At 46.3% G+C, this 72,089-nt stretch overlaps 3 protein-coding genes and 1 non-coding gene across 4 annotated transcripts; 3 read left to right on the top strand and 1 right to left on the bottom strand.

The window, feature by feature from the left end:
* The first annotated feature begins 27,018 nt into the window (after positions 1-27,018).
* LOC123076006 (uncharacterized) lies at positions 27,019-33,246 on the top strand. The gene is made up of 13 exons (XM_044498478.1): positions 27,019-27,166; positions 27,241-27,360; positions 27,477-27,541; positions 27,642-27,716; positions 28,217-28,297; positions 28,386-28,541; positions 28,636-28,728; positions 28,832-30,306; positions 30,403-30,617; positions 30,699-30,823; positions 30,913-30,951; positions 31,261-31,326; positions 31,463-33,246. Exons 1-13 carry the CDS (start codon positions 27,019-27,021, stop codon positions 32,744-32,746), a joined length of 3,942 nt encoding a protein of 1,313 aa, XP_044354413.1. The 3' UTR covers positions 32,747-33,246.
* A 5,539-nt stretch (positions 33,247-38,785) lies between these two features.
* On the top strand, positions 38,786-38,859 carry TRNAI-UAU (transfer RNA isoleucine (anticodon UAU)). Its single transcript has one exon. It is a non-coding gene; the product is annotated as a tRNA-Ile (tRNA).
* Positions 38,860-40,297: 1,438 nt separating this feature from the next.
* On the bottom strand, positions 40,298-52,541 carry LOC123073630 (probable glucomannan 4-beta-mannosyltransferase 11). Its single transcript, XM_044496698.1, has 10 exons — positions 52,437-52,541; positions 43,805-43,894; positions 43,582-43,680; positions 42,353-42,605; positions 42,150-42,260; positions 41,874-42,010; positions 41,657-41,770; positions 41,373-41,572; positions 41,047-41,295; positions 40,298-40,913 (listed from the first exon to the last, which is right to left on the bottom strand). Exons 1-10 carry the CDS (start codon positions 52,539-52,541, stop codon positions 40,748-40,750), a joined length of 1,524 nt encoding a protein of 507 aa, XP_044352633.1. The 3' UTR covers positions 40,298-40,747.
* On the top strand, positions 47,619-48,330 carry LOC123073631 (uncharacterized). Its single transcript, XM_044496699.1, has 2 exons — positions 47,619-47,767; positions 47,865-48,330. Exons 1-2 carry the CDS (start codon positions 47,653-47,655, stop codon positions 48,197-48,199), a joined length of 450 nt encoding a protein of 149 aa, XP_044352634.1. The 5' UTR covers positions 47,619-47,652; the 3' UTR covers positions 48,200-48,330.
* Positions 52,542-72,089: the final 19,548 nt, after the last annotated feature.

Here is a 72,089-nt window from a genome sequence, read left to right as displayed (position 1 = left end):
TGGGAGTCCTAGTAGGACTCCCCACACTTGGCGCGCCCCCTCTAGGGCCGGCCTCTCCCTTGCTCCTTTATATACGGGGGCAGGGGGCACCCCAGAGACACAACAATTGATCTTTTGAGCTTTTAGCCGTGTGCGGTGCCCCCTCCACCATAGTCCACCTCAATAATACTGTAGCGGTGCTTAGGCGAAGCCCTGCGTCGGTAGAACATCATCATCGTCACCACGCCGTCGTGCTAACGAAACTCTCCCTCAACACTCGGCTGGATCGGAGTTCGAGGGACGTCATCGGGCTGAACGTGTGCTGAACTCGGAGGTGCCGTGCGTTTGGTACTTGATCGGTCGGATCATGAAGATGTACAACTACATCAACCGCGTTGTGCTAACGCTTCCGCTTTCGGTCTACGAGGGTACGTGGACAACACTCTCCCCTCTCGTTGCTATGCATCACCATGATCTTGCGTGTGCGTAGGAATTTTTTTAAAATTACTACGTTCCCCAACAATATTATGGTTACATAGAGGACATATGGGAACTTGACTATGGACGTGGTTTGAAGGTCCCTTTGTTTCGGTGCAAATGGGTCAATATGACACGAGGCGGGGTAACGAAAGACCGGCAGTACGGAATGACAATAGTGGATCTCAACAATCTTGCGTATGCAGACGAACCATTCATCCTAGCCAATGATGTGGCACAAGTTTTCTATGTGAAGGACATGTCTACCAAGCCTAGAAAAAGAAAAGATAAGGAAGCGAATGCATCATACGATGAGCCAAAGCGCCACATAGTTCTCTCTGGGAAAAGAAACATCGTGGGAGTGGATGACAAGACAAACATGTCAGAAGATTATGAAAAGTTTTATGAAATTGCTCCATTCACAATGAATATTGACCCGAGCATCCAGTTAAATGATGAAGATTGTCCATGGTTACGGCGCAAAGGGACACACGCGAAGAAAAAGGTTCACACCCAAAGATCTGGGATGTGATCGGCTTCACTATCATCACTTTCTTCTGTGTTTCACACCCAGGAGGGAATCTTTGTAATAGTTAGGGTACTTATGTGTTTTGGCATTTGAAACGCGAAGAAATTTTATGTGCAAACAAATTTTTCATGCATTTACTGATTTTTTCAGCTAAATGACCCTGAAATTGAAAAACACTTCAAATGAACTCCGAAAAGGTTGAAAGTTGGCATGGTATCATAATTTCACCCACATAGCATGTGCAAAAAAGTAAAGAGGGTTACGGCAAAAACTGGATGCACTTCGTGTACAAAATGGACAGTCTCTTTCGAAGTATCAGGGTTTCGGACGAAAACTCATCTGTTAGAAAGGCATTTCGTTTTTTAAATAACCTAAGCATTACCAAATTGAATATAATGATAAAACACACTAATATTAAACATAAGAAAAAAGAATCACTGAAAAATCTATTTTTAAAGTTAAGTTATTCACAAACTAGTGATTCACACAAATTTCAACTAATTCAAAATTTAAACTATTCAAATTTGAAAACTAACGGCACTAACAGAAAGTTTGTAATTTTTTGTACCCAAAGAAAAAATATTCACAAAGAAACTCTAAATACAGCAAAAAAACAACTCGGAAATAAATAAAACATAATAAATAAAGCAAAAAAGAAAGAAAAAAGCCCGCCTACTGGGCCACAGCGGCCTGCATACGACTAGAAACCCAACCTGTTGTTGGGCCAGGATGCAGGCCCGCAAGGCCCAGTAGGCCCACGGGCAGCACAACACAGGTAGGCCCAGAAGGCCTGCTTTGGAGAGGAGCTCGAAGGAGCAGCCGCGGCTGGGTTTATAAACCAGTGCGGCTGCCCTTCGCTAGGCGAGGTGGGACTAAACTTTGCGCCCCTCGCGTGGCAGCGCACCCCCTTTAGTACCGGGTCGTGGCTCCAACCAGTACTAAAGGGGGGGTCTTTAGTACCGGTTGGAGCCACCACCCGGTACTAAAGGCCTGCCCTTCCCGCCGCTTGGCCCGGCCAAAATAGGCCTTTAGTACCAGTTGGAGCCTCCAACCGGTACTAAAGGTGCCTCCTATATAAGAAACACTTCAAAAAATTCAATTTCTCATCTCCCACTTCTCTCTGCCGCCGCCCCGTCCCGCGCCGTCGCCGCCCCCGTCCCGCGCCGTCGCCGTCCCCTCGCCTCGTCGTCGCCGTCGCCTTGGATCGACCTCGCCTCGCTGTCGCCGTCGCCTGGACCTCGCCATCGCCGTCGCCTCGACCTCACCCGCGCGCGCTGTGAGCCCCTCCCCCGGCCTCTCCTCCCTCCAATCCACCGCGCCGCCGCCGCCGGCCGCGCGCGTGCACACACACTACACGCGCACACACACACTCAATCTACACGCGCACACACACACACACAATTTTTCTATTTTTAGTTTTTAGTTTTTTCTGTTTTTTCTGTTTTTCATACAAAGTTTTAGATGAATTAATTAATTAGATTAGATTAATGTTATATAGTATATATAAATGTTAGTTATACTATAATGTCAAAGGTTTTTTCTGTTTTTTTCTATTTTTTATACAAATGTTATAAACTTTAGTATATAGAAATGTTAGAAATTTTAGAAATGTTAGTTTTAGCTAGATGAATTAGACTAATTTTAAATTGTTAGACGATTATCGATGTTTTTTTAGTTTCTTATAATTTTACTTATAGAAATTTAGAATTTGTATATAAGATATCACAATCCAATAATTTAAAAAATGTTACATTTGCATATAGTATTCGTTTTCGACGATGCCCGGCCCACATCCTTGCCGTCGACCCGTTCGGGACGACGTCCTGCTTCAGAGGACCCATGTCCGGGACTGAGCTCCATCGGGCTGGCACTGGGAGGTGCTACCTTCAGGGGCGCGCCGCTTGGTGAGGAACCCGGCCCCGGGTCCCATCGTCGACCCTGATCTCCTTTGGTGGCGTTCGCGTGGGCCACATTCGGTGCGGAGGGAGTCGGCCCCGCCGGAGGTGGTGCGTCGCTATGTCAGGGAGGAGGACGAGCACGCCCGTCGCTACATGGCTGCTATGGACATCAGGTTCTCCAATACCTGGCAGGTTCTTTGGGCAGATGACCAGAGATATGATCCCGTGATGGTTCCTTCTCTTTGGGTGTCCACCGCCCGCGCCTCAGGAACCGCGAGTCACTACTGGAATCAGGCACTTTGCAGGCACGGACGGCTGATGGCAAAGGGCTTTGCCATCTGCCAGCAGATGGCAAAGGGCCGGCTGAATAAACTCTGATAAAGGCTTCTTTGTTGTCTACTGGCAGATGGCAAAGAGCCTGTAGCCTTTGCCATCAGCTGGCCGATGGCAAAGCCTGAGGAACGGGGTTAGCCACGTTAGGAGGCTAACGGCGTGCTTTGCCATCCGCCAGCAGATGGCAAAGGATGCAGGCTCTTTGCCATCTACCAGCTGATGGCAATGGGTGTAGGCTCTTTGCCATCCGCCAGCTGATGGCAAAGGCTGCAGGCTCTTTTCCATCCGCCAGCTGATGGCAAAGAATGCAGGCTCTTTGCCATCCGCTGGCGGATGGCAAAGAGAACAAATAGGCCTGACGAGCGCTTCACAGGTTGCTGCCATGTGGCCTCTTTGCCATCTGCCAGCCGATGGCAAAGCTCTTTGCCATCTGCCAGCAGATGGCAAAGTGCCTATATTGCCTCATTTAATTTTGTTTTTTCTTATATCAATTCATTTTCATAGAAAATCAAACATAGATATATATATATATATATATATATATATATATATATATATATATATATATATATATGACCAATATAGCATATTCAACACATATTACCAATAGTCATGAACGCAAAATATATCCAACACATGTTACCAATAGTAGCAAGTTTCATCCATACATATACATAGTTTCATCAATATTACACAGTTTCATCATAGGTAGCAAGTTTCACAAAGTCAAAACAAAAACTAAAGACAAGCACTCCATCAACCCAAGCTTCAGTGATCTGAAGCAAATCTACAAAATGGGAAAGAAGAAAGTTAGAAGAAGAAGACTAGAAGAAGAAGATTATTATGATGCAACTAAAATGTGAAGATTATTATGATGCAACTTATATCTGTAAAATAGGTCATTTTGGAGCTAAGTATGGTTATTATGTCATTTTTGAGCTAGCTAAGCATACTAAGTCATTTTGGTGTAAAAATGCTAAGTAAGGTCATTTTGGAACTAATAAGTTCATTATGTCATTTTGGAGCTAGCTAAGCATATGAAGTCATTTCGGAACTAAAATATGTCATTTCGTAAGCATATTATGTCATTCTAGAGCTTGTCGGGAGTTATGCTGCACCAAATGAAAGATCATTTGCAATGTCTCGTTAGCATGATGCAACTCAAATGTGAAGACTAATAAGTAATGTCCATTCAAATGAAACTCACCGTGTCCGCCGGAGCAATGACTGGCATCGGCGGAGGGGTCTGACCGTTCTTCTCGCACATGGACTGCACATTTGGTTTTGACGAGTCAGTCATATTAGTTACTAATGAAAGGAACATTGCGTGCATGATTTAGCTAATATGCAGAAGAAACTTACCGCGAAGAGCTCGTATATGGCCCGGTTAGCCAAGTCGTTCCGGTTCCTCTCCTCCTCCAAAAGCCTAGCCGTCCTCTCCTCAGTCTCCCTCTCCCTCTCCGCTACCTGCCTCCTTTCCTCCGCCAGAAGCTCCTGGGCCTTTGCTCTCTCTTCCTCAATAGCAGCCTGCAACACCACTCCTCTTTAGCATTGTAATCATCGACGGCCGCACACATAATGTAATGGAGGAAAGGTATCTGATTCTGTATAACTAACCTTGATTTCGAGATCCATTGGCCGTGGACGAGGCCTTATCTCAGGATCGGAGCTCGTCTGGCACCTCTTGATCTGCGGGAGAGTGCTAGTACAACGTATCAGTCCATCCCCAATGGCTAACAAGCCATGGTTCCTCCCGCCACCAGATATCATCACCAGCTCTGGATCAATAGGCTGGCTCGGGTTAAAGTCCGGCCCTTTCCTCGCCTTCCCCTCGTCTCTGTACCTCACGAGCTTGTTGTGGGAGGCGCGGTTGGTGAAGTTCTTTGGATCATCGAGATCAGACTCAGAGAATGCCTTGGCCTTCTTATACGGGGCACTATGGGCCATGGCATAGAGGTCGAACAGCTCTGGCACATCCGTCTTGTTGTGCCGCGCCTAAAAGGGAGGAACAAAGTATTAGTTAAGGGCTCAAGCTAGCATGAAGACTGAATTTGTATGAATCATGAAGCAAACCACATACCCAGTTATCCCCGTACTGATATAGGTTGACGCTGCCTTGATGGTGTGGCACACTGCTCATTTTTCCACGCCGATCCTTTGCATTGTTGTGGGTGGATAGCCATTGGGGAGAGCACCACTCATCCACCAACGCCTCCCAACAATCCAGCCTATCCGCACACCATCTCGGGGGCACCTAAGTTAAGTAAGAGAAATTTGAGCGCTATGCCTACGAATCAAATCAAGGAAACTAAATACAAGGCCTTAAGAATAGGTAATTACCTTCATGTACTTCTCCTTACTCAGATACTTTGTGCGGCACTTCGACTTGGACATCCTAATACCAATCGAGGCGAAGTAGTCTCGAGTAGCCTGCGTCCGAGCCCCGTTCCGCCAGTTTTGAAGTAGACGCTTGCACCCGGCTTCGATAACCCGAGCCGCGGCCTCCTCCTGTCCCTCAGCACACCTGTAAAAGGTCTGCAATCAAACAAGAAAACACGGATTAGTACAATCACAAGGGTTGCCAATCAAACAAGAAAACACAACGTAGACGAGAGAGGAAAAATTACCCAAAACGTCTGGATCACAACGTCGGCCACCGTGTGGCACTCGACACCGCCGATCCTCTCCCCCGACGGGGCCGGGGCAGCCAAGTAGTGCTCCCAGGTCATTCCTAGCTCTGGAACCTGGCCCTCACCGGGCAACGTGACCCATCCCGGGAAGCTCTGGCGACAAATCACACCAAAGACTGTGTTGGGCCTGCGGACACCACGACCGTGTTTCCAAGACCTGTAGTATGACAAGGCTAACGCATTAGATTCGAAGAAACGTGAAGGCAAAAGGTTAAAAAAGAGTAAATGCACTTACTTCTCCCCATCAGGCGTAATCAACCACCTCTGGTCAGGGGTCGCCGGGGTGGGCGGGAGCTTTGTACCACCACGCTGGTAGACATTGCCCCCCTCAACCAGCTCACTCTCACTATAGCTATCAGAACTATAGCCACCCTCGTCACCATCAGCATGGCCACTCGACTCCGGCCAGTCCCCCAATCGGTTCAGCTGCGACGTAGCCTGATCCAGAGTCTCGTGGGACGGAGCCTCTGGGACCGGAGTCTCGTGGGGCGAAGGCTCGTCGGCCCGAGGCTCGTGGACCGGGGTCCGAGACGGGTCCACCTCAGGCGGCTCCATCTCAGACGGAGCAGTCCTGTGGTCAGGTGAATCAGCTGAGGGTGGCGGCGAGGAAGGCGTAGTGGCAGGCTTCCTACCTCTCCCGCTGCCACGTCCACCTCTACTAGCCTTCTCCTTCTTCTTCCCCCGCCGACCTCTCCCGGCCAAAGAAGAAGCGACCGTCGGTGGTGTCTGCATACTGAGATCTAGCGCTCTCCGGAGGGTCTGGGGTGGAATGGAACTACCCCTCCCACCACGCGCCGAGGAAGGAGCCTCGGAGCGCTCTCGACCCGCGCCCACCATCTGTCAACACCTGCAATGACAAAGAGTAAACGAAAGTAGTACAACATAAAAAAAGAATACCTGACATGAATAATAATATGTATATAATTTAAGTGTATCATCATCATGAACATAAAAAATGGAATACCTAACATGAACTATAATATTAATCTTCATCGTCTATATATGCTTCGGGGTCAATAAATGCATCATCATCATCACTATCAGCAATGACGTGCTCATCATCATCATCAATAAATGCATCAACATGTGGAAGGCCTCCTTTACGTAATCGGTCAAGCATTGACAGGTCATCCGCAGCAGTAACCTCTTCTTGTTCCGGCTCTTCTTGTTCCGGCTCTTCTTGTTCCAGCTCTTCTTGTTCTGGCTCATGCTCGGATTCACTGTCGCTGTCTACTTCAATGTTCTGGGGTGAAGTAGAGCGGTTCTTGAAACATTTTTTGGAAAGACATGTTTCTTGGAAGAACTCTCCTTCATATGTGTCTGGGTTAATGTGAGGTTCATAATCCTCTTCATTGGGGGGAGGTGGTCTAACATGTGGCGGCACTTCATAAACGACATCCCAACCATTGAGATTTGGATCACTTTGGCAGGCCCATGGTAGATAGAAAACTTGGGTTGCCTGTTGAGCCGTAATATAGACATCGGGAACATCCAAATGGGTGCTTTGTTTGATTTCGACTAGCCCTATATGTTCATGAGTCCTTCTAGTCTCCTTTGGCTGGAACCAATAACATTCGAAGACTACGACGTTCGGTGGGTTTGCACCATAGAATAGAAGTTCATAAATTGCTACAACTCTTCCATAATACTCGGTATCTCCTTCGCCGATAGCAGAGACACAACAATTTGTAGACTTTCGGTCGGCCATAGATAGCTCTTTACCATAGGTACGAAAGCGATACCCGTTGATGTCGTATTTGTCAAATGAACGGACCTTATAGTTAAAACCATTAGCGACTTGTCTCAATTCGGCGTCCATAGACTCTGAACTAGCCTACAAGTTTAATACAAAATGATTGTTGCATTAGCCGGAAAATAGACGAAGAAATGAAATGGTCTAATGGAAATTACCGTTTGTTTGAACCAAGAGATGAAACCGGGATAGCCGCGTCCATGCATTGCCAGAAGCTCATATTCTTCGACGGAATCCTTTTGGATCACCGCTCCATACGAGAATTTGGCGACGTATCGACTGTATCAAATATCCGGGAATAAGAGCAGTTCAAAGGAATTAGAGGTTGCGAAACAATGTATCGAGAACTTACTCGATGTACGGCCGCACTTCTGTTAGATTGTTCAAGATATACAACGTAATGGTTCGCCATTCGTCGACATCCAACAATAAGGGAGTATAAGCACCGGCTGGTGCGAGCTTCCCTTTGAATAGGCAGAGGTTGGATCCACCCTTTTTAGGGTCGCCAGCATTGTACCGAGGCTTCGGATTATGCAAATGATGATTTTTGGCTTTGTAGTGTGCTTTCACGAAGTTTGCCGCCTCCTCAGTAATGAATGCTCGGCCATCGATGCTTCAATTCGACGTTTATTTTTACATTTTGCTCGAAGTGTCTTCTGCATCCTCTCAGTTGCGTAGCACCAACGATTCTGCACGGCCCCCCAATCGTGCCTCGGTCGGGAGATGCAAAATTAAATGCTGCATTGGATTAAAGAAGCCCGGTGGAAAGTGTAGGGGAACGCGACAGAAAACAAAAATTTTCCGACCTACGCACCAGCCCAGGACCACTATGGAGACTGCATACATGGTTTGATCTTTTTCGTTACCGACTCGTAGCGCAGCGGGAAGTAGAGTCGATGACGATCGGCGGTGCAGATCCCCGCAGCTAGGATTTACAACCTCCCAACCGCGAGGATGTATACCCTCATCTGCTCCTCAGACAGCCCTCCGGGAGGCGGTCGAACAGCCCCCCGGACGGTGTCGCGGACAGCCCTTCGGGAGGACCTTCGAAACTCGAACGGTCACTCGGACAGCCCTTCGGGAGGACCTTCGAAACTCGGACGGTCACACGGACAGCCCTTCGGGAGGCACTCACGAACTAAGACCGAAACTACGATCTCTCTACAGAGTTGCACACATACGGTGTCATCTATCCGGCAGGGCTTCGCCGTCCAGAACTAGTTCCTGCCGGAACCCAGACAGCCTTACGGCTCTACGAAACTCTTTTCGTGGGAGGGAGAGAAGAAGCCAGATAATGCATGGCATGTGTATGAGAGCAAGGGATGAGTGTGGAGGGCTGCCCCTCCACCTCTATTTATAGGAAATCCCAAGGGGGTAGGGTAGTTTCACAAAAAACCCAAAATGCACATGAATGAAGTCCTTCCACAAGGACCTAGGAGTGAAACCAAGGAACAAGAGGGTCCCCAAGGGGGGATACCCCATGTGGCCGGCCACACCCCCATGAGGGGCCCAAAAAATGGCTCCTATCCATCCATGTCATCCCCAAGATCTTTTGGAGCAAAGCCCCAAAAGGTGGCTTTCCATAAAGTAACCATAAAGCTGATTTTCACTATTCACGACGACATTTTTCAGCGTCTGATCGAACTGAAAATATTTATGTGGGCTAAGAACATTTCCAGTACCCACTAAAATGATTTTCAACGCGTTCCGAAACAATTCCGGTTTTAGTGATTTTCATCTGCGAAACGCATCTGAAGTGGCTCCGGCAGCTCCGGAACATTTCCGGTTTTTATCTCAGAAAATTCCAAAAAGCTTCCAGAATGATTCTGGCATCCTCCAAGAATTATCAGGCATGTGCCGAAACCAATTTGACTTAATGGTGTATCCCGAAACAACTTTTCGGTATCATCGAAACTTATCCGATGACCTCTCTCTGCGGTACGATTCCGCTGTCCGAAACTTTTCGGTGTCCGAAACTTTTTCGGTGATTTTCTCTCAGACTCCCTGTCTAGTATTCAGCAGATAGATGACCCTTAAGCGTGTGACCCTATAGGTTCGGTGAAGTATAGACATGACCCGGAACCCCTTCCGATCAATGATCAACATCGGAGCCGTGGACACCCATATTGACCCCTATACCCACACGAATAAATATTCGAGTGAACCTCCAGTTGCCGTGTGCTATTCCTGTTGCTTCGCGATATGTTACAAATACCCGAGGTGAGACATGTTGGCATTCCCGTGGATCAACAACTTGTCCACTATGCTAGTTACCTCGTTACCGGTATTGTTCTCTTTTCTCGTTATCGTATTCCGGCATCCCCGTGATCAAATCACAAAGTGTCTGGCCAGACGATGATGGATACCGTAACACCGAGAGGGCCCAGAGATATCTCTCCATCGTCGGAGGAGCAAATCCCAATCTTGAGCTATCAAGTTACTTGACACACTTTTCCATGAACCCGTAAGCCGCCGTAATAGCCACCCATTTACGGATGACGTTTAACAAACCCCAAAGTTCATGAAGCAAGCATGAAGAAACTCGATACTCTCATGGTCTAAGGAATCATGCAAACGTTAACCATCTCTGTGTTATGTACCAATAAACTTGTGACGAATGTATCTCATAGCATAACATCAATTCGGGTCGATTCAACACAAATGTCCTTCCTGACATTGTGCCCTCAAAGTTGCTTGGCATAGACATGCCCATGATTGGGAAAACATAATCATCATGCAACACTTGAGCTAGTCTTAGAGGCACGACTAGGAATACATTTTACCGTTTATTATTCCACACGTGCATATGGGTTCTCCCCAGAGCCTTTATGGATATACGGGCTCGGGAACCACAGCAGTTATAGCATGGAACATAAACATAATTATGAACAGGGAGATAATCAATAACATTTATTATTGCCTCTAGGGCATATCTCCTACAGACTCCCACTTGCACTAGAGACAATAATCTAGCTTATGCTAATGCACTTCACACCTGTGGCACACCGGTGTAAATATGCTTCGCTTGTGGTATAGCCTGATGTCCAACGGATCTGACGACTTCAGTTCCGTGTGTATCTTTGCATGTCCTCGCGTTTTCACAAAATTCATATTTTGTGTGGACTTGGCTTTGTATGTATGTGAATCACAGGTCGAACCTGGATTCCTCAGACTGAGTTATGGAGCAACTACCTGCAGTAGTGTCCCATTGTCAAAAGCCATCTTGGAACTATACTAAGTTCATGAATGAACTATATGATTCAACATCTTCTTTGTCGCTTCTAAAGCGTCAACATACTTAGCCCTTGTTATAGAATTCGCCACAGTAACTAGTTTGAACAAATTCCAACTAACTGTGCCACCACATTGTGTGTTACACAAAACCCTTAATTTAAATCGAAAATCGCATGGAGAAAAGATGAAGACTGTATCGATGTAACATTTTACAACGAACTCTTCATGATCTCTGCTTGCGAGAAAACCATGTCATCAGTACTTACTCTAGTACTCTGTGACATCTTTCACTGTTGTCCCATGATCAGTAATTTGATCACTTTGGTATCCATACTCGCAACACCTTGGGAGTATCGGACATATCTGGTTGTTTTACATACCATGGAATACATGATTAATCCAAACACAAAAGTGTGTGGAATCTGCATCATGTATTTTACTCATCAGTGTTTTGGGACACCGAGTCTTGCAAAAACTCTTTCCATGTGACTTTGGCAAGAATCACTCCTTGGCGTTTTAAATGCTAAAAGGTTTTAGCATCTTGTCAATATGTATTCATTGCTTAGCCCCATTAGGTAAATCTATCTCCATAGATCATCATGCCTAATATTGAGGCTATTTAGCCTAAGCACTTCATCGAAAAACTATTTTCAAATGAAGTCCTAATTTGTGTCAAGAAATTTATTTCCAATTACCAATGTGCCAAGCACATAAGGTTTTTAGAAATATTATTACGCTCCCACTTACTTTCTTGAATTACAAGCATCTTCGTTACCCATTGATGAAGTCAAAACCCCTTTGACCATTTCATCAAAACACGAAGATTCCAACTCCATTTTGCTCTCTTCTGTCCATTGCTGGAACTCTGAAGTTTGCATACCTACTAGCATCCTCTGGATCGACAAATTACTTTGGACTGTATCATATACAAGTCCTAGCTTTCATTTCCATCAGATGGAAATCCTTTTATCATCCATGTTTCATATCTCATGATTGAAATATGTATTAATTGCTAGTTCAACCCGAACCGACTTTAAGCATCGCTACGATGAAAACAACCTCATCGTAGTCAACTCTTGAACTTGTTATTTCAACAAGTCGAGCTTTATGGATAAAACATTTTTATCCGTATCAGTTTTAAGTTCCATAAATATTCGTTAGACTCTAAGTCTTCCGAAAGGTGTATCAAGGTTTTAATCTTGAATCACTTATATGGAAACTAACTCGGATTGTATTGGCATTTAGCCAATTCTGGAGTCAGGGCCCATCAACGCTTCCTTGTGTATCGTAGGTATAATGTTGTCTAACAACAATATCTCGTTTGCGCACCTGAGAGGTTTGCACGAGCCTTGCCTACGTGGTTCAGCTGCAAGTTCGACCGAAGTTCATACATTTTATTGTAGAGACTTCCGTATCAGTCGCAGTAGGAAACTCTGGAATTACTTCCAAGGTCTCTTTCCTTTGATCTGATGAAGATACTGTTTATCTCGTCGAGTTGCACTATTCTCCCACTCACCTTTTAGAAAGAACCATTCTCTTTAAAAGCATACCGTTCTTTGTGGCAAACCTATTTGCCTCGGTATAGTGAGGGAGGAATACCCAATGACTTGGGATAACCTACAAAGTAGCACTTGTCTGATTTGGAATAGGTTTGTAACCTTTTACACAAGCCCCATATTCCAAATGTTAAGAAAAGATACAACATGGTTGGGCGTACCATACCATGGCTTCATTTCAACAGACCCGATGTAGCTCTTTTCAGTGTAAAAGCCGCAGTCTCTAAAGCATCACTTTAAAAAGGATAATGGCAAATTTATTTATGTCATCTTTGACCTTACCATGTCATAAATGGTTAGATTACATCTCCACGGACTTTTCACTTGCAGTGGTGTTCCGGGAGGTGCAAGTTATGAAACCCCTTTCACAACTCATCAGACATTCGCTAAACATGTAACTCAAATATTCCTTTGTGCAATCAAATTGCAGAAACATAATTTTCTTGTTACAATAACTTCTACTTCATTTTTGAAAACCTTTCGAATGATTTCAAAAGATCCAGACTTACGTCTCATCAAGTAAATATCCATATATCTACTTGAGTCATTTCTGAAGATAAATAAATCCACCACTAACAACACTTATCGGACTACACACATCAAATGTATGATCACTAATAAGTTTGTTGTTCGTTCCTTATGGCCTGTGAACGGTATTTTAGTCACTTCACTTTTCGGAGGAAAGTTGCAAGTGTCAGATGATTCAAAATCAAAAAGACTTCAAAATCCATCATAATGGAATTTTCCATGCGGGTTTCTCCAATGTGACCAAATGTAGTGCCACACTTGTGTGGTATTCTTTTAGTCTTGCGACATTTAGCGTCAGTGTTATGGATGTATCATATTACCCTCAATATTCATAACATACGTCCCATCTTGGATGGAAGCATGGCCCTTCATGTTATTCATAATACTTAACAACAATTGTTGTTTTTATGAACAACTCTTTTGCAACAAACATTGTGCAATGGGCTAGAGTGTATGAAACTCTAAAATGAATTATGAAAGTAAACCCAGAGGTATTGTATTATTATCAATATTCATAACATACATCTCATTCATAATGAAAGTATGGCCCTTGTGTTATTCATAACATCGAACATAAAAGGTTCTCTTATGAACAACCTTCTTGCAAGATACCTTATGCAATGGGCTAGAGTTTGTAAAACTCTAAATGAATTATGAAAATAAATACAGACGGCAATACACCGATGGAAGGTATAGTAACATTTACTATGTTCCCTGTGTATACCTTAACCTCATTTCTGGCTAGTCTTTTTAGGCCACAGTAGCTCTTACAGTGATTCGCAATTGAATGCAATCGAGCGGGTATCTTTGTGATTAACTCACAATACCCAAGAATTAGTGATTAACATGTTTAACCATAATTCCCAAGAACTATATCTTTGAACAGCCTACTATACATCAAAAACTTGTATGACATTCATACATGAGCTGGATATTCCAGTCATCTTTCTTTCTGCCTTTATACTTCTAACAGTTTAACTTTTAGTATTTCTCCTACTCGCAAAAGAAGCACCCAACTTAAGAGTGGCGTTAGCCCCGGACTTCCTAGGCGTGTAAGTCATACTAACACCCTTTGGACACTTCCTTTCTCTTTAAGTTGTTGTTTTATTCACCTTTCATTATATGACAGGCGTTCTTCTGGATCCCTTTCCCAACAGTCAAATGCATAGTAAACACTTTTACTAATACTTGCAAACAAACATTGCTTTGTTTGTATCTGAAAATAATTTTCAGTTCCATGAATATCATATAACTATCCCAACTTTCGAAGTTTGGGTTTCATGGAAGCAAACATATTGCACTTGACTGAAACGGAATTATAGCTTTTGGATCAAAGGACAAGAGTCACATGATCCATAGCATTAGCGGGAGGATACGGAAAGCATGCGATAGGACAAAGTCCTTCTCGGCACTTTTGAGGACAATCCTCATATTACGGTACCAATCGTAAAGTTTTAACCAAATATTTAACAGCTATTCAATTTTAACAGGGAAGGTGGAAACGCGAGCCATTATTCTACAACTATTTTGCATATAACACTTAGACAATGTTCATAATTAATTGCACTAAGAATTAAACATGTTAATTCAACAGTGCGCTCCCACTCAAATCAATATCTCTCAAAATTGATTGTGAGTGATACAAGACCCACATTTCAATTGTTCGCCATTGGTGTAACACCACTGATGACGAAAAATCTCAACCGGTAGGCCAACTTGCCAATCACATCTCTATGTGACTCTTGTTCATCTTTCGATGCGTGTGTTCCGAGCTCATGACGGTCATGCCTGAACGTCAAGACAACCAAGTGATCTCGCTGCGAGGTCTCAACTCACCCGCCTCACACTTCTCTAATCGTTCGTACCCGTGTGACACGGCGCACCCCGAAAAGATAGGTGCCGTGACGGTGCTACACTTGGGAGAACACTAACTACTTGGTATTTTAAGTGAGAGATCACCCTAATAAAAGCGACTACCGCGCAATCAAGAAGGGTGCATCATAAGGGATAAACATCTCAGGCAATTCATAATAGCATGATATGGTATAGCCCTTTCTGACGGAGAAGTCTTTCATTTCTTCGTCTTCGGCATTCGCGTCGGTGTTCACCTTCGCGAAGATTGCCACCACCTTGTCGATGCACCAGATAATATTGCTATCTCTATAGCTAACAAAATAATGCATTACAACAAGGTTGACACGCAGGTCATTAAAGTGCAATCATATGGCTCCAACCATCATGCCGAATCATGACACGCAGGTCATGTTAATCAAATTACATCATATAGTCATCTCATACATAATCGAATTAGTATGAGCACTGCTATACCACATCATATGCACATCCTGCAAAACCAAGTTAGACGCCTCTAATCGGTTTATGCAAAATTTATTTTACGTGGCTTCTAAGGTTTTGACTTAAACCGCAGCGACCAACGTTTTATCATCAAGTATGATTATTCAAGTTGCTAGATTAACATCTCGGGGTGTATGAAACACGGGATAATTAAATCTCGAGCCCCATACTAAACTTCGTCATACGCATGACCCCCGTGCAGATCATATCTGCAATGCCCTTTCATCTGCGAATTTCATCTTTCTTTTGACTACGGCAGAACCCAAAGAACTGATAGCACTTCCATGATCAATCAGGATCACGGATTGCCAGAACTTTGTCAAATTCCACCATGCTGTCTCGAGATTGAGCAAACGCAAATTCTAGGGAAGCAACAAGAACCTCGGGTAACAGATTTCATCTGTCACCCGCATAAATAATTTTCAGCAATAGATCTCATCTACTACCTAATTATATTATGCAATACCCATACATCTCCATGTATTCTAGATCGAAACCTGCATCTACGCATAGCACGGCTCTTGATGCCACTGTAGGGGAACGCGACAGAAAACAAAAATTTCCGACCTACGCACCAGCCCAGGACCACTATGGAGACTGCATACATGGTTTGATCTTTTTCGTTACCGACTCGTAGCGCAGCGGGAAGTAGAGTCGATGACGATCGGCGGTGCAGATCCCCGCAGCTAGGATTTACAACCTCCCAACCGCGAGGATGTATACCCTCATCTGCTCCTCAGACAGCCCTCCGGGAGGCGGTCGAACAGCCCCCCCGGACGGTGTCGCGGACAGCCCTTCGGGAGGACCTTCGAAACTCGAACGGTCACTCGGACAGCCCTTCGGGAGGACCTTCGAAACTCGGACGGTCACACGGACAGCCCTTCGGGAGGCACTCACGAACTAAGACCGAAACTACGATCTCTCTACAGAGTTGCACACATACGGTGTCATCTATCCGGCAGGGCTTCGCCGTCCAGAACTAGTTCCTGCCGGAACCCAGACAGCCTTACGGCTCTACGAAACTCTTTTCGTGGGAGGGAGAGAAGAAGCCAGATAATGCATGGCATGTGTATGAGAGCAAGGGATGAGTGTGGAGGGCTGCCCCTCCACCTCTATTTATAGGAAATCCCAAGGGGGTAGGGTAGTTTCACAAAAAACCCAAAATGCACATGAATGAAGTCCTTCCACAAGGACCTAGGAGTGAAACCAAGGAACAAGAGGGTCCCCAAGGGGGGATACCCCATGTGGCCGGCCACACCCCCATGAGGGGCCCAAAAAATGGCTCCTATCCATCCATGTCATCCCCAAGATCTTTTGGAGCAAAGCCCCAAAAGGTGGCTTTCCATAAAGTAACCATAAAGCTGATTTTCACTATTCACGACGACATTTTTCAGCGTCTGATCGAACTGAAAATATTTATGTGGGCTAAGAACATTTCCAGTACCCACTAAAATGATTTTCAACGCGTTCCGAAACAATTCCGGTTTTAGTGATTTTCATCTGCGAAACGCATCTGAAGTGGCTCCGGCAGCTCCGGAACATTTCCGGTTTTTATCTCAGAAAATTCCAAAAAGCTTCCAGAATGATTCTGGCATCCTCCAAGAATTATCAGGCATGTGCCGAAACCAATTTGACTTAATGGTGTATCCCGAAACAACTTTTCGGTATCATCGAAACTTATCCGATGACCTCTCTCTGCGGTACGATTCCGCTGTCCGAAACTTTTCGGTGTCCGAAACTTTTTCGGTGATTTTCTCTCAGACTCCCTGTCTAGTATTCAGCAGATAGATGACCCTTAAGCGTGTGACCCTATAGGTTCGGTGAAGTATAGACATGACCCGGAACCCCTTCCGATCAATGATCAACATCGGAGCCGTGGACACCCATATTGACCCCTATACCCACACGAATAAATATTCGAGTGAACCTCCAGTTGCCGTGTGCTATTCCTGTTGCTTCGCGATATGTTACAAATACCCGAGGTGAGACATGTTGGCATTCCCGTGGATCAACAACTTGTCCACTATGCTAGTTACCTCGTTACCGGTATTGTTCTCTTTTCTCGTTATCGTATTCCGGCATCCCCGTGATCAAATCACAAAGTGTCTGGCCAGACGATGATGGATACCGTAACACCGAGAGGGCCCAGAGATATCTCTCCATCGTCGGAGGAGCAAATCCCAATCTTGAGCTATCAAGTTACTTGACACACTTTTCCATGAACCCGTAAGCCGCCGTAATAGCCACCCATTTACGGATGACGTTTAACAAACCCCAAAGTTCATGAAGCAAGCATGAAGAAACTCGATACTCTCATGGTCTAAGGAATCATGCAAACGTTAACCATCTCTGTGTTATGTACCAATAAACTTGTGACGAATGTATCCCATAGCATAACATCAATTCGGGTCGATTCAACACAAATGTCCTTCCTGACATTGTGCCCTCAAAGTTGCTTGGCATAGACATGCCCATGATTGGGAAAACATAATCATCATGCAACACTTGAGCTAGTCTTAGAGGCATAACTAGGAATACATTTTATCGTTTATTATTCCACACGTGCATATGGGTTCTCCCCAGAGCCTTTATGGATATACGGGCTCGGGAACCACAGCAGTTATAGCATGGAACATAAACATAATTATGAACAGGGAGATAATCAATAACATTTATTATTGCCTCTAGGGCATATCTCCTACAGAAAGATCTTCTCTAACTTGCAGATCAACTCCGGCGCCAACTCTTCCAGTTCTTCTAGCAAGCCAGGCGATAGTTCTTTCGCACAAAGAACACGGAAGAAATAGCTCAGCTCTGCCAGTACTAGCCATTCATCCTCAGGGATAAAGCCACGCAACATCACCGGCATTACCCGCTCAAGCCATATGTGCCAATCATGACTCTTGAGACCAAATATTTTCAATTTTTCAAGGCTCGCTCCCCTCTTTAGATTCGCTGCATACCCATCGGGGAACATCAACTCCTTTTTCACCCACAGGATAATTTCCCTCATATCTGGCCTTCCAAGATTGAATCATGCCTTTGGCTTCGCCCAGTTCTTCTTTCCTTTCGGTTGTCGCATGTTTTGTAGCGGTCTATCACATAGAGCCTCCTGATCGACTCTAGCCTTAGGATTATCCTTTGTTTTCCCCTCTATGCCAAACAATGTACCAAAGAGGGCCTCGCCGACATTCTTTTCAGTGTGCATCACGTCGATGTTGTGTGGGCAAAGGAGGTCTTTGAAGTAAGGCAGATCCCACAAGCATGTCTTGTGAGTCCAGGCGTGTTCCGAATTATACCCCTTGAAATACCCTGGACGCTCTGGATCTGGCTCGAGAGCGTTTAACTGATCTAGGGTCTGTTGGCCTGTCAACGCAGGTGGTGCAGAGTTTTTGACAACTCTACCTTTGATGAAATTCTTCTTGTCTTTTCTGAACTTATGACGAGGATCCAGGAACTGTCTATGCATGTCGAAGCAAGAAAACTTGCCACCCGCCTGCAACCGACGAAACTCAAGAGCTGCCTTGCATGTGGGACACGGGAACCTACCATGCACACACCAGCCAACGAATAGCGCATACGCCGGCAAGTCATGCATCGAGTACATGTACCACACACGCATTAGGAAGTTTTTTTTGTAGCGGCGTCGTATGTCTTGATCCCATTATCCCAAGCTTCTTGCAATTCATCCTTAAGCGGCTTCATGTACACATTCATACTCTTCCCCGGATAGTTGGGCCCCGGAATTATCAACGTTAGGAAAATGTTCTTTCTTTGCATAATCTGTCCGGGAGGGAGATTGAGTGGAATGACAAATACAGGCCAACAGCTGTATTGGGCTGCCATCATACCAAACACGTTGAACCCATCCGTGCTTACGGCGATTCGAGGATGCCTTGGATCGGCCGCTTTAGCATGATGTATTGCATCGAAGCGCTTCCACGCAAAACCGTCTGATGTGTGTACCAACATCGGCTCCCCATCTGCATCCAGTTCGGTTCTTTTGCCCAATTTGTGCCATGTCATCTGTCTGGCCGTCTCTTCGACCATGAAAAGACGTTGAAGTCTTGGTATGATTGACATATACCGAAGAACATTAACTGGGATTTTTGTCTGACTCTTCTCACCCATACCGTTGTCTACCACAACATACCTGGAAGACTGGCAAACGGGACAATACTTCAAGTCCGCATACTCAATCCTAAATAAGGCACATCCTTTCTCACAGGCATCTATCTTCTCATAGGGCATCTTAAGTACACGGAGGATTTTGTCCGACTGGTACAGGTTTGCAGGCATTACATGGCCTTTGGGTAGAAAGCGTCCAAATAGTGTCATCATCGCGTCGTAGCATTCTCTGCCCAAGTTGAATTGAGCCTTTAGAGCCATTACTTGTGCGATGGCATCCAGCTGACAAAGCTCAGTGTGCTCGTGAAGAGGACGTTTTGAAGACTCCAACATATCATTGAAGGCCTTTGCAGATTCCTCCATCTCATCATCCAAATCCCGAGCATCATCAAAGTCTTCCACCATGTCTTCCATCCCGGTACCATGCTCGTCGGTGCGACGACGGCCCTCCTCAGCTCTGGCACGTTGGGCAGACTCACCATGAAATGTCCAGACCGTATAATTAGGTGTAAAACCCCACTTCTGCAGGTGTTTGATCATTTCAAACTCTGACCTCTTATGATAGTTGTCGCACTCGACACAGGGGCACCACGTTTATCTCTGTCCATTTGCAAATGCGACTCTCACAAACCCCTTGGTTTTTGTTATCCATTCATGGGTCATGTCTTTCTGACTAGTGTGACCGGTGTACATCCACGCGCAATCACTCATCTTGCCTAGCTACTGGACACACACGAAATATATACATAATTCAGCAAACCATATTCATCAGTTAATAGAGTTTGTCAGTTTTATTACGTCCATGCAACCTAGACGCTAATAGGTAAAGATAGGTCCTAATCCCACCCGAGTATGTGTAGATTGGGTTCGTTTTCCCATGCTCTACTCCGGATCCGACGCAAAATTTCGGCAGCACCTCCCCACTGTTCTCCTAATACACGTCTCCGCAATAAGCAAAGAGGATGTGTACCCGGAGAGCAACAGGGAGGCGCTGACGAAATTCTGCATCGGATCCGAAGCAGAGCATATGGGAAAACGAACCCAATCTACACATACTCGGGCTGTCCATGGATAACGTTGGACAATTCAAAAGAATCACGGTTATAAATATGCAAATGCATGCATATTTATAGATGTAACCCTTTCGAACGGGAGACGCATAGTGGTCACGCATACTGATGATTCAATCTACCTACAGCTAGCATGTTTCATCGGCACGAAGACCGGAACATAACAAATGATTGGGGGAGGAGGAGATGTCATTTGTGCTCACCCACGAACGCCGGGGCGGAGCTCGTTGAACGCACGGGGAGGTCGTCGAACACCAGACCCTCGCAGCGACGAAACAACTGCACATTTAAATCCACCCGATCAACACAAATACATATGATGTTTTTCATAACAAAATCGGAAAATATATGACCTAACCCATAATTCATAAATATATGACCCCGTCGGCCTCTGGAAGGCCGAAAAGCACCTTTTCAGTCAAAGGAAGCCGAAGAGGTGTCGGGGGTCGGGGGTGTCGTGTCTGGGTGTTATGCTGCAAACGTGTGTGCATGCCTACTTAAGTAAGACATGCAAACGTGTGCGCATGCCCGCTTAATTAAGACATGCTATGTTGATTAGTGTTATGCACATGCCCGCTTAATTAAGACATGCTATGTTGATTAGTGTTATGCTCTCGCCCCTCCCATGCCATGGAGGCCAAGGACCAGAGGGGAAACCCTTCTCCCATCTAGGAAGGAAGTCAAGGAAGAAGAAGAAGAAGAAGGGGCCCCCTCTCCCCCTCTCTTTCGGTGGCGCCGGAACGCTGCCGTGGCCACCACCATCATCACCGCGATCTTCACCAACACCTCCGCCATCTTCACCAACATCTCCGTCACCTTCCCCCCTCTATCTACAGCGGTCCACTCTCCCGCAACCCGTTGTACCCTCTACTTGAACATGGTGCTTTATGCTTCATATTATTATCCAATGATGTGTTGCCATCCTATGATGTCTGAGTAGATTTTTGTTGTCCTATCGGTGGTTGATGAATTGCTATGATTGATTTAATTTTCTTGTGGTTATGTTGCTGTCCGTTGGTGCCCATCATATGAGCGCGCACGTGGATCACACCATAGGGTTAGTTGTATGTTGATAGGACTATGTATTGGAGTGCAAGAGTGACAGAAGCTTCAACCTAGCATAGAAATTGATGATACGGGATTGAAGGGGGACCAATATATCTTAATGCTATGGTTGGGTTTTACCTTAATGAACGTTAGTAGTTGCGGATGCTTGCTAATAGTTCCAATCATAAGTGCATAGAATTCCAAGTCAGGGATGACATGCTAGCAGTGGCCTCTCCCACATAAAACTTACTATCGGTCTAGTAAAGTAGTCAATTGCTTAGGGTCAATTTCGCAACTCCTACCACCACTTTTCCGCACTCGCTATATTTACTTTATTGTGTCTTTATCTAAACATCCCCTAGTTTTTATTTACGTGCTCTTTATTATCTTGCAAACCTATCCAACAACACCTACAAAGTACTTCTAGTTTCATACTTGTTTTAGGTAAAGCAAACGCTAAGCATGCGTAGAGTTGTATCGGTGGTCGATAGAACTTGAGGGAATATTTGTTCTACCTTTAGCTCCTCATTGGGTTCGACACTCTTACTTATCGAAAGAGGCTATAATTGATCCCCTATACTTGTGGGTTATCATCGAGGTAGTTGTGGTCGATGGTGTGGTCGTCATGGATGATGAAGCTGCACAAAGCCAGAGGCGCAAAAAATGCGCTATGACGGAGCTGCAGACATGGACGGTGCACCATGCGGATGTCAGAGGGTGCCGTCGGCGATGAGTCCACCGGTTTTGCCAAGACCGGAGGAAGGCCATCGAGCACACATCGGTTTTTCTAGAACCGTGTGGCCGTGTAGGGTTGTCACTATAGTGACGCTGTGTCGATGCAGTCGTGTCGTTGTTGATGACGCGGACGATGCCGTCGTCGTGACGCGGTCATTGCCGTTGTCGAGGTCGCGTCTTGCAGTAAAGTCTGTTAGAGGACGCTAGTTGTCCATCTTGTGAACGAGGCGGCGGCAGTGTGTCGACAATGATATTGGTGAAGACCACGTTGGTGAAGACCTTGGCGATGGAGTGTCGGCGTTGCAGCGGCGTGCCGACGATGATGCGTCGCTTGGAGGCGTCCCTCCGTGGCGACGAAGTGTCGATGTCGTGCCATGCTCAAAAAGTATGTTGGCTCGTAGCCCGGCGTAGTCGTACAGCTCGATGAATTGGCACAGGGGCGATGTAGAGGTGTCGATCGGTGGTGTAGATGTCGATACAGATGCAGCAGGCCGGCTTGGTATAAATGTGTTCAGCTGGCTGCTCCATGTTGGAGTAGATGTGCCGCAGAACTACTGTTGCTTGATGGTGCGTTCGTGGGATGCCGATGCTGGAGATCGCGCGGGTCGATGTAGTTGGAGACGCGGAGTTGGGTCCCGATGAAGCTCGATGCCGATGCTATCTGGTTGGAGCCCGGAGCAGATGATGTGCACGGGTCGCCGACGTGGTCACCCTGCCTAGATGGAGCTCTGATACCATGTGGAAAATGTAGGATGATTGTTGTATTGTTGTATTGATCCGACCCAACTGTGGGGTATATATAGAGTACAATATGAGGGAGAGAGACTTGGAGTAGAGGGCAAGTCGTACATGGTTAAAGCTATTCTATCTCTATCTCCTTATCTCTATCTTAAACATATTTATATTCTAACAGAGCCGGATGATTGAGATCTAGTAATTGACCCCATCGAGACTGACGGAGCCACCAACGCAGGCGAGCGAAAGGGTTGGGTCTTGGGTCGAGGGACTCGTCGACCTCGATGAAGCTTTTTTTTTCTTATCGTGGGACGTGGGAGGTGTCCCTGTTCCGGGTCGTGGCTGCTTTTTTTTCTTATCGTGGCTTTTTCTTGTTTCCTTTTATCCTGGGGGAGAGAGGGATCGTAGGAGGGTGAGGTGGAGGGGAGCGAGGGGATCGTGGATTGTAGGTGGTCGAACTATCACGACGACGGCAGATCCCCTTTAATAGTAGAGATTTATTTTAATTTGAAACAGATGAAGTGGCTGAGAAATGGAAATAATACGTATGTTCCTGTCTACGACATCGCCTTTGCCGCGGGCAGCACCACAGCACGCCACCCCGTCTGACGGAGGTGGGGTATGTGTGATGGTAACGAAAATAAAGTCCATTACTATATCTGTTTCTGTTTTATCATCAGTTGATTTGCCAGAGAAAGAGGTGGGGTCTCGCGGCCCCCAAATTCCCGGCCGGCGCGTACGATAAGTTTTCTGCGCGCTCGCTTAGTTTAGCGCCACCGTATATTTTAAAGCAGAGCGGGTACATTTTGGATGTTCGGCAGCGAACCACTCCAGTGAAATCACTCACTCCGCTCCGCTCAGCGCTGGGAGCGCTCCAGCGAGCGAGGCGAGCGGTCGTGGCGCGTTCGGCTGGCTCCGCTCCAGGAAAGCGTGGGCTGCCAGCCCATTCGAAGCAAATACAGCCCGTTCAAGTGCGAAAGAGACAGACGAGATAAATGGGAGCGTACCGGTTCAGGTCTCTCACTTGGCGGTGGCATTTTCTGTAATTTCAAGCTGATCCAGATTCTGCTGAAACGTGGAGCGACAGAAGTGCCGCTCCGTCAAAATGAACCGTGCGCCGCTCCACTCCGCGACTTCAGCTCCGCGGATTTGGAGAGTTCGGGTCCGCTCCGCCTGCTCCCGCAGCGGAGTTGGGAGCCGAACAGGCCCTTAGATTTGGTCAAACGTAGATAAATCTGAATCCTTTTTATAAAATAAATAAATCTAATTTAACACGCAACTAAAACTCTATTTATTTTAAGGGAGTACCTAGAACTCATCTAGATGAGATATAATTTGGTCTCATTTATTTTGAAAACAAGAACAAATACAACCTATGTCAGCACCCACGCATCTCAGAGCAATTTCAAAGGGCCGATCCATTTCGTCTGCCTGCGTCCGTTTGGGTTGGCGCGGACAAAAGTGGCGGCCCAACGCGCCGACCCAAACCCAAATCACGTCCGCATCGCGTCCGCGCAGACGCATTTCCGGCTCAAATTTGCGCCCCAAATGCGTCGGCGCGGACGCCGAACGGACGCTACGCGCGCCTTCTCGTTGTCCGCCGCGTTCCCACATGACGGCCGTCCAACTATCCGCTGCCCACGCGGACAGCTTAATTTATGACCACGGGCAAACGCGTCAGCGACGGCGCTCGTCCTTTTTTAAGCCGACCGTGCGGCGGGGCCGTCCTCATCCAAACTCGCCGTCCACATCTAGCAAGCTTTGCTCCCCCGTCGCTGGCAAACCCTAGCCTCCACAACCACGGCGAGATGGGACTCTTCTCCGGCGCCAGCAACAGCAAGGCCAAGGGCAAGGCCCCCGCCACCCCTTTCCCCTCAGAGTTCCTCCCGCCTCCGCCGGCGCCGGCGCCTCGCCGACAGAGGCAGCGCGTGAACGTGCCAGTGCACTAGGCGGAGTGGCACTAGCAGCACCGCCAGCCTCTGCCGTACCCCAACGTGACCCTGCCGCACGACTGGCATTTGTATCCAGATAGGATCCCAGTGCCGGCGGCGCCGCGGACGGCTAGGGCTCACACGGAGGAGGTGCGGCGCCAGCGGGCGCTGCTGACGCCGGAGCAGCGCCGCGAGGCCGCCTACGCATCCGACTCACCCAACTGGGCGAGGTGGTTCAGCTTCAAGCACGAGGAGGCGAGGCGATGGGGCGTGCGCGAGGTCGACCGGAGCGTGCCGCCGCCGCCGCTCGTCGTCCGCGAGGAGGACCAACGCGGCGGAGGACGCCTACCAGGTGGCCCTTGCGGCCGTCTACTGGGAGAGCGAGGAGGACGAGCGGCGCAGGGCGGAGGCGGCGGAGGAAGAGGAGGCTCGGTATGAGGCGGCAATGGCGCAGGCACTTGCCCCCGCCGTCCCCTCCCCGATGCCGCGTCAAGCCGGACCCGCAGCCGGAGCCCGAGCCCGAGCCCGAGCCGTCCCCCATCGCGAGTACCTCGAGACGCTCAAGCGCGACCTCGAGGAGGAGCAGCGCGAGGCCGAGGAGGAGGCGCGCCAGGGCGCGGCTGCACAGGCGGCCGCACAGCCCCCCGCGCCGGTACAGCCTGCGCTCGACATGAACGCGCTCTGGAACACGGCGTTCCCCTGGGCCGGGCCGGCGCCGACGCTCATCGACCTCACAGACCACGAGGACGACGACGATGACGCCTAGGGCAGCGCGCCGCCTCGTAGTTTAGGTTGTTTTTATTATTTTTTAAATGCAAATGTGGACACGTGGACTCTCGCCGGCCTTCGTGGCCGGCTTTACTGTTTAATTAATGTTGTTTTTCTTTTTTAATATGCATGCGTTATTTTTTTTCTACCGCCGTCAAACTGGGTCGGGCAGCGTTGGCCGCATGCGCTGACCCAAACACCGGAGCAGCGCCGCGAGGCCGCCTACGCATCCGACTCGCCCAACTGGGCGAGGTGGTTCACCTTCAAGCACGAGGAGGCGAGGCGATGGGGCGTGCGCGAGGTCGACCGGAGCGTGCCGCCGCCGCCGCTCGTCGTCCGCGAGGAGGACCAACGCGGCGGAGGACGCCTACCAGGTGGCCCTTGCGGCCGTCTACTGGGAGAGCGAGGAGGACGAGCGGTGCAGGGCGGAGGCGGCGGAGGAAGAGGAGGCTCGGTACGAGGCGGCAATGGCGCCGGCACTTGCCCCCGTCGTCCCCTCCCCGATGCCGCGTCAAGCCGGACCCGCAGCCGGAGCCGGAGCCCGAGCCGTCCCCCATCGCGAGTACCTCGAGACCCAGTTTAGGTTGTTTTTATTATTTTTTAAATGCAAATGTGGACGCGTGGACTCTCGCCGGCCGTCGTGGCCGGCTTTATTGTTTAATTAATGTTGTTTTTCTTTTTTAATATGCATGCGTTATTTTTTCTACCGCCGTCAAACTGGGCCGGGCCAGCGTTGGGCGCATGCGCCGACCCAAACATGGAAGCGGACATCCGTGTCCGCCTGGCCGACCCAAACGGACAAAAGCGGACAAAAGCGCCGTCCATTGGGTCGGCCCGTTGGAATTGCTCTTATAGCATCATATCGAATGGCTATAAAAGATGAATGAGACCAAATTATATCTCGATGAGTTTAGCAAAACTGTTATTTTAATTTGAAACAGACGAGTGGCTGAGAAATCGAAAAAATACGTATCTTCCTCGCTACGGCATCGCCTTTGCCGCGGGCAGCACCACAGCACGCCACGCCGTCTGACATGCGGGCCCACCACACGGCTGCAACGGCCCCCACACCGCGCGTGTGCCGCGTGCCGCCCCGCCCCGCTGACACTGCTAGTGGGCCATCCAGCCTCCCTCCCCCACTCTCTGCTCCGTCCTCGCCGCCCCGCCTGGCGCCACCTCTCCCTCCAGAAGCCCCGACCAAAAACCCCCGACCAACCGCCCACCGCCGACCAAAACCCTACCCCCCACCCCCACCGCCACCGCGGCCGCGCGATGGTCGTCTCCTTCAAGCTCTCCCGCCGCGGCCGCCGCTTCTACCCGCCGCCTCCCGCCTCCGCCCCCGCCCCCGCCGCCGACGCCTCGCCGAAGCCGCCGCCGACGCTGACGCTGTGGGAGGTGAGCACCCTCGCCGCGTCTCCCCGTACATCTCCGTTCACGATAAGGATCGCCTCTGTCTATATCCTCCGTATCGCAAGATTTCGCCGTGAACACGAGCGTACGGACACTCAGCATCTGGAACGACCGTGCAGGCGGGGCCGGGGCTCGGTGGCGGCAGCGGCGTCGCCGCACGATCGTCGGCGCACGGCGGGGACGGAGCCGATCCTGCCGATTTCGGTGAGGCCCCGAGCTACCCGCCCAATTTCGTGGCGATACGTTTCGTTGCTCTGTTATTCCGTACCCAAATGTCGCTCAACAAACAGTTTGTGACGCTGAAAACTCTGCCGCTGCAGGCCTCGAGCCGTCCTTTGCGCTGAACCTGTTTCCGGATGGGTACTCGGTCGGTGGGCTCGACAAGGTCTGTGTGCGAATCGCTGCTACATGTTTCTTTGTTTGTTTGTTATACTTGAATGATGATGCTCAGTTGCTCATGACCGAATCTGTTGGTTTCGGTGCAGGGAATGCTTGTGTTTCTGATAGGTGATGATCCAGAGAGGAAGCCCTACACCAGGGCGTCCAGAGCTCTGATGTCTGTACGTATGGTGCTCATTTCGTTTTTCTCTGCATTGTCAAGGGGAGAAGGGGGGTGGCCTGGGGGTAATTAATCACGAGTTGGTTTTCAAGTTACAGAAACAAGGTAAAAAATGGAGTGAGTAATTGCGCTGTGGAGTGGGTGCTAGACTTCACAGTCCATTCCTGAGCAACAAATTTATATAATGGGCGCGCCGGGGGCGAACACACGAGACGACAGACCGTGGCAGGGCATTTCGACTGCCGCAGTTTGTTGCACACATAATTCTCTTTTGCTGATGAGATCAGAGTAAAGTGTTACTGTGCACGCATTTCATAGAGCCACTGCACATTTTATTTCTTTTATGGTATGGTCTTTCTGGGGGAACCACCAGATAGCTTTGGTTGAATATTAGAGCATCCTCAACAAGTTATGTCGTCCTAATGGCTTGCTTATTTCTGTGCTCGTTTCTTGTAGTGCATCATCTGTGGATTTTATACTTTTATAAATGTGTTCTTACAGGATATTGAGTATGGCTGCTTGCCTAAAGATATGTTGCACGGTATCCCTTGCAAATTCCAAAATGGAATTGTTGTTTGTGAGGTTAGCTAAAGTCGTACTATCTTGCAACTTCAATGTCTGTATTATCTCTGCTTATGTGGGCTTTCTTTACATTGTATAATGTACGTAGGTGCGGGACTACAGGTCCTTCCTGTCGAATGGGAATGATTCTTCAGAAGACGACTTCCCCATAATGAACAGAATTGCTCTTAGATTGGGCACTGAATGCGTCGTCAATGATCTATCTTTGATTGCGGATGCTTCGTGGACTTATCCCGAGCAATTGGTCAGCACTTCTGTAAACCTGGAATGGCAATGTTTAACTGTCATCTACTATTTCCAAAATCCCACCTGATTTAATTTTCTTATGCATATTTCAGATTGCTGAGTCGACCATCATTAATTCCTTGCAACCCAGGCTTAATTTGGACCCTAAGCCATGCCTTGAAAAGCTTTGCAGCTCTGTTAAGAAGGTACCCCTGTTTTCAGTTCCTGGATCCTTACTCTATTCTTTTGCTAACTTTAGAAAGTACTGCAATTTAACTTGTGCTTTTGTGCCAAATTGTATGCAAATAGATCGATTTAGGTCTGCATATGGGAAGACAACGAATGAAAGAGACGTCTCCTCTCAATACTTCTCCTGCCCCTCCTGACAAATGCAAGCCCAAGGAATGCGACTCCTGTGAAGGTGCAGCAGTATGCATTGAGAATTCAGCTCTAGAAGTCTTGCCAAGCGGAATACTGAGCTGCTCGCCAGTGAACTGTCCATCACCTCCCCAAGTTAACAGTGCCAAATCAACTGCAGTGTCTGATCCCGAAGATACTACGCAATGCTCTTCTTCCATTATCAACAGTTCTGCCTTCTGTGACAGAGAACAAAGTGCATCAAGTACTCCTGCTTCTGATAATTTTCTTCAGAATCATGATCGGCATCAGGTGGACTTAGATATCATGAAGGTTGATCATAAAAAGGGACCGTTGCTAACAGAGACAGTTCTACCACAAAAGAGAAAGGAGTGCTCAAATCTTCTACATCAAAGGTTGTTTTCAGTGAAAAGTGCAAGGTTGAGTTCCCAAAGTTCCGATGGCCAGTTTCAAAAGTCAGCGGGGGCTTCAAATAAACAAGGTCTTATGCTAGGATCTCCAAAAGAACCATCGGTTGAGGACAAGGTAGATCAGGCAATTGGCAACAAGGACATGGAAGTACATCAACAGAAGTCCTTCTCAACTCCTTCCTTGAACACAAAGGATCCATGTTCAGAAAAATTCGCCGAAAAGGTTAAGCAGGGATCTCGGAAAGAACTGCCAGTTGAGGTTATGGCTGATCAGACCATGGGCAAAAAGGACATGAGATTACAGGACCAGAAGCCCTTCTCAGTTGTCCCAACAAATCACCCACTTCCTTCCTTCAACAGAAATGATCCATGTTTAGAACAGTTCCCTGAAAAGGTTAAACTGGGATCTCCAAAAGAGCTGCCGGTTGAGGTCAAGTTAGAACAGGCAATTGGCAGAGGAAAGGAAAATGAGCCCCTGTCAATACTCCCGACCACTCTTCCACACTCTTCCTTGAACAGAAATAGTCTGCATGTAGAAAAAATCCCTGAAAAGGTTCACTCTTCCGATACAAGGATGAGAGAAAGTCATCTGGTCTCATGTGTAGATGTGGAGAATCACGGAGGAGAGCTCAAAGACAGTTCAGTGACCCCTGTAACTTCCTGCAATGCAAGTTCAAGAAATGCAGATGGCAAACCTCAGGAGGATACAGCTTCTATGGAGCCCCAACCTACTACTTCAAACATAAAAGTATCAGGAACTTCTACCAGTTCTCTGAACGAGCAAATCAATTTCGAAGGAAACGGGCAGAAACAAGCTGATATTCTGGTCAGGCGTTCGTGCGAGGACAGAAGCTCAAAAGAGCCAGGTGTTACTGATGGTGCTAGCAGTCAATTTGGTATTTCTCCAGATATTAAAGTGTGCATTGGACACCCTTTATATAACATTGAACCTAACATAGAAAGGATTCTATCAGAGGTCATCCTGACCACCCAGAGGTGTTGTACAACTTCACTCTGTACTTCTCATTTTAAGTTGGATTTTTTCGGTACGACTGGTGCCAGAATTTACATTGTTCATTATTCTTTATGTAGGCATGCACCAGACGGGAATGCTGCTAAAATTGATGGTGTTGAAACATTGGCGCCAGTGAATTCCTGCTCACCATCTTGTTTCATTCGGTATGAGGGTGCTGAGGGAAGTCCATACACGCGGGAAGAGACCATTTCATGCTGTCTGACTAGGAGAACGAAACATACTCGAAATATCAGAAGCCTGGTTTTTCACCATGTACAGTATTTCTGTAGAGGTGGGTTTATTTCTGCTTGTGCACGCATAGTCTTATTTTGCGCTTAGTTCCACTCTTGTTCTAAAGCATCACACATGGCAGGTATAGTTGATCAATCTCATTACATACTTTGCCTTCTTGAGTCTGAATCACCGGAGGACCATCAAATAGCTGTTGAAATGATATCAGGAGATGAGCGTTTTCACATCGCTATTCTTCCCACTTCTGTGAGTACCATCTTATTTCAGTTTTACAATGCAAGAATAATACTATTAGACCTCCTCATATCTGTCTCCTCCATGGTATGCTTTTGCAGGATCAAGCAAAGAAGTTTGTGGATCAATCCATTCTTCTGGTAAGTAAGCATTGCCTTCCAAGGCATTCATTGTTTTGACAATGAAGAAATTGAACCTTTCTCTCTTCGTCCGGTTAAAAAAATACATTCTGTCTCTGGCCACTTGCCGCCAGTATTATTTATATATATATATATATATATATATATATATATATATATATATATAAATATCAGTATTTTTTATTGTTTACCCGTTGTGCATATTAAACTAGTTGCTGCACTGGATGATTTATTTTTTTAGGAACTGTCTTCTTCGTATACTGAAATAACATTTCACGTCTATTTCTGAGTTTTGGGTTGTATATGCAGATGAAACGGGATGGCTACACACTATGCAACTCTACGATCTGTAATGGATTCCCTGAACTCACACAGGTAAGATGAGGATTCCTTTTAATACTTGCATTTTCAGTAAGCACTCTCTTCTCGCACATTAAGATTTCCCAGATATTTTCCCATATCGACACGCCGCCTTTTGCATCACTTACTCGAATGCGCCATCATTTTTCAGCAATCCGCAGACGTATCTCAGCCCGGCTATCTGACTGGAGAACATCCACAGTACCAGGGGCTCTCGCCTTCTGTTGCGAAAAGCGTTGTGATTAATGAATGTAAGGATACAGGTTTTGCCTCAGAGAAGAGGCCCCCAGATGTACATGCCAATGCTCGGCAGCAAGGGAGCCAGCAGTGGGGACTGCCAGATGTACATGCCAATGTTCTGTATCAAGGGAGTCGGCAGTGGGGCCTGACAGACGGGCATGCAAATGCCCAGCACGAAGGGAGTCAGCAGTGGGGGATGCCAGATGCACACAGAAATGCCATGCAGCAAGGGAGTACTCGGCAGTGGGGGCTGTCATATGCGCACACAAATGTTCCACAACAAGGTGGTAACCAGCAATGGGGGCAACCATATGCACACACAAATGTTCCGCAGCACAGGAGTAACCAGCAGTGGGGGCAACCATATGCACATGCAAGTGTTCCGCAGCAAGGGAGTTACCAGCAGTTGGGGCAGCCATACGCACACACAAATGTTCAGCAGCAAAGGGGTAATCAGCAGTGGGGGCAAACACATGCACACGCAAATGTTCGGCGCCAAGGGAGCCAGAAGCAATGGGGGCAAACATATGCACACACAAATGTTCGACGCCAAGGGAGCCAGCAGCAATGGGGGATGCCAGATGCTCATGTGAATCTTTGGCATCAAGGGAAACAGCAATGGTCGCTCCCAGATGATCATAGTTCAAAGAGCCAGCAGCAATGGGTACAGCCAGAGCAGCAACACCCAACGTCGGCAAACGTCGACGCATCCCACTTCTCGAACCCCGGTTACCCAGTTGAGCAGCAGTACAGCAGCAGAGTCTTCCAGGACCAGAAGCGGGCACCATTATCGGGCGGGGCGTGCTCGACGGATCAGCACCAGCACCACTACTACCCCCAAAGCAGACAGGATACACCAGGAGTGTCCGGCGAGAGATGCACTATGACCACAAGCATGGGCGCAGGCAGCTATGGCCAGTGGCACCAGGCTCCGACTCCTCCCCCGCAGCAGCACGACGGTAGGACGTACCGGTGGGGTTTCCAGGATTTCGGCAGGCAGGTGCAGATCAACAACCTGCCTCCAATGCAGGCCGGGAGGAGCGCGCTGCTGTCAGGGCTGCACCCCGCTGGAAGCCCGCAGGCGAGCTCTCCGACCACCGGCTCCGATGGCAGCGTCACAAGCACGTTCCTGGTGCCTCCCAGCGGCTACCACCAGTACCCGCCGCCGCCGCCGCTGGCGCATGGGATATGCTGAAGGGCGACGTTATCAAGTATGGTTTCATTGGTGCGGCGCGCTTTTGGTGCAGGTTAAAAGTACAGGAAGTACTTGCATGCAGCATATAGGTTACGGATACTTTTGGTCGAGATGGATGAAGTTCCTTCTTTTGTTTCGCGCTTCGCTGGTGGATATATAGCAGTGCACGGTGGTTTGTCTATGCTCTGGTAGCCTTTAGCCTGATGGCTACATTTTTGCGAAGTACCAAGGGGTAGGCATGCTTAGGATGGGTCACTGATGTTTTTGCTTGCAGCATTCTGTCATTGGCATCTTGGTGGTTGCTTGAGGCTCCTCCTGGGCGGCTAGTATAGATTATGTAAACTTTTTCCCAGCGGCTACATTTTGTTCCTTTTGTTCATACTTTGTTCAGCGACCTGAACTCAATTATAGATTACGGATAGATTATGGAAACTGCTATTTTTTCTTTTTTTGCGGAGCGCAAGGGATAGCGGGATACACAAACTTGATGAGAGGGATATACTGATGTCTCTGCTTGCATCTTGCTGCCACAGCCAGGTTGCTTCAAGCTCCTGGGCTACCATCTCGTACGGTGTGTGCGAAAGTATCACTCAAACTTGGTGCGACCAAACCAATGATGGCTTGTTGGTCCGTCAGATTGACGAAAACTCTCTGTTTATCTGGGCAGAAACCTACAGCGTATCTTTTTGAACTTGAGTAGTACATAAAAGCACTGTACTATTTGAAATCTCAGTAAAACTTCAGTTTTGCAAATTTAGCTTCTACATGTACATAAGCAAAGACAACAACTTTCTACTCCCTCTGTTCGGAACTGCTTGTCTCGGAAATGGATGTATCTAGAACTAAAATACGTCTAAATACATCCATTTCTGCGACAAGTAATTCTGAACGGAGGGAGTATATGACAATTAGGGTACAGATGAAACGCCCAAAAAAGTTGTAAAATCAGCTGATGTTCTTGCGACGACACAAATAAACAAACAAATCCATTTACGTGGAGGTCTTTATAACACTTTGCAAATGGCCTGGAACTTTACATGGACATCAGATCATTTATCTGTATAAAATCTGGAGCAACTCCCAAGCTTTCTAGTTAGGACCGTCCTTTTCAAACACTGGCAGCACAGCATTCAGTTCTTAAGATGGGGCAGAAGACAAGATCTGCCAAACACACGCACGTAGAAAAGGCAAAGACAGGATCAAATCCGACTCGGAATACCAATAGTACTAGCATAGTTAAGCTGAAATTCCCCAGATCAGGCATTCAAAAGCATCTTGCTACATTACATACTTGGTTAGACTAAGGCACGTACTCCCTCCGTCCGGAATTACTTGTCGCAGAAATGAATGAAAATGGATGTATATATAGCTAAAATACGTCTAGATACATCCAATTTTATGACAAGTATTTCCGGACAGAGGGAGTATAAGTTTTTGCAGATAACATACAAAGGCCGCCGACCATGCACTACCGGACTCGGGCACTATGCCTACAGCCCAGGGCCGTCGGCATAGGTCCTTTGCCGTCGGCATAGATCTATGCCTATGGCTGCCGTCGGCATATCCCTGTCGGCGTAGATCACGTCAGCGTTGTCTTGTCAGACCGTCGGCGTAGTATTGCCGTCGGCATAGGGGCCTGTGCCGACGGCCGGGCGTCAGCCGTCGGCATAGTTTAGCCATCGGCCGTGTTTTTCGCCTGACGGCAACGGACGGCGCCGTCAAAAGCGCTAACGATTCACGGAATGCCATGTGGCAGAGGTATGCCGACGGCTTTGCCTCTGCCACGTGGCACTCCCTGGTGCCTCCTGGTGGCAGGGCTATGCCTACGGCAAAGCCGTAGGCATAGATTTTTTTTTGAATTTTTTTCATTTTCAAATTTCTGAATTTTTTTAACCCCTAATCTCTAATCACCACCCCTCATCACTGCTCAATTTATCATCTAATATCTAATCACCCCTCATCATTCCAAATCATCTAACTTCCCGAACGGTCACCCATCCTCCCACTCCCCCAGCCTGAGCACGCTTAACTTCCGGGTTCTATTCTCCCTCATTTCCAAGTCTGCACTTGTTGTTTTCCTGACAATAGTAAGACGTCACTCCTATTAACCCTCAGGAATTTACCTTGAGCATGAAGTGACACATTTCACTGTTTGAGTTTGAAACTATTGTTTTAAAAAGCAATAATTATTTAGTAACACTAATATTTCTTGAATAATTAGTTTGACCACAGTTTGACCACAGTTGACCAAAATTCAAAAAAACTGAAATAATTATTTAGTAACACTAATATTCTAGAATAATTAGTTTGACCATCGTTTGACCACAGTTTGACCAGACTGCACCACATTTTTTCCAAATATAAAGGGCAATCCGGGTAGAGGGAATTGTTTGGATACTTCTCCATCACCAAAAATTATGAAAAATTACCATCGTTCCTATAGCACATGTTCCCACGTCTTGTAAAAAACTCATGATTTTATCGCGATCCGAATATTTAATAATATTCACGCCGCACCGTTACCGCAGAACGTCTACTACTGTGTCATCGCCGTCCGTGAGGGGGGCCACACCGCGGAGACGCGTGCCGCCTCGTCGGACATGCCACAACACCACCCCACAGCTACATCCCCTCCGTGTAGACCCGACGCGTCCGTTTCCTCGCTTCAAGTGCCGGCGACGGCGCCGTCCGTGAGCTGGGAGGCCACGCCCCGGAGACGCGTGCCGGGCGTTTGCAACCGCCACAACACCTTCAGACTTGTGAGAAGCCGCGTACGCAAGATTGGCGGCATGCTAGCCCACGGAGGCCGCAGGCCACAGTCGTAGACATGCGAAGGGCAATCCGGGTAGAGGGAATTGTTCGGATACTTCTCCATCACCAAAAATTATGAAAAATTACCATCGTTCCTATAGCACATGTTCCCACATCTTGTAAAAAACTCATGATTTTATCGCGATCCGAATATTTAATAATATTCACGCCGCACCGTTACCACAGAACGTCTACTACTGTGTCATCGCCGTCCGTGAGGGGGGCCACACCGCGGAGACGCGTGCCGCCTCGTCGGACATGCCACAACACCACCCCCCATGTATGAGGGGCCGGTGCGACGCTCTGGTGGCATTGCTACCCCCCCTAGGGCCCCCGTCCCGCCTAACCCTGGAGCGGTTGACCACGAGATCTAGCCCTTTGACTTACCACGGGCGGGCTTTGACCAGTGGACCTCTCCACCCGGTTGTGTCAGGTCAGCACAGAGGGACACCTGGGAGCAACATCCGGGCCAAACCCACAGCTACATCCCCTCCGTGTAGACCCGACGCGGCTGTTTCCCCCCACCAGGTGCCGGCGACGGCGTCGTCCGTGAGGGGGGCCACCCCCCGGAGACGTGTGCCGCCTCTTCGGACATGCCACAACACCACCCCGCATGTAGGAGGGGCCGGTGCGATGCTCCGGTGGCATTGCTTCCCCACAGGGCCCCCGTCCCGCCTAACCCTGGAGCGGTTGACCACGAGATCTAGCCCTTTGACTTCCCACGGGCAGGCATTGACCAGTGGACCTCTCGACCCGGTTGTGTCAGGTCAGCAGAGAGGGACACCTGGGAGCAACATTCGGGCCAAACCCACAGCTACATCCCCTCCGTGTAGACCCGATGCGTCCGTTTCCCCCCTCCAGGTGCCGGCGGCGGTGCCGTCCGTTAGGGGGGCCACGCCCCGAAGATGCGTGCCGCCTCTTCGGACATGCCACAACACCACCCGGTTGTGGTAGGTCATCCCATAGAAACACTTGGGAGCAACGTCCCCTCCGTATAGACCCGATGCGGCTGTTTCCGCCCTCCAGATGCCGACGGCGGCGCCTTCCGTGAGGGGGGCACACCGCGGACGTGAGGGGGTCACACTCTGGAGACGGGTGCCGGGCGTTTGCAACCGCCACAAAATTTCTGTCGGCATAGCTGTTTTTTATTTTAATAAAATATAAGGACCTATATTCAAAAGAACATGACGGCACATTATTAATGTGCTCAAAAAAAATACAAACTATATATATATATATATATATATATATATATATATATATATTCATAATCTATGGAAAAAAATTACAAACTACATATATATTCATATAATACATAAAAAAAGCATAAAAAGATATGTAAAAAAAGCAGAAAAACAATGTAAAAAAAACACATATAAAAAAATAACTATGCCGACGGCATTGCCGTCGACATAGAGACGGCAGGGTTTTGGGTGGGCGCCGTGCCGCGGATCGGTGACGTGGCGCCTATGCCGACGGCTGCCGTCGGCATATCTACGCCGCGGATCGGTGACGTGGTATGCGGAGATATGCCGACGGCCGCCCGTTCCGACCGTCGGCATAGGTTTGACGGCGTTAGCCGCTGGTCACGGGCGGCGTCGCCGGGCCCACAGGTATGCCGACGGCTGCTGTCGGCGTGTCTGCATCTAGGTCGACGGCCGTTCTGTGCCGACGGCTGCCGTCGGCGTAGATCGGGGTAGCCGACGGCCAGGATAAGCCGACGGCCAGGACTAGGCTGTCGGCATAGCTCCAAGTAGGCCGACGGCTACCGTAGGCATAGTTTTGGTCGTCGGGGTAGGACCGTTTTCCGGTAGTGATGTGACAAACTCAGCGCCAACTAAGAAGTGCATCATCCCTTCTTCAGCTGGAGAAAACAAAAGCGTTAATACGTTAGTAAACCTCACGCAGACACTGAAAAAAAATGCTAATAGTAGCACCTAGGAGCATGTAATAGTATATGAACAAGGCGAACCTAACAGGAGTATGTAACAGCGTACGTACAAGCTAGGGGTGCGAACAAACTCATGATCAGCGATCAGCTAACATAAAAGTAGAGCTACTATGTCATATCTCCTTGAAAAAGTAGACTCAGATCATACTACTAGCTACATATGACAACAAAATAAATCCTTCAGCCTTCTCACACAATTTTTTTAAGGTGATGGAGGCAAGACCAGAGAGTCACTGATATAATGCTCTCAACTAAATTGACTAACTAAATTGACTATGTGTGAGCGGTCTGGACTATAGGCAACACGGGGATCAGTGGTGATGACGGGCATCCCTAGGCGTTGCTCATCGTCGTCGGCATGTGTTGCGCAGGAATTGTCTAGTTGCATGGCTAGGTCCACATCAGGACTATGCGTGTCTGTGACTGTGCGATGATGAACCAGTAGGTAGTGGCATCATAGGGCACTCCGGCTACGTGGGTGCTCTTTGAGTGTAGGGTCATGAGTTCCAAGGGTGAAAACTCCATGTACGAGCTCATTGATTGAGCCGCACAATGTCGCTGTTCATGTTGTGTTCTTTGTTCAAGGCATTTCATAGAGTTTGTTCACTTCTATTTGGGGTGAGAAATTTATCATCTACCTTTAGTGTAGGGTCCACTGACGGTGATGCTCACAGGCCGTTCCTTCCTGGAAACATTGTTGTTGGAGCACATAACCTTTTACTCTGGGTTGCCATCACATATTATTATGTTTCCCCAAAAGGCTAACATCCATATGTACTCCCTCCGTTCCTAAATACAAGTCTTTCTTTGTAGAGATTCCACTGTAGATCACATACGAAGCAAAATGAGTAGATCCACACTTTAAAATCTATCTATATACATCCGTATGTGGGTTCATGGTGTAATCTCTACCAAAACTTATATTTAAAAACGGAGGGAGTATTAAGTAGCACAGATGCTTACAAAACACCCTTACAAAAAAATAAATGAAAAATGATGTTATTGTTCGTTGAAGTTATCCTTGCGATCCATATTCAGTAGCTTTTAACATCGTGTTGATGCAGAGCCGATGTGATTATAATAAACTAATTTCCCGTTTGATATTAGCATATTCTTGTTTATGGAAAGATGCCTTTCTGTTTTAAACATTTTTCGAGAGCAACGAACGAACGAGTACAATTTATATATATATATATATATATTGCAGTTTCCCGGTCAATTTCATGCACAGATAAGTAACCATATAAAAGCAGGGAACAAATTTTTGTACACGCTCAGCTCCCGTAGCTCAGTTGGTTAGAGCGTTGGTCTTATGAGCCGAAGGTCGCGGGTTCGAGCCCCGCCGGGAGCAAAATTATGACTAATCTCTGTTTCCATACACCTAGTGGTTTTTTGAAGTAATTTACGGATATTGTTATCTTAGAAACAACAATGTCCCATTAGAAAAGAAAGCTTTGTGTATACCACCTACATATTTGCATGGTGTATTTTTTTTACGGCACATGACTTCATGGATCTAGTCTTTTGCTTGATTAGGGATTTGTTCTAGACATATTAACTTCAAAATATGAATTATTAATTTTTGATTAATAGAGCAAGCAGTGAAAATGCGGATTCAAGTAAAATAACGTGCAACCAGAAACCGAAGAGCTTTACTTTTATGGTAATTTGGATAGCTATACTTTTGCTGGCGGCATGAGGAGTTTGGTTCTACACATGGCTTGGTTCCATGACTTTTCTTGTGGTCACAACTTTATTTTGTTCTACGAAGCTGAATACTGATATATTATATATATATATTTTTTTCATATGATATATTATATATCAGTTCATACATTTGTATGATTACTATGTATATATTTTTTCACTTCATTATTAATTGGATTGTGGTTCAGAAATTTTAGTCTATTTTATATGTTGCATATTCAAACACCCGATTCCGATTTCAAGATTAGCCTTTACAAAAGTTTGCCCAGGCTTCACACAAGTTTAGCCTCAAGTTTGCCCAGGCTTCACAAAAGTTCCGATTGCACCACAGGTGCCTAGCAAAGCAAGAATGAGCATATTCTGGCACCGTGGAAGGGTGTCACGCTACCAAGATAAGCACACAAAAAAAATTCCTACACCTATGGTGAACCTATATAAGTTTTCCAAATCCTTACAAATGAAAATCAAATCACTGTTGGAATCGCTGTCTACAGCGTAAGGTGTCTCCCGAGTTTCTAGGAAATCGAACTCTGTAGTGCCATGAAACTCGGCAGATATCGTTGTGTGCCAAATGCCCGTAAAAGGGACTCGGCGACAAGGAGAAACTCGATGATGTCGCACATTAGCCGTGTTCGCCCATCAGAAACTGGGTAGTGCCCCGACATATGGGCCCCACCAACAAATAGGCAATGGAGACGTGACAGCGGTTTATGTTTACTGAGTTTACACTAATAAAAAATGAAAATATTTTTCCTTTTAATTTTGTACTACATAATTTCATGGTCACGTCGATGCCGAGCTCCCATGAATAAAAACTCGGCAAACACCTGGCATGTGAGCCCACGAGAGGCGTAGCAACGATTATTGGGCTTCCTATGCCGATTTTCGAACTCGGCAAAGCAATGATCCTTCGTTTACCCCGCGCATATAAACGCAGGCACGCATCTCCCTCCTCCGCCTCACGTCAAAGGAAAAAGTTATACTACAAAAATTTCTTTGCTTGCCAAGCTACATGTCTGAATTTGAATGCATTCCAACATTTGTCTGAATTTTTCTTACTGCATTATAAGGTCTGTCTGAATTTGACCGAGTTATAAATGGTGCTGAGCAAATGTACATTTACATGTTCTGGCCTACTACACAACACAACCGCACAAAGTGCTGATCATCCTCTATTCTGAATAAGCTATATCAGTAAGTACATTGGCATACAAAATTTTGGATAATCTACTGTAAATAATTGACAGAGCATGTTATTTTACTTACATCTTCTGTTATTCTTCCAGGTGTTCAATGCATCTTTCTATCGTGACGCTTCTGTAAATACTGCATGTTATTATCAGATGAGCTACCATTCTATTTTGATAGCCTTCTCCGCAACAAAGAATTGAAGGTTGGACCTGATCTGACCAGGGGCGAGGAAAAGTTCTTTGTATATCGTTATGTTCTGATATTGATATGTGCAGGAGAGGGGCTTTACTTGCACACAGTTTGTCGCAAACATGTGTCAGCTCCATGAATGGCATGGTAGCTTATTCAATGCTAGGAGGGCGTGTCCCAATGTACTCAAAACCGATGACGAGGAATGCTAGGCCTTGAATGAAGAGGTAGATGTAGTATCCTTTCTTTGCGTAAAGCACATCGTAGCATCCACATATAATTATGCAGGTTCCAACAAAAATCTCTGAGCAGTTGTACCTGATAAAAAGAACACACATATCAGGCATTATTTGACAAAACTAGAAAATGTTCAAATCGGTAGTCAACATACAGTAAACCAAAGTAGTATATATCATAATGTATTAGCTTCGAGACAACAGACTTTGCTTACTTGTCCCATAATCGTGTTCGCCTCTTCTCGAGCTTTGGTACTAGGGGCGTCGATAGCTCGACATCAATCACTTGCACATCATCTAATCCTTCCATGGCTGGCTCTGTCTTGTTGGCATCTCCCAATTTCTCAGTGACAACCCACTCATTGACTCGTCTAGTGTCGAGAAGACCAGTTATTGTGGCCTTTATCCGGTGCAATGACATCACATTATCAAAGAGGACCCAAAGGATCACCAGATGAAATGAACTGAAAGAATGGTTTACTGGTGTTAACTGAATGTAATAAACAGTACAACTCTCATTTGATCTTGGGGCGCGTGTTACCTTGGTGATCCAAGAGCCTTGCAGAGGGTGATAACAGTTGGAACGTAGACCACACCCCAGAGAGGTATCTGAATCTCAGGGAAGAAAACGGACACCGGGATCGCAAAGCAATAGTAGATGAATGTCACCATATGAGCAGCGATCTTCCCAACGAAGAAAAAGTCATACAACAGGTGGAGTTTGCTCCAAAATGACACTTTCTGCAAAGAGGATATTCAATTTCAGGCAACAAGCAGATGGTGTGTGTGATGATGCATCCTCCCACATATCAAATAAATATTGACCTTTTTCCTTAGAATATCTAACAACATTTTCTTGAACAGGTTTGCTGGTCCACATGACCACCTGTGCTGCTGAAATCGGTATGCCTTGAATGTGCTTGGCAGCTCACTCCCGACCTAACCATGCACCAGTCCGAGCATCGTTAGGTTTGTTTCTCGATGGGTTTGGTTATTTCTGATGGAGAAGCAACTAAATAAAAGAGCATTATTTTTGGCTTACTTTGACGGCGCCTACATACACGAACTTCCAGCCCAGCAGCGCTGTACGAACAGCCAGGTCCATGTCCTCCACCGTCGTCCGGTCCTCCCACCCCCCGGCATCATTGATCGCCGAGATCCTCCAAACACCAGCTGTTCCTGGAAGATGCAAAAATCCCTAACAAATCACTCACTCAACATGCTCATTTGGATACTTGAGCTAATGATGCAAAGGCCTGGGGTTTAACCCTTTTTTCTTTTCTTGAAAGGGGTCTATGATGAAACTGAGTGTACGTACCATTGAAGCCAAAAAACGAGTACACTATGGACCCAGCCTCCTGCTCAAACTTGAAATGGTAGTCCAGTGACATCTCCTGGAACCTTGTCAACAAACACTTATCCGAATTAACTGCACAACAAATAGTAAAAAATAAGCCTTAGATCCTGCTTATAAAGTCATAAACAGTAGTATTAGAACATATTACATGAGGGCTGACTGACCGAATTTCCAGCGAGTCTGGACGAGGGCAATGTCGGGATTGTGCACAAGGAAGGGGACGGTCCGCAGGAGGAAGTCGGACTCAGGCTGGAAGTCGGCGTCGAACATGGCAATGAACTTGCACTCCCGCACATAGTCACGCATCAGCCCTTGCTTGAGCGCACCGGCCTTGTACCCCTTGCGATTTCCTCTGACCTCGTACCTGATGTTCACACCTTTGCCCTTCCATCTCTGGCACTCGGTCTTCACTAACTCCTGATAAAAATGGAAAAGAAAGTACGCTCGGTTTTTATCTGGCAAAATTGTGCTGTTGGGTAATCTATTGTCCAAAACTCTGCAGCAGAAACACCTAGCATGCCTTTCGAAACTGCATCTACCACTGACAATTTGTCTCAAATAATAGCATTTTCTTTGTAAAAAAACCAAGGGTGTAACTAGGTCCCAGAATTAACCAAGTCTGATTTAACTCCTACACTATTTCTTGATGATGAAACTAACCATGCCAGCATCAAGAGTGCAGCGCTCGTGATTGATTTATTCAGGAACGAGTCCTCCAAGCCTCCAACATAGTAATACCCTCTTCGTTTCAAAATAATTTAAGCTATAGATTTGTTCTGAGTCAAACATGCTAAACTTTTACCAAATCTATAGAAAAATGTGATTTTAGAACGGAGGTAGTACTATTCGACAATGTTGGAATGCGGCACCCCGAATGCAACAATGAGTGTGTGCCGCGCACTACTGAAGGAGTAGTACCAAACCCCACGTGCTGCTCGTGGTGTGGATCCAGCACAATCGATGCATGTCAAACCATACGTAGTGTGTAATGTTTGGTTTTTCCTTTCTTTTTTTGCTTTTCTGCGAGGCTCGAATAGATAAGTGAAGCGTTGACTAGGGAGATCCAGCCACCTAACCCACTGCCACGCCTCCTCACGTTCTTTGTTGGTCACATGACCGCCAGGTATACTCTCTGGTTAGTCATGCCAAAGAATTTCCGAACATGCTCTGGCAACGCCAGGTATTATCATGGATCCCAGATTGATTGTGTGCAGTGATTGCACATGCATGTTATTGGCCACCGCTTGCCTACGATCGACGTCTATGTCTATGTGCAGGACTTCCATCTCCACTTGTCACGGCCGGCAAGAAACTACTAGTCCAGTAAAAATTGCAAGCAAAAACCGACCCATAATACAAGAATAACCCACACTGCGCCTGGTTAACTGATTACCTTTACAACGGGGTCGGTGGAGTCGTCAAGCACCTGGATCACCATTCGGTCCGATGGCCACTCCAGCGCGCATGCCGCTCCGATTGACACCTTGTACACCTTCATTCATTCCATTCCATCCGTCGATCCAATCCAACGAAACAAGACAACAAATTCATCAGCAAACAAAACCACTCGTTCAACATTTTCCTAATGAGCAAGCACTAGGATCGGAGGAGCTCACCTCGCGCTCGTTGTACATGGGGATCTGCACCAGCACCACGGGGAACGCCCCGCTGCCGCTGCCGCTGCCCACGACGACAATGCCGTCCTCCTCGTCATCGCCGCCGGTTTTACAGGCTGATGCGGCGATCGGCCCCCACTTGTACCGGCTCTCGGGCCTGTGCCCGAAGGCCTTGGCGGCGTAGCACACAGCGGCGACGAAGAGCTTCTCGAGCAGGATCATCACGGTCATGGCCAGCGATAGGAGCACCAGCAGCCGCACGGCCGGCACCACCAGGAACGACCGCGTTTGCTCCCCCGCCCACGCGCATTGCGCGGCCACGGTCGCCCAGTCCAGCCGCACCGGCACCTCCTCCCGCAGCCCCACTGTCGCCGCCATGACCGCCTCGCCGGCGCCTGATCTAGCTAGGAGGACTGGGTGCAGATGCTAGCACGACTGGCTATGCTAGGTAGGTATAATAGTGCAGGCTTATATATATAGATAGTGTGGATGGATGGAGGATGCATGCACATGGAATATGTACGTGATGAGTTTTTTTGGTCATCTGGTGGTTGGCGACATGCATGGGAATGTTGCCACGAGGCCATGTAGTCGGGTGACCTGTCACCTGTGAGTGTGGAAGTAGTAGGAGCACCACTCCCCAATCCGCATACAGGCTAAGTAGTGGTCATCTATTATATATGGGAAAATTATATTTTGTGTCCCTCAATTATTTCAAAAGTATAGAAATGGCCCCTAAACTTCAAAACCAGCAAACCTTAGTCCTTCAATTTCTCAAACCAGATAATTTTAGCCCCTCAATTTCTCAAACCAGATAATTTTAGTCCCTCGTTCCTTATCATTAGAACTTGGCTAGGCATTTCATCAAGCAGTTGGTGCGCGTCCAGCAGCAGGAGAAGGGTCTGGGCATGGAGGCCTCTGGCGAGGTGGCTCTAGTCCTTGGAGGCCTCCGTTGCACGAGGAACTAAACTTATCCGGTTTAAAAAATTAAGGGACTAAGTTTTGCTGGTTTTGAAGTTGAGGGACCATTTGTATACTTTTAAAATAACCGAGGGACGAAAAATATACTTTTCCCATTATATATTGGTGTAGAACTGTGATAGATAGATCATATAGATAAAGTAAAATGGGTGAGTGACATGCATGGTAACGTACCCCTCCTCGACGTGCTGTGCGGCGACGATCCCCTCAAAGACAGATCGGCTGGCCGTGTGATGTGGGGGGTGAGTAAGATGGAGAGATGTCGGGTGCAGGGCGGGCTGTAGGAGATGCAGGGTGGCCTCGCCCGAAGAGGGCGGGACGGCCAAGTGGTGGCATACCCAGTCGACACGATGCTGCCGAGGAAGAGAATCTTACCGCTAGCCACCCGTCTCACTGCATTTGGCCTCTCAAGGTACTCACATCCTCCAGCGGTCCAGTTCCTCCTGATTTTATTTGGCCTCTTAAGGTACTCATATACTCCAGCGGTCCAGTCCCTCCTGATTTTATTTGGCCTCTCAAGGTACTCACATCCTCCAGCGGTCCAGTCCCTCCTGATTTATTTGGCCTCTCAAGGTACGCACATCCTCCAACGGTCCAGTCCCTCCTGATTTTATTTGGCCTCTCATCCTCTCTTCTTCGATTGATCCAAGAAAATCCATGGTTTCGTGTGCCTTTGCCGAAAAAGGCTTTCGTCCCACTTTATGTATAAAGCAACACATCCAAACAAACAAACGGATGCAGGTGATGAGACGAACCTCTTACGTAGCAGACCAATGGATTTTTTTTATGAAAACAGGAGAATCCACAATAGGGAACCACGCAAAAGATAAGGGACAAGTGCAACCGTCCCCGCCGGAGTGGATGAAGCCGTCATTGTCATGGATGTCGGTATATGTATTACTACTGAAGTGGCATTTCCTTTTGGTCGTGTTTGAGTGTTAGTTGTGTGCATTGTGTTGTACAGTAACATGCATTCGCTCCTTATGGCTGTATCGCCTCTATATATCCACGGAATGAAAATGTCCTTTGTCGAGAGAGAAAATCCGCTATCGAGCTGAGTAGTCCGTGTTGTTTCTTTTGAGTTGTTGATATTTTTTGAGATAGCTACCCGCTTATTCCAAGCGGGTGACTGGTCCGTGTTTATGAAGGTATGATCCGAATGCGACCGGATCCAGTTTTGCCGCCGATGGACTCCGATCCTTGGATGATTTATTAGATTAACTAGTGGAGTGCATAGGTAGGAGTGATCATCGAGTTAAAACTCAATATTACTAGTGTACTGATCCGTCGGGGGCTAAGGCTGGCCATAGTGGTGGTATCATAGCCGGTATCATGCAGTCGGGAATAGCAAACACGCTCATATGACACATAATTAAGAGAGAGAGAGAGGGGGGGGAGAGAGAGAGGGAGAGAGAGAGAAAGAGAGTAACATAGATAGATACCATATCATGTTAAATACTAAATACTATACTACTTTGTGTCATGCATAGCAATAAACATAATCATCTATGACACTACCCTATACTATGCACTATGAAGGTAGTATTATACACTAGTATCATATGCATCATACTAGTATATAATACTCCCCGGTATGAGTAACCTAAGGCAAGCATGCACGCCACCGGCATCTACGTATATATGCGTGTGCGGGTACAGGCCACGTACGAGATGCTTGCATGCCCCGACGCTTGCACATGGATTCCTGATTCGCTGCACATTTTGGGAGCAACGCAAATGGTGAAACCCTACGCGCCTCCATACATGCATATACCATGCGCGTGCAGGAGTGATCGATCGTGTTCAAATTCAAACATCGCGGGATTCTAAAAACAAAAACAAAATATCAATGCTTGGGAGTACAGTAGACGGCATTGAGATGCACCATTGCTGACGGGGCTATAAATACGAGACGGGCGTCTGGTTTTATTTCAGGTTTCCGGTGATGTTTGTTTAGTGGGAGAAGACGTTTTCATCGACTGCGAGGCACCTATGATGACTACAACATAAACTCTTAAGATGTTATACTGGCTCAGTCTCTCGAAGGTGATTATAGAGGTAGGATGTACGTGCATACGTCCGTACTATCAAACTGACTGGCATCGAGATGGAATCGCACTGGAGGGATGATGCGACCCGATCCGCTTTTGCCGGCGATGGATCCGATCCTTGGATGATTTCTTATAGGTTAACTAGTGCATAGGTACGAGTGACCATCGAGTTAAAACTCAGTAGTAGTGTACTAATCCGTCGGTGAGGGTGCCACGATCTTGGGGAATGAAATCTCAAGTGTCACATTCATTTGCCGTACTATGTAGCTCATGATGGGCCAAGGACAGCTCCAATTTTGTTGCCGATTTTTCATCGCAGAAGATACTCCTGTCTAGCCGAATATTATCTTTGGAGGCCGAGCTCCATGGAGCTCCGTTTTGAAAAATTTGAATTTTATAAAATTTTCTATTTTTTATGTTTTAAAAAATTCTAAAAAAAACACAGATATACATGATGGTATAACGGGCGTGTACTAATCTGTCGGTGGTTGAGGCAAGCATGCACGCCACCCTCACCTATGTGTGCCCGCAGGTGCAGGCCACGTACGTGATTCTTGCATGCCCCGACGAGAGTGCACGCGGATTCTGATTCGCTGCACGTTTTTGAGAGTGCAGGAGCTAGTAAATATGTCCAAATTCAACGCCCTGCGGGGTTCTAAAAAGAAAATAAAAAAAATGATAAACGCTTGGGAGTAGTAGATGATGATATGTTGATATGTATAGTCTATAGCTGACGGGCTATAAATACGGGAGCGGCGCCCGTAAGTTTCATTCACCCAAGAGGAACCTAGCTGACTGACCTGCCTGCCTGCGGCCATGAAGACATACATTGCTGCCATCCTGCTGGTGCTTTCCCTCGCCGGGCGCCTCTCCGCCGCAGCCGCCGACGCCGACGACAAGGTGGACGCCGTTATCCGTCTCCCGAGCCACGGTACGTAACTGTTACACTATTCGATTGACCAGATAGTTCATCCCTGCACATTTCCATTAGTATGCCGTGCAAATATCTGGATAACGGATGCGTGCAGGTCCAGGGGTCGCTGGCTCGGGTGGAGCGACGGCGGCCGTGAAGGATTTTGGGCGGCCGAGCTGCTGCGACCGGGAGCGGTGCGGCGGGACCCTGCGGGTCTGTCACTGCGATGATATGTTCGACCGCAAGTGCCCCGCCACCTGCGCGGAGTGCGTGTCCTTGGGCCCATCCCACCACTACTGCGGCGACAGTTACCTTGCTGGCCCCGTGCCCAGGTGCACCAAGGTTGACCGCAACGGCGACATCTCCGGCGGTACGCCCGGCCGCAGCATTGCACCAGGTGATGGTGAGTCCAATAAATTGAGCCGGCCGTTGGACAAGTGGACAGAGTGAGTCGCTGTGCCAGCGTTTGTTCACCTGTTGTGGTCGCTCTTCCCCCCCTTTCTTTCTTTGTTTCTTTCTTTCTTTCTTTCTTCCGGGATGTTGCTGTAACGCTAGTTTAATTGCACCGATGAATAAGATGAGCTGTGTTGATCAGATTGTCGTGCCAGTTTTGGTTCCGTTCAAGACCTCGAGTTCGAGGTGCTCAATGAGGTGCAGCTACAATTTGTGCTTGGTTCCAGCTTCACCCCCCTGCATGGTTGACTGCGATCTTTTTTGGTTTGCGTCTTAACTTTTTTTGGTTTCATGTACGTACCATGTAGGCGGCACTTTGGTGATGCCCCAGCCTTCCACATAGTTAAATTTGAATGAAGTTGTTTTCTTTTACCCGAATTTGAATGAAGTTGTTGGTGTGCGCCACAATCACCCACCGAAAGCTAGGACGTGTTTGGTTACCTGCATATAGCCCAACCAGGCCCGTGCGAAAAGAAAAATGTCTGTTTGGTAGCATACAGGGAGGCCTGGCTAGCACGGCACGAACCTTAAAGCAGCTCAGAGCCCGGCTCGCTGGGATCGCTCAAATCTGCCATTTACAGCGAGCTAGGTTGAGCCGGACACAAAGTGGGGCACGGCGTACGCCACAGTGTAGGGGGGGGGGGGGGGGTCGGGTGGAGATGGCGGGAGAAGGAAATCGGCGGAGGCGGGATGGCGCAAAATCTAGCCTCACTCCACTGCATGGTTGCATGGTTGACTGTGATCTTTTTGAGTTTGCGTCTTAGTTTTTTTGGTTTTTCCATCGGGGCATGTAGGTACCATGTAGGCAGCATTTGGTGCTCCCCGAGCCATCCACATACATAAATTTGAATGATGTTGTTTGTGTGCACCACAATCATCCAATTAAACCTTTTCTCTGTGATGTTATCATCTTACTTTTTCTCTCTCGCCTACTTTCCAACAGATGCAACCTCCACTAGATTTGAACAATACGAACAACTATTTTAATCAACGATATCAACCAGCATACATATCGAAAGTTATCAAAAAATTGATTTTCAAACAAAAAGCAGCAATCTTGATAACCAAATAATATCAACAAGTGTCTTGTCCATGACACTAAAAAATCCCACTGTAACAGAGTAATCCATAAAACAGCGCAAAAAAAAACCCAGAGTAATCCATAAATGAAGATTTGTAAACACTCATATCAGATTTTCTCGAAGTTCAAAATTAATTTGTTTGTGAATCCTTTGATCCTTCACATAAAAAAAACATGTCTCACATCTTCTAAAAAAGAAAAAGAAAAAAGACACAGGTTATAGTGTAGTAACAAGCATGTACAAGCTATGTGTGGCTAGAGCATTTAAAGAAAAACATGAATCAAACTAGAGTGAATAAATTGGCTTAACAATTTGTTTATCTTCACAAACATTCCTGACAACATAATAAGAAGAACATGTCGTATTTTCTTAATAAATTGATCCATCTAATTTATGTCATCTATATATGGATTATGAGTGAATTAACCCGATAGTACCAACCCACGGGTCTGATAAAAAAGAAAAAAAAACTTGCGTAGGCACGCACACAAATAGTCAAACTCAAATCATGCACCCAGCCAACCCAATAGTCAAACACAAATCATGCACACAATTCATCCTCCAAAATTCCTACATTGATTCCTACGAACAAACATGCAGGAAAGGAAATATTCATTTGTGTTTTAGTATTCCTGCTCTTTTCCTTTGGTTTTCATGTAAACCAAAGGCAACCGAACAAGTTGAACTGCATACCTTCTCGTCACGGAAAAGTTGATCCCCCAATGTTGTGACAACCGTCATATGCATCTCCTTTGCCCATGGCTCCATTCTTGTAGTGTCACCATTCAACATTTTTGTGAACTTGTCAAACTGTTTGGTTCTTTCCTCTGCTAACTTAACCAATGTCCTCTCCTTTGATGCCTCGTATGCAAATCGACTAGCCTCTACTTTCTGAGCAGATAGTTTACTCTGCAGTTCCATCGTCTCATTAGTTTGCACCTTAGTGTCAGCTTGTGCTTGTAGACTTCACGAATCGAAACTCATCGGAATTCAATTGTTACATATTTCAAGTTGAGCTACAATTTAAATATCAAGTAATAAATATTATGATGACAACTACACATGGAGCTACAACTTAGATGCAAGAATAATATTCATGTGCGAATAGCATAATCAGGTCGAATGCAACACTGAAAAATGGTTACAAAAAGAAGTACCACCATAGGGAACGATTATGCATCAGGGCAAAAATATGAAAAGAAAATAGTTGACAATGGTAATATTTTTAAAATATGAAAATTGTCCTTTGTACTGGCAAAAATAACCAATTGGTTTTATTAACAATCAGTACAACAGTATATTATAATCTATTCAAGCTCAATTTACTTAAGTTCGGTTGTTAGTACCCACCCAAGGGGTCAAGCATAGAAAGAACTATGGAACCTGTATCTTATGGATTGTAAGAGGAATAGAGAGGAGATTGGTCGAATTAATGATGTATGCTTGAGCCTCGTGGGCTTATATATAAAGTACATGACTTTCTTGAAGTACAAGACAGGCTAGAACATATCCTAGTATATCCTTTTGAATCATAGATGGGCTTTAGGCCCATATGAACAATGATTCCTGGTTAATCTTGAGGCCCATGTAGGATATAGTAGGTGCTGGTAAATTTAGTACCACCTTGCTAGTTGAGGACAGTTGGGACCCCTTTATAAGGGTTGCTCTACCACTTGTCATTGGGAGCTTGTGAAGAGGAGTGGTACACGCGCGCTCCTCCTCCGCCGCCGCTCGCCTCGCCACGGGAACGAGACAAAGCTTATTTTTGCCAGTCAGGAATGAATTAATTAATCTGGGATTAATTAACAAGTCGCTAATAGGTGTGCCATTGTCCGAGACGTTGGACGTGGGCTGGTTGCGTTCCGGGGATTCGTCGACTCCGTTCGCGGGTGTGCGACCCTTCTCAGGGAACGACGACTCCCTTCCTTGGAGTGCGTCGACTCGGTCGTGGGCCTCCGCCCAGGCCCACGACTTTCTACCCGGCGCCATATATAAGAAGGCTTTGGCCAGTGGAGTGACCTAGTTCAGTTCACTCACTCCGTCTCACATAGCCCTACCCATCATCTACTATTCCTCACTCTGAGCTGCCTCCGGCGATTCCATCCCGACAACTGCGTGCACGGTTGGTCGCAAGAGCAGGTGCCTCCGGAACCCTGCCGTTCGAGATCCTGCTCGAGAGAACGGCAATAAGGTTTTTAGGGAGCGTCTCGACGCGACTGCTTCCGATCTGTCCCCCCTGCGTCCGCCTCTGCTTCCACTACTTCCCCTGCATCGACACCATGGTCGACGCCGCCGCCGACAAGAAGAACGCCACGGGCGACGCCGAGGCTGTTGCTGCCACCGCCGCGTTGGCCTGGCCAACCGGAGGGTATGATCTATGCATCCCTCATTTACTCGTACTTGTGCTAGCCGTATATGTGCTGCTCATAGATGGTTCACTTCTATGTTCTGTATGTGCTAGTATGCTTAGGTATCGCTATGAGATGCATACTGTATATGCCATACTTACTATTTACTCGTGGATTAGTTTAATCAGAAAAGTGCTAATATTTCCAACATATCCTATACTTCCTAAATAAACACCATACCCGTCTACCCTCTACAGTCACAACGGTAGGGATGCAGACGGTGAGATTGGAGAAGAATCTATAGGTAACCGATGAACAGCCCCCTTTCCAGTCGTAACGGTTGATGCATCGCAGAAGTCGTGGCTGCAGTAGAAACCGACGAGGTTGCTCAAGCAAGGCGGTAGTCCTTTGTGCCGCTGTCGAGGTAGCTGAGAGCGTAGGGTGGTCTATCCATGGTCGAGGTAGCCATGCGAGCGACGCCGTTGTCGATGTCGAGTCGTGGTGACCGGTGTCGAGGTAGTCATCGTGGAGCCGCAGGCGCAAGGAGACGTCGAGTTAGTCATGGTCAAGTGATGCGTGGCGAGGAAGACGGTCCAGAACCACCACAGCACCAGCTTTGCCGCCGGTCAAAACAAAATCGATCAACATTTTCGTACTGAGAACTAGGGCGGAGCTCACCTCGCGCTCGTCGTCCATGGGGATCTGCACCAGCACCACGGGGAACGCCACGCTGTCGCTGCCGCTGCCAACGACGACAATGACGTCCTCCTCGTCATCGCCGCCAGTCTTGTAGGCTTATGAGGCGATCGGCCCCCACTTGTACCGGCGCTCGGGCTTGTGGCCCAAGGCCTTGGCGGCATAGCAGACTAAGGCGAGGAAGAGCTTCTCGAGCAGGATCATCACGGTCATGACCAGCGATAGGAGCACCAGCAGCCGCACGGCCGGTACCAACAGGAACGCCCGCGCTTGCTCCCTGGCCCACGCGCATTGCGCAGCCACGGCCGCCCAGTGCACGCGCACTGGCACCTCCACCCACAGCCACGCTGTCGCCGCCATGACCTCCTCGCTGTCGCCGGATAGTCTAGCTAGGAGGACTGGGTGCAGATGCTAGCACGACTGGCTAGGCTAGGTAGGTAGATGGAATAGTGCAGGATTATATAGATAGTGTGGATGGTGTTGGAAAACTTAGCATGCAATTTCAAAAAAATTCCTACGCTCACCCAAGATCTATCTAGGAGATGCATAGCAACAAGAGGGGGAGACTGTGTCCACGTACCCTTGTAGACCGAAAGCGGAAGCGTTTGACAACACGGTTGATGTAGTCGAACTTCTTCTCATTCCGACCAATCAAGAACTGAACGTACGTCACCTCCGAGTTCTGCACATGTTTAGCTCAATGACGTCCCTCGAACTCTTGATCCAGCAAAGTGTCAAGGGAGAGTTCCGTCAGCACGACGGCGTGGTGACGGTGATGATGAAGTGATCCGCGCAGGGCTTCGACTATGCACTACGAAGATATGACCGGAGGCATAAACTATGAAAGGGGCGCCGCACACGGCTAGGAATCAATATTGTGTGTTCTAGCGGTGCCGCCCCCTCATATATATAGGTTGGAGGGGAGGAGAGGCAGCCAAGGGGGCGCCCCAAATAGGAGGAATCCTACTTGGGCGCCTCCCAATTCGGCCTCCCCCCTTTCCATATTCATCCGGAGGGGGAAGGAAGGAGGAGGTAGGAGAGAAGGAAGGGGGAGGCCGAATCCCTCCCCTTCCTTTCTCTCTTCCCCTCTTTCCTTCCTCCTTATTTTGGCCTACATGGGGCACACCAGCCCCCTAGGGGCTGGTCTGTCCCCTTCTTGGCCCAGTAAGGCCCATATCTTTGCCGGGGGTGCCCGGAACCCCTTTGTGGTGACCCGATACATACCCGGTACCCCCGGAACACTTTCGGTGTCTGAATACAATCGTACTATATATGAATCTTTACCTCTCGACCATTTCGAGACTCATCATCATGTCCATGATCTCATCCGGGACTCCGAACACATTCGGTCACCAAATCACATAACTCATACAATATAGAATCGTCATCAAACGTTAAGCGTGCAGACCCTACGGGTTCGAGAACTATGTAGACATGACCGAGACACCTCTCCGGTCAATAACCAACATCGGAACCTTGATGCTCATATTGTTTCCCACATATTCTATGAAGATCTTTATAGGTCGTACCGTAATGACAACATGCGTTATTCCCTTTGTCATCGGTATGTTACTTGCCAGAGATTCGATCGTCGGTATCTTCATACCTAGTTCAATCTCGTTACCGGCAAGTATCTTTACTCGTTCCATAATACATCATCCTGCAACTAAGTCATTAGTCACATTGCTTGCAAGGCTTATTATGATGTGCATTACTGAGAGGGCCCAGAGATACCTCTCCAATACTCGGAGTGACAAATCCTAGTCTCGATCTATGCCAACCGAGTAAACACCTTCGGAGATACCTATAGAGCATCTTTAGAATCACCCAGTTACGTTGTGACGTCTGATAGCACACAAGGCATTCCTCCGGTATCCGGGAGTTGTATAATCTCATAGTAGAAGGAATATGTATTTGACATGAAGAAAGCAATAGCCATAAAACTGAACGATCAATATGCTATGCTAACGGATGGGTTGATGTGATCCTGTTCATCAAATGACAACACATGTCTATGGTTAGGAAACTTAACCATCTTTGATCAATGAGCTAGTCTAGTAGAGGATTACTAGGGACACAATGTTTTGTCTATGTATCGACACATGTATCAAGTTTCCGGTTAATAAAAATCTAGCATGAATAATAAACATTTATCATGATATAAGGAAATATAAAATAAAAACTTTATTATTGCCTCTAGGGCATATTTCCTCCTGTCTCCCACTTGCACTAGAGTCAATAATCTAGTTCACATGGCCATGTGATTTAACACCAATAGTTCACATCACCATGTGATTAACACCCACAGTTCACATGGCCATGTGACCAACACCCAAAGGGTTTACTAGAGTCAGTAATCTAGTTCACATAGCCATGTGATTAACACCCAAATAGTACTAAGGTGTGATCATGTTTTGCTTGTGAGAGAGGTTTAGTCTACGGGTCTACCACATTCAGATCCGTATGTATTTTGAAAATTTCTATGTCTACAATGCTCTGCACGGAGCTACTCTAGCTAATTGCTCCCACTTTCAATATGTATCCAGATTGAGACTCAGAGTCATCCAGATCGGTGTCAAAACTTGCATCGACGTAACTCTTTATGACGAACTCTTTATCACCTCCATAACCGAGAAATATTTCCTTAGTCCTTAAGGATAATTTTGGCCGCTGTCCAGTGATCTACTCCTGGATCACTATTGTACCCCCTTGCCAAACTCATGGCAAGGTACACAATAGGTCTGGTACACAGCATGGCATACTTTATAGAACCTATGGCTGAGGCATAGGGAATGACTTTCATTCTTTCTCTATCTTCTGCCGTGGTCGGGTTTTGAGTCTTACTCAACTTCATACCTTACAACTCAGGCAAGAACTCCTTCTTTGACTGATCCATTTTGAAATCCTTTCAAAATCTTATCAAGGTATGTACTCGTTGAAAGTCTTATCAAGCGTCTTGATCTATCTCTTTAGATCTTGATGCCCAATATGTAAGAAGCTTCACCGAGGTCTTTCTTTGAAAAACTCCTTTCAAATACTCGTTTATGCTTTCCAGAAAATTCTACATCATTTCTGATCAACAATATGTCATTCATATATACTTATCAGAAAGGCTGTAGTGCTCCCACTCACTTTCTTGTAAATACAGGCTTCACCGCAAGTCTGTATAAAACTATATGCTTTGATCAACTTATCAAAGCGTATATTCCAACTCCCAGATGCTTGCACCAGTCCATAGATGGATCGTTGGAGTTTGCACGTTTTGTTAGCACCTTTAGGATCGACAAAATCTTTTGGTTGCATCAGATACAACTCTTCTTTAAAAAATCCATTAAGCAATGCAGTTTTGACATCCATTTGCCAGATTTCATAAAATGCGGCAATTGCTAACATGATTTGGACAGACTTAAGCATCGCTACGAGTGAGAAAATCTCATCGTAGTCAACACTTTGAACTTGTCGAAAATATTTTCGACAAGTCGAGCTTTGTAGATAGTAACACTACCATCAGCGTCTGTCTTCCTCTTGAAGATCCATTTATTCTCAATGGCTTGCCGATCACCGGGCAAGTCAACCAAAGTCCATACTTTGTTCTCATACATGGATCCTATCTCAGATTTCATGGCCTCAAGCCATTTTGTGAAATCTGGGCTCATCATCGCTTCCTCATAGTTCGTAGGTTCGTCATGGTCTAGTAACATGACTTCCAGAACAGGATTACCGTACCACTCTGGTGCGGAACGTGCTCTGGTTGACCTACGAGGTTCGGTAGTAACTTGATCTGAAGTTTCATGATCATTATCATTAGCTTCCTCTCTAGTTGGTGTAGGCATCACGGGAACAATTTTCTGTGATGAGCTACTTCCCAATTCGAGAGAAGGTACAATTACCTCATCAAGTTCCACTTTCCTCCCACTCACTTCTTTCGAGAGAAACTCCTTCTCTATAAAGGATCCATTCTTAGCAACAAAGATTTTGCCTTCGGATCTGTGATAGAAGGTGTACCCAACAGTTTCTTTTGGGTATCCTATGAAGACACACTTCTCCGATTTGGGTTCGAGCTTATCAGGCTGAAGCCTTTTGACATAAGTGTCGCAACCCCAAACTTTAAGAAACGACAGCTTAGGTTTCTTCCCAAACCAAAGTTCATATGGTGTAATCTCAACGGAATTAGAAGGTGCCCTATTTAACGTGAATGCAGCTGTCTCTAATGCATAACCCAAAAAAATGATAGTGGTAAATCAGTAAGAGACATCATAGAAAGCACTATATCCAATAAAGTGCAGCTACGGCGTTCAGACACACCTTTACGCTGTGGTGTTCCAGGTGGCGTGAGTTGTGAAACAATTCCACATTGTTTTGAATGAAGGCCAAACTCGTAACTCAAATATTCGCCTCCGCGATCAGATCATAGAAACTTTATTTTCTTGTTACGATGATTTTCCACTTCACTCTGAAATTCTTTGAACTTTTTCAAATGTTTCTGACTTATGTTCCATTAAGTAGATATACACATATCTGCTTAAATCATCTGTGAAGGTGAGAAAATAACGATACCCGCCGCGTACCTCAACACTCATCGGACCATATACATCGGTATGTATTATTTCCAATAAGTCATTGGCTCGCTCCATTGTTCCAGAGAACAGAGTTTTAGTCATCTTGCCCATGAGGCATGGTTCGCAAGTATCAAATGATTCATAATCAAGTGATTCCAAAAGTCCATCTGCATGGAGTTTCTTCATGCGCTTTACACCAATATGACTAAACGGCAGTGCCACAAATATGTTGCACTATCATTATCAACTTTGCATCTTTTGGCATCAATATTATGAATATGTGTATTACTACGATCAAGATTCAATAAACCATTTACATTGGGTGTATGACCATAGAAGGTTTTATTCATGTAAATAAAATAACAATTATTCTCTAATTGAAATGAATAACCGTATTGCAATAAACATGACCCAATCATATTCATGCTTAACGCAAACACCAAATAACATTTAGGTCCAACACTAATCCCTAAGGTAGAGGGAGTGTGCCATGGTGATGTTATCAACACCTTGGAATCACTTCCAACACACATCATCACCTCGCTCTTAACTAGTCTCTGTTCATTTTGCAACACCTGTTTCGAATTACTAATCTTAGCAACTGAACCAATATCAAATACCCAGGGGTTACTCTGAACACTAGTAAAGTACACATCAATAACATGTATATCAAATATACCTTTGTTCATTTTGCCATCCTTCTTATCCGCCAATTATTTGGGGCAGTCCCGCTTTTAGTGACCATTCCCTTTGCAGTAGAAGCACTCAGTTTCAGGCTTAGGTCTATCTTTGGGCTTCTTGCTACCACTTGAGCACTGCGTTGGTTTTGCCTTGAAGAGGAAAGGGTGATGCAGCAAAGCAGCATAAGTATTTCCCTCAGTTTTTGAGAACCAAGGTATCAATCCAGTAGGAGGCCACGCACGAGTCCCTCGCACCTACACAAACAAATAAATCCTCGCAACCAATGCGATAAGGGGTTGTCAATCCCTACACGGTCACTTACGAGAGTGAGATCTGATAGATATGATAAGATAATATTTTTGGTATTTTTATGATAAAGATGCAAAGTAAAATCGAAGAAAAATAAAAGGCAACGGAAATAACTTGTTGATGGAAGATTAATATTATGGAAAATAGACCTGGGGGCCATAGGTTTCACTGGTGGCTTCTCTCGAGAGCATAAGTATTTACGGTGGGTGAACAAATTACTGTTGAGCAATTGACAGAATTGAGCATAGTTATGAGAATATCTAGGTATGATCATGTATATAGGCATCACGTCCGAGACAAGTAGACCGACTCCTGCCTGCATCTACTACTATTACTCCACAAATCGACCGCCATCCAGCATGCATCTAGAGTATTAAGTTCATAAGAACAGAGTAACGCTTTAAGCAAGATGACATGATGTAGAGGGATAAATTCATGCAATATGATATAAACCCCATCTTGTTATCCTCGATGGCAACAATACAATACGTACCTTGCTGCCCCTACTGTCACTGGGAAAGGACACCGCAAGATTGAACCCAAAGCTAAGCACTTCTCCCATTGCAAGAAAGATCAATCTGGTAGGCCAAACCAAACTGATAATTCGAAGAGACTTGCAAAGATAACCAATCATACATAAAAGAATTCAGAAGATTCAAATATTGTTCATAGATAAACTTGATCATAAACCCACAATTCATCGGTCTCAACAAACACACCACAAAAGAAGATTACATCGAATAGATCTCCACGAGTGAGGGGGAGAACATTGTATTGAGATCCAAAAAGAGAGAAGAAGCCATCTAGCTAATAACTATGGACCCGAAGGTCTGAGGTAAACTACTCACACATCATCGGAGAGGCTATGGTGTTGATGTAGAAGCCCTCTGTGATCGATGCCCCTTCCGGCGGAGCTCCGGAACAGGCCTCAAGATGGGATATCACGGGTACAGAAGGTTGCGGCGGTGGAATTAGGTTTTTGGCCCCGTATCTGGTAGTTTGGGGGTACGTAGGTATATATAGGAGGAAGAAGTACGTCGGTGGAGCAACAGGGGGCCCACGAGGGTGGAGGGCGTGCCTGGGAGGGGTAGGCGCGCCCCCTACCTCGTGGCCTCCTGGTTGATGTCTTGACGTAGGGTCCAAGTCCTCTGGATCACGTTCGTTACGAAAATCAGCTTCCCGAAGGTTTCATTCCGTTTGGACTCCGATTGATATTCTTTTTCTGCGAAACTCTGAAATAGGCAAAAAACAACAATTTTGGGTTGGGCCTCCGGTTAATAGGTTAGTCCCAAAAATAATATAAAAGTGTATAATAAAGCCCAATAATGTCCAAAACAGAATATAATATAGCATGGAACAATAAAAAAATTATAGATACGTTGGAGACGTATCAAGCATCCCCAAGCTTAATTCCTGCTCGTCCTCGAGTAGGTAAATGATAAAAACAGAATTTTTGATGTGGAATGCTACTTGGCATAATTTCAATGTAATTCTTCTTAATTGTGGTATGAATATTCGGACCCGAAAGATTCAAGATAAAAGTTCAATATTGACATAAAAATAATAATACTTCAAGCATACTAACTAAGCAATTGTGTCCTCTCAAAAAAACATGGCTAAAGAAAGTTCATCCCTACAAAATCATATAGTTTAGTCATGCTCCATTTTTGTCACACAAGAATACTCTCATCATGCACAACCCCGATGAGAAGCCAAGCAATTGTTTCATACTTTAGTAATCTCAAACTTTTTCAACCTTCATGCAATACATGAGCGTGAGCCATGGATATAGCACTATGGGTGGAATAGAATGTAATGATGGGGGTTATGTGGAGAAGACAAGAAAGGAGAAAGTGTCACATTCACGAGGCTAATCAATGAGCTATGGAGATGCCCATCGATTGATGTTAATGCAAGGAGTAGGGATTGCCATGCAACGGGTGGGTGTGCATCCAACTTGCTTGCTCACGAAGACCTAGGGCACTTGAGGAGGCCCATTGTTGGAATATACAAGCCAAGTTCTATAATGAAAAATTCCCACTAGTATATGAAAGTGACAAAACAAGAGACTCTCTATCATGAAGATTATGGTGCTACTTTGAAGCACAAGTGTGGTAAAAGGATAGTAACATTGTCCCTTCTCTCTTTTTCTCTCATTTTTTTGGGCCTTCTCCTTTTTTTATGGCCTTTCTCTTTTTTTTTTATATTCCTCACTCGGGACAATGCTCTAGAAAAATGATGATCATCACACTTTTATTTATTTCCAACTCAATGATTACAACTCGATACTAGAACAAAGTATGGCTCTATATGAATGCCTCCGGCGGTGTACCGGGATATGCAATGAACCAAGAGTGACATGTATGAAGAATTATGAACGGTGGCTTTGCCACAAATACTATGTCAACTACATGATCATGCAAAGCAAAATGACAATGATGAACGTGTCATGATAAACGGGATGGTGAAAAGTTGCATGGCAATATATCTCGGAATGGCTATGGAAATGCCATAATAGGTAGGTATGGTGGCTGTTTTGAGGAAGATATAAGGAGGTTTATGTGTGAAAGAGCGTATCATATCACGGGGTTTGGATGCACCGGCGAAGTTTGCACCGACTCTCAATGTGAGAAAGGGCAATGCACGGTACCGAAGAGGCTAGCAATGATGGAAAGGTGAGAGTGCGTGTAATCCATGGACTCAACATTAGTCATAAAGAACTCATATACTTATTGCAAAAATCTACAAGTCATCAAAAACCAAGCACCTACGCGCATGCTCCTAGGGGGATAGATTGGTAGGAAAAGACCATCGCTCGTCCCCGACCGCCACTCATAAGGAGGACAACCAAAGAACACCTCATGTTTCACATTTCTTACATAACGTTTACCATACGTGCATGCTACGGGACTTGCAAACTTCAACACAAGTATTTCTCAAATTCACAACTACTCAACTAGCACAACTTTAATATCACTACCTCCATGTCTCAAAACAATCATCAAGCATCAAACTTCTCTTAGTATTCAACACACTCATAGGAAAGTTTTTACTATTCTTGAATACCTAGTATATTAGGATTATTTAAGCAAATTACCATGCTATTTAAGACTCTCAAAATAATCTAAGTGAAGCATGAGAGATCAATAGTTTCTATAAAACAAATCCACCACCGTGCTCTAAAAGATATAAGTGAAGTACTAGAGCAAAAACTATATAACTCAAAAGATATAAGTGAAGCACATAGAGTATTCTAATAATTTCCGAATCATGTGTCTCTCTCAAAAGATGTGTACAGCAAGGATGATTGTGGTAAACTAAACACAAAGACTCAAATCATACAAGACAATCCAAGCAAAAACACATATCATGTGGTGAATAAAAATATAGCTCCAAGTAAAGTTACCGATGGAAGTAGACGAAAGAGGGGATGCCTTCCGGGGCATCCCCAAGCTTTGGCTTTTCGGTGTCCTTAGATTATCTTGGGGGTGCCATGGGCATCCCCAAGCTTAGGCTCTTGCCACTCCTTGTTCCATAATCCATCAAATCTTTTACCCAAAACTTAAAAACTTCACAACACAAAACTTAGCAGAAAATCTCGTGAGCTCCGTTAGCGAAAGAAAACAAAAGACCACTTCAAGGTACTGTAATGAACTCATTCTTTATTTATATTGGTGTTAAACCTACTGTATTCCAACTTCTCTATGGCTTATAAACTATTTTACTAGCCATAGATTCATCAAAATAAGCAAACAATACACGAAAAACAGAATCTGTCAAAAACAGAACAGTCTGTAGTAATCTGTAACTAACGCAAACTTCTGGAACTCCAAAAAATCAGCCTAAAGAGGACGACCTAAAAAATTTGTTTATTTATCAGCATCAATTGGAATCAATATTTTATCACGTTCTAGTGATTTTTAACAATTATTTTCGTGAACAGAAAGTTTCCGGAATTTTCTGCAAGATCAAATAACTATCAACCAAGAAGATCCTATAGGTTTAACTTGGCACAAACACTAATTAGAACATAAAAACACATCTAACCAGAGGCTAGATCAAATATTTATTCCTAAACAGAAACAAAAAGCAAAAAAAAAAAACTAAAAATAAAATTGGGTTGCCTCCCAACAAGCGCTATAGTTTAACGCCCCTAGCTAGGCATAAAAGCAAGGATAGATCTAGGTAGTGCCATAGTAATAGGATAGATCATTAAATCTCATTTTTTATTCTCTACGTTCAGCAGCAAGTTTCCTTTGAGGCAAGCAAAAGTAATCAAAAGGGCTAAATTTAATGGGACAAAAGTCCCCAAGATCAATATTAGGAGGTATAGGTTCCTCCTTCGGCCCTTCATATTGCACAACCAATTCATCATTATAAGCATTCTTTTGACAGAACTTTGTGAGCCTATACTCGAGAGAATATCCTAGCTCATTATTTCGAATAGCCAAATCATCATTAAGTTCAGAAATTCTATCAACTAGAACATTGGTAGGGACCTTTTTTTCTAAGGTTTTCATTGAAAGCAACATGGTCTAGAGATTGAAAACGCATTATTTCTTCTTGATCAAAGAGGATAGCTTCTATGGGAGGACGGCCAGCATCCACCCTATAATGCGCAAAGATTTCCTTGGCCTCTTTTATTATAAATCTGAACTCATGAGCCAAAAAGATAGTAGCGGCACACTTAACAGAAGAATGCTCTATATTTGAAAATTCTAGGAAAATCCTTTGTATGCAAGGGTGCAAGTTCATAAATTGCCTTTCAAGTTCAACTATAAGCATGGCAATAGCGTCCGCAAGACTACTAGTTCTATGAAGAATGGAAGTGCCCATAGAAGGCAAAGCACCGGCACAAGTAAAGAAATCTTGAATAACACCTTTTCCAATAATATTACCACTACCAATTCGAAATTTTTTTGTATGCAAGGTAGGGTGTTCTTTAGCAGGAGCATCAGAATTTTCAATGATATTATTATTGTCCATATCGACAATAATTTCCCCAATTTCAGACATAACGACAGAAAGAGCGAGGGGCAAAAAGGAAAGAAAAAGGCGAACGGAAGAGAGATGGCGAATAAAATGGCAAGGGTGAAGTGGGGGAGGGGAAAACGAGAGGCAAATGGCAAATAATGTAATGCGGGAGATAAGGGTTTGTGATGGGTACTTGGTATGTTGACTTTTGCGTAGACCTCCCCGGCAACGGCGCCAGAAATCCTTCTTACTACCTCTTGAGCATTGCGTTGGTTTTCCCTTGAAGAGGAAAGGGTGATGCAGCAAAGTAGCATAAGTATTTCCCTCAGTTTTTGAGAACCAAGGTATCAATCCAGTAGGAGGTTATGCGCGAGTCCCTCACACCTACACAAACAAATAAATCCTCGCAACCAACGCGATAAGGGGTTGTCAATACCTACACGGTCACTTACGAGAGTGAGATCTGATAGATATGATAAGATAATATTTTTGGTATTTTTATGATAAAGGTGCAAAGTAAAATAAAAGAAAAATAAAAAGCAACGGAAATAACTAAGTGCACTAGTAGAAAATGGGGCAAAGGTCACAGGGCAGTTTTCACATTAGCCCCGGTTCAGTCACGAACCGGGACCCATGGGGGCATTCGTCCCGGTTCGTGAGCCCAGGGGGCCGGCCGGGGCCTCGTGGGCATTGGTCCCGGTTCGTACGGAACCATTTGTCCCGGTTCGAGCCACGAACCGGGACTAATGGTCCTCGCTCCTGGCCCACAACCATTTGTCCCGGTTCTTGGCATGAACCGGGACAGAAGGCCCGGATTTAGTACCGGTTCATGCCACGAACCGGGACCAATGAGGTGCCTATATATACCCCTCGCCCGCAAGCAGAGCACTCCAGTGCTCTGTTTTTCTCTGGCCGGCGAGGGGAGGGCTTTGTGGTGCTCTAGCTCACCTCCTATGCACATGAGGTGTTCGATGAAATGCCCGAGCCACACTAGTTAAGCTTTGTCCTCTCGAAGCTCGACCTCAAAGCTCCATTTTCCTCGAGATTTGTCTAGGTTTAGCGGCCCGTCACGTCCCATTCCCGTCTTCACCGCCGTCGACCGCCCGCGCCGATCTCGTCGCCGGCACCACCGTGGTGAGCCTCTTGTTCTTATCTTCTTTTTGAAAGAAAAAAATTCTTACTTTAGATAGATACTTGTCTAATTTTCTTACTATTTTATTCCTTCTTATTACATAGTGCGATGGTTTTGGTATCCGCCCCCGTCGGCCCTCGTCCTGTCTATGATTCGGATGTGGTATATATTATCTTTTTATAACTATTTGATTCATTTATTGTTTATGACAAATATACCGACCAGCGTGACATAGATTTTATTTATCTAGGAGGTGGTTGAACCGGAAATTCTAACCGACCCTATTGTCGAGAGGTTAAATTTAGTTGAAGAAGAAAACAATTACTTGAAGGAAAAAATAAAAAAAATTGAGGAGAAGAAGATGATATTGGAGTTGCATGTTGCGGATGTCGTCGATGATCACAAGATCAAGATGGATGCAATGCCCTTGAAGATTAGAAAGATTAGAAAATATGCCATTCATACCGAGGCTTGGTATCATTATGCCGTTGGATCAATTGTTACCTTGGTTGCGATTATGATCGCATTTGTTTTCGCATTGAAATGTTTTACATAGTTTCAATGTATGGTTTAATTAATTAGATGCTCTGGAGAGCTATATATATGTTGTTAGATGAGAACTATGTATGTACTTTGGTTCTAATGTGATGTTGAACTTTTATTAATTTGGTCACTTAATTATCTATTCATGATGTTCTGTAATGGTTTTTGACACACTTAATTATATATAATGCACGCAGATGAACCGGCAATGGATGTACGGTGACAGACACACCTCCGAGTACATTAAGGGCGTGCATGATTTTCTCGAAGTGGCTGAGGCAAACAAGCAGAATGGTTTTATGTGTTGTCCATGCCCTATATGTGGGAATACGAAGTCTTACTCTGACCGGAAAATCCTTCACGCCCACCTGCTTTACAAGGGTTTCATGCCACACTATAATGTTTGGACAAGGCACGGAGAAATGCGGGTTATGATGGAAGACGGCAAAGAAGAAGAGGACGATGACAACTATGTGCCCCCTGAATACGGGGATGCTGCAACGGGGGAAGCTGCTGAAGATCAAGAGGAACCAGACGATGTGCCCAATGATGCTGCAAGGGGGGAAGCTGCTGAAGATCAAGAGGAACCAGTGCCCGATGATGATGATCTCCGCCGGGTCATAGTCGATGCAAGGACGCAATGCGAAAGTCAAAAGGAGAAGCTGAAGTTCGATCGCATGTTAGAGGATCACAAAAAAGGGTTGTACCCCAATTGCAAAGATGGCAACACAAAGCTCGGTACCGTACTGGAATTGCTGCAGTGGAAGGTAGAGAATGCTGTGCCTGACAAAGGATTTGAGAAGCTATTGAAAATATTGAAGAAGAAGCTTCCAAAGGATAACGAATTGCCCGACAGTACATACGCAGCAAAGAAGGTCGTATGCCCTCTAGGATTGGAGGTGCAGAAGATACATGCATGCCCTAATGACTGCATCCTCTACCGCGGTGCGTACAAGGATCTGAACGCATGCCCGGTATGCGGTGCATTGCGGTATAAGATCAGACGAGATGACCCTGGTGATGTTGACGGCGAGCCCCCCAGGAAGAGGGTTCCTGCGAAGGTGATGTGGTATGCTCCTATAATACCACGGTTGAAACGTCTGTTCAGAAACGAAGAGCATGCCAAGTTGATGCGATGGCACAGTGAGGACCGTAAGAAAGACGGGAAGTTGAGAGCACCCGCTGACGGGTCGCAGTGGAGAAAAATCGAGAGAAAGTACTGGGCTGAGTTTGCAGCTGACCCAAGGAACGTATGGTTTGGTTTAAGCGCGGATGGCATTAATCCTTTCGGGGAGCAGAGCAGCAATCACAGCACCTGGCCCGTGACTCTATGTATGTATAACCTTCCTCCTTGGATGTGCATGAAGCGGAAGTTCATTATGATGCCAGTTCTCATCCAAGGCCCTAAGCAACCCGGCAACGACATTGATGTGTACCTAAGGCCATTAGTTGAAGAACTTTTACAGCTGTGGAATGGAAACGGTGTACGTACGTGGGATGAGCACAAACAGGAGGAATTTAACCTGCACGCGTTGCTGTTTGTAACCATCAACGATTGGCCCGCTCTCAGTAACCTTTCAGGACAGACAAACAAGGGATACCACGCATGCACGCACTGTTTAGATGACACTGAAAGTATATACCTGGACAAAAGCAGGAAGAATGTGTACCTGGGCCATCGTCGATTTCTTCCGACCAACCATCAATGTCGAAAGAAAGGCAAGCATTTCAAAGGCGAGGCAGATCACCGGAAGAAGCCCGCCATGCGTACCGGTGATCACGTACTTGCTATGGTCAATGATTTACACGTAATCTTTGGAAAGGGTCCCGGCGGACTAGCTGTTCCGAATGACGTTGAGGGACACGCACCCATGTGGAAGAAGAAATCTATATTTTGGGACCTACCCTACTGGAAAGAGCTAGAGGTCCGCTCTTCAATCGACGTGATGCACGTGACGAAGAACCTTTGCGTGAACCTGCTAGGCTTCTTGGGCGTGTATGGGAAGACAAAAGATACACCTGAGGCACGGGAGGACCTGCAACGTTTGCACGAAAAAGACGGCATGCCTCCGAAGCAGTATGAAGGTCCTGCCAGCTACGCTCTTACGAAAGAAGAGAAAGAAATCTTCTTTGAATGCCTGCTCAGTATGAAGGTCCCGACTGGCTTCTCGTCGAATATAAAGGGAATAATAAATATGCCAGAGAAAAAGTTCCAGAACCTAAAGTCTCATGACTGCCACGTGATTATGACGCAACTGCTTCCGGTTGCATTGAGGGGGCTTCTACCGGAAAACGTCCGATTAGCCATTGTGAAGCTATGTGCATTCCTCAATGCAATCTCTCAGAAGGTGATCGATCCAGAAATCATACCAAGGCTAAGGAGTGATGTGGCGCAATGTCTTGTCAGTTTCGAGCTGGTGTTCTCACCATCCTTCTTCAATATCATGACGCACGTCCTAGTTCATCTAGTCGACGAGATTGTCATTCTGGGGCCCGTATTTCTACACAATATGTTCCCCTTTGAGAGGTTCATGGGAGTCCTAAAGAAATATGTCCGTAACCGCGCTAGGCCAGAAGGAAGCATCTCCATGGGCCATCAAACAGAGGATGTCATTGGGTTTTGTGTTGACTTCATTCCTGGCCTTAAGAAGATAGGTCTCCCTAAATCGCGGTATGAGGGGAGACTGACTGGAAAAGGCACGCTTGGAGGGGGGACTCAATAATATGTAGGGACGGATATTCTTGGTCTGAAGCACACTACACAGTTCTACAGAACTCTACCTTGGTGACCCCGTATGTCGATGAACACAAGAACAGTCTGCGCTCCAAACACCCGGAGCAGTGTGACGACTGGATTACATGTGAACACATCAGGACTTTCAGCAGTTGGTTGGAAACACGTCTCAGAGGTGACACCACTGTTTGTGATGAGTTGTACTCGTTGTCCAGGGGACCATCTTCGACCGTATTGACTTACAAAGGATACGAGATAAATGGGAATACATTTTACACGATCGCCCAAGATCAAAAGAGCACCAACCAGAACAGCGGTGTCCGCTTTGATGCAGCAACCGAGAGGGGAAAGGACACATATTATGGTTACATAATGGACATATGGGAACTTGACTACGGACATGATTTTAAGGTCCCTTTGTTTAAGTGCAAATGGGTCAATCTGTCAGGAGGCGGGGTACAGGTAGACCCACAGTACGGAATGACAACAGTGGATCTGAACAATCTTGGATACACTGACGAACCGTTCGTCCTAACCAATGATGTGGCACAGGTTATCTATGTGAAGGACATGTCTACCAGACCGAGGAAAAGAAAAGATAAGGAAGCGAATACATCATACGATGAGCCAAAGCGGCACATAGTTCTTTCAGGAAAAAGGGACATTGTGGGAGTGGAGGGCAAGACAGACATGTCTGAAGATTATGAAAAGTTTCATGAAATTCCTCCCTTCAAAGTCAAGGCTAACCCAAGCATCCTGATAAACGATGAAGATTATCCATGGTTACGGCGCAATAAGCAAATGACACAAGCGAAGAAAAAGTGAAGACTTTCTCCCGCAACTATTATGATGATAGCATGCCAACTTTGTAATAGACGAGTATGATACCATTGTCCGTTTTGTGCAAGAAGTGCATCTAGTTTTTGCCGTAACCCTCTCAACTTTCTTGCACATGCCAACTTTCTTGCACATGCTATGTGGTGCCACCAACCGGGACCAAAGGCCTCTTTTCAGTAGCCCAAAGGGCGGGAAGCGGCGGCCTTTGGTCCCGGTTGGTGGCACCAACCGGGACTAAAGGGGGGGCATTGGTCCCGGTTGGTGGCACCAACCGGGACCAAAGGCCTTGCGCTGCCCGCGGCCAAAAGTTTAGTCCCACCTCGCTAGCTGAGAGGCACTAGGAGCGGTTTATAAGCCCTGAGTGCAGAGACGATGAAGAAGAGGCGCAATGCTCACGTTGCTTAGCTTCAAGCCTTGAGGAATAAGGTAGACTGCATCGAGCTATGTGCAGTGCAGTCTACACTATTCCGAAAGGCTTGAAGCAAATCAACGCGCATTGCGCCTCTTTTTTATTTTTAATCATTAAAAGCAAAAAGAATTTTCATAAAGAACTTTTTTTGATAGAAACTTTAATAGCAGAAAGAATTATCATAAAGTAAAATAAATAAGTAATTAGAAACAAAATAAAATAAAATAAATAAGTTTTTTGTTGTAAGTAGAAATAAAAAAAAAATATAGCAAAAAAGAAAATAAAAAAACTAAATACAGCAAAAAGAATTTTCATAAAGAACTAATGGCACTAATAGAAAGTTTATATGTTTTCTAAAACTAATGGCACTAACAGACAGTTTATAATTTTGCTGACCTAAAAGCAAAAAGAATTAAAAAATAAAGCAAAAAGAAAAAGAAAATAAATAATGCAAAAAATTTAAAAAACTGCCACCTATTGGGCCACCACGGCCTGAATACGACTAGAAACCCAACCTGGGCCAGGATTCAGGCCCGCAGAAGGCCCAATAGGCCAACAGACAGCACAGTGTGACATTAGGCCCGTAAGCCAGCATTTGAGAGGAGCTCGAGAGGGCAGCCGCAGTGGAGCTTATAAACCACTCCGAGCCCCTCTCAACTAGCGAGGTGGGACTAAACTTTTGGCCGCGGGCAGCGCAAGGCCTTTGGTCCCGGTTGGTGCCACCAACCGGGACCAATGCCCCCCCTTTAGTCCCGGTTGGTGCCACCAACCGGGACCAAAGGCCGCCGCTTCCCGCCCTTTGGGCTGCTGAAAAGAGGCCTTTGGTCCCGGTTGGTGGCACCAACCGGGACTAATGCCTACCTTTAGTCCCGGTTGGTGCGACGAACCGGGACTAAAGGCTTTGCTATATAAGCAAACACTTAGCAAATTTTCGACATACCTCGCCAGTTGCCACCGACGCCGCCAGGCTGCCCGTGCTCGCCGTCGCCGCCCGCTCCTCATCGCCGTCGCCCTGCGCCCTTGCCTCGACGGGTCGCCGCCCGGTGCCCGTCACCGTCGCCCTGCCCCCACGCGCCGCCCCGCCTCGTGCTCCCCTGCTCGCGCGCGCTGCCTCGGCGCCCCGAGCCCCCCTGCCCGGCCCGCGCGTGCTCGCCGGCGCCCTCGCCGCCCCCGCCCCGTCCCGGCCCCGTGCGCCGGCGCCCTCGCCCCCGCCGTCGCCATCGTCCTAGCCGCCCCCGCTGTGAGAGCCGCCGCCCCGGCTCTGTTTTTTTATTTTTATTAGTTTAATTTTTTTGTTCATATGTGATGTATATGTGTATGTGGCTATAATGTATATGTGAACAAAAAAAAATTTGTATGTATGTAGATGTTCAAAATGTATGAATATATATGTCAAAAATGTTTTTTTGTTCATAGAAAGTTTTTTGTTCATATATAGAAAGTTTTTATATATGACAATGGATATATATTCGATATATATGAGAATGATGATCCACATGGAAAAGTTTTATATATGAAAAGTTACAATTTTAGAAAAGTTTTATATATCTAGCTAGGAAGGGAAGAAGAAGAAAAAGAAGGATAGGAAAGAAGAAAATAAGAAGAGGAAAGAAAGAAGAAGAGGAGATATAAATAAGAAGAGGAAAAAAGAAGAAAAACTATTTTTTCTTCTTCTCCTCTTTTTTTTCTTCTTTTTTTTTCTTCAATCCTCTCCTCTATTCCTTTCTTCTTCTCTCCTCTTTTTATTTCTTCTTCGTTTTCTTATGTTTTATAGGGTCTGTCGTCGTCGATATATACCCCCTCCTGATAACTTCAACACGTGGGGGGGGGTCGATATACCCCCTCCCCGATAACATTATTTTCCCGTGTATGTATGTTGTCGTTGTCGATACTACCCCCTCCCGATAACTTCAACACGAGGGGGGATATAACTTCAACACGAGGGGGGGGGGGTCGATATACCCCCTCCTCGATAACATTATTTTCCCGTGTATGTATGTCGTCGTTGTCGATATAAAACCCCCTCCCGATAACTTCAACACGTGTGGGGGGGGGGGTCGATATATACCCCCTCCCCGATAACATTATTTTCCCGTGTATGTATGTCGTCGTTGTCGATATATATAACTCCCTCCCAGATAACTTCGACATGATGGACGGTCGATATGTATACCCCCTCTCGACCGTGATAACTTATACCACGGGGCACCCCCCGGCCCTCTCGCTCGACCAAAACTCTCGAGGACACCCAAACCCTAGAAAAAAACGATGTCGGTCTCCTACCCCCTCCCGCCGCGCCCCTACCCTTGAAGCATTGCCTAGGCCACCCCAAACCCGGAATAAACTAGGTCTACGTTTGCACTAATATATCCACCTGCTGTCATGTTTGTGTAATAATTGCCATGTTGTAATATTTGCAGAAACAATGGAGCACGGACGAGATGAGCAAGCAGAAGAGGTGTTCGGGGACATAATCTTAGCCGGAGGTGATATCTTGTCGTATCTTAACGACAATGATGGTCTGGAAGAACAGGGTGAAGAAGCTGGCTGCGGTGATCGAAGAGTGGAGGAGGAAAGACATGATTATGATGGCTCCGGTGACCCAATGCTGGTGCAAGAAGGAGCCCGTGGTGACGGCTCCGGTGACCGAACAGAGTCCGGCCAGGTAAATATATTAGTTAAGCCTGTGCTGACTAGCTAATTGATGCATTCATTGTTTTGGTATGTACACATATTAATTAACACTCGTCTTTCTTCTTTTTTCTAGCCCTCCAGATCGAGCACAACTGCGGTAAAGAGACGAGGCCCGAAGAGAAAGTTGCGCTCGGATGAAAGGTTTGAGATCACAGCAATCGCGCGCGACGGCCAACCGATTGAACCCCTCCGGACAAAGGATGCTTTTGCTGCTCAGTGCGGGGTTCTAGTTAGGGACAAGATCCCGATCAGCATCCACCAATGGTATAAGCCTAAGAAGGAAGACCCTGAGGTGTCTTATGTCAATGATATGCAGAAAGATGATCTTTGGACTGAGCTGAAGGCAAATTTCACCCTACCGCCAGAGGAGGATCCGGAGAAGCCAGTTATAGAGCAATTAATCAAGTCTCATGCTCTTAAGAAGATGGCAGACCTATTCAGGAGGTGGAAGAATGAGCTGAAAACGTTTGTCGACAAAGAAGAGACACCTGAATTCATCGGCCGGTATGAGAAGATCAGAGATCACTGGCCCGCATTTGTGGCCCACAAGACATCGGAAAAGAGTAAGAAGATGTCAGCGACAAACAAGATGAATGCTGCGAAGAAGAAGCTTCACCATCGCACGGGGTCAGGTGGCTACCTCAAAGCCCGGCCTAAGTGGGCCAAGTCTGAGAGGGATCTGCTTGATAAAGGGATTGAACCACAGACAATGAACTCGACAGACCGTTGCCGGACTTGGTTCTTCGGGGCTGGCGGAACCTTGGACCCTGTATCAGGGAGGTGTCGTTGGACGGACGAGCAACTTGCAATACCCGTCAAGAAGATTCAGCACTATATCGATGCAGCACAGCAAGGGACGTTCGTTCCAGATAGAGAGAACGACGAGCTC

This window comes from Triticum aestivum, chromosome 3D (genome assembly GCF_018294505.1).
Source record: "Triticum aestivum cultivar Chinese Spring chromosome 3D, IWGSC CS RefSeq v2.1, whole genome shotgun sequence".
Classification (NCBI taxonomy): Eukaryota; Viridiplantae; Streptophyta; class Magnoliopsida; order Poales; family Poaceae; genus Triticum; species Triticum aestivum.
This window is presented reverse-complemented; position numbering and strand designations above follow the sequence as displayed.

Excerpts from the sequence above, each read along its gene's own strand:
- LOC123076006 (XM_044498478.1), top strand. The coding sequence starts at position 27,019 with ATGGTCGTCTCCTTCAAGCTCTCCCGCCGCGGCCGCCGCTTCTACCCG. Across the intron at positions 30,952-31,260 it reads TGGATCAATCCATTCTTCTG|ATGAAACGGGATGGCTACAC; the intron begins GTAAGTAAGCAT and ends TTGTATATGCAG. Across the intron at positions 31,327-31,462 it reads GATTCCCTGAACTCACACAG|CAATCCGCAGACGTATCTCA; the intron begins GTAAGATGAGGA and ends ATCATTTTTCAG.
- LOC123073631 (XM_044496699.1), top strand. The coding sequence starts at position 47,653 with ATGAAGACATACATTGCTGCCATCCTGCTGGTGCTTTCCCTCGCCGGG. Across the intron at positions 47,768-47,864 it reads TATCCGTCTCCCGAGCCACG|GTCCAGGGGTCGCTGGCTCG; the intron begins GTACGTAACTGT and ends GGATGCGTGCAG.
- LOC123073630 (XM_044496698.1), bottom strand. The coding sequence starts at position 52,541 with ATGACCGTGATGATCCTGCTCGAGAAGCTCTTCCTCGCCTTAGTCTGC. Across the intron at positions 42,606-43,581 it reads CCACCGACCCCGTTGTAAAG|GAGTTAGTGAAGACCGAGTG; the intron begins GTAATCAGTTAA and ends CATTTTTATCAG. Across the intron at positions 42,011-42,149 it reads CTCGTTTTTTGGCTTCAATG|GAACAGCTGGTGTTTGGAGG; the intron begins GTACGTACACTC and ends TGCATCTTCCAG.